This window comes from Haliotis asinina, chromosome 5, assembly GCF_037392515.1.
Source record: "Haliotis asinina isolate JCU_RB_2024 chromosome 5, JCU_Hal_asi_v2, whole genome shotgun sequence".
Lineage (NCBI taxonomy): Eukaryota > Metazoa > Mollusca > Gastropoda > Lepetellida > Haliotidae > Haliotis > Haliotis asinina.
This window is the reverse complement of record NC_090284.1, coordinates 42,779,613-42,837,091: the sequence shown is the minus strand read 5'-3', so window position 1 is coordinate 42,837,091 and position 57,479 is coordinate 42,779,613. Positions and strand designations below refer to the sequence as shown.

The 57,479-nt window shown below is 38.5% G+C and overlaps 3 protein-coding genes across 3 annotated transcripts; 2 read left to right on the top strand and 1 right to left on the bottom strand.

Annotated features, from left to right (window-relative positions):
- The first annotated feature begins 542 nt into the window (after positions 1–542).
- LOC137284515 (ATPase family AAA domain-containing protein 5-like) lies at positions 543–28,688 on the top strand. Its single transcript, XM_067816344.1, has 19 exons — positions 543–636; positions 4,819–4,895; positions 5,887–7,640; positions 8,162–8,222; positions 9,355–9,787; positions 10,247–10,468; positions 10,907–11,043; positions 11,237–11,396; positions 11,819–11,968; positions 12,633–12,809; positions 14,115–14,287; positions 17,258–17,408; positions 19,388–19,561; positions 20,262–20,383; positions 21,545–21,703; positions 23,189–23,701; positions 24,239–24,873; positions 25,790–25,948; positions 26,211–28,688. Exons 2-19 carry the CDS (start codon positions 4,875–4,877, stop codon positions 26,287–26,289), a joined length of 5,280 nt encoding a protein of 1,759 aa, XP_067672445.1. The 5' UTR covers positions 543–636; positions 4,819–4,874; the 3' UTR covers positions 26,290–28,688.
- Positions 28,689–29,272: 584 nt separating this feature from the next.
- Positions 29,273–47,349, bottom strand: LOC137284519 (protein transport protein Sec24C-like). The gene is made up of 23 exons (XM_067816353.1): positions 47,205–47,349; positions 44,767–44,970; positions 43,153–43,306; positions 42,591–42,888; positions 41,325–41,981; positions 40,976–41,084; positions 40,353–40,480; positions 39,339–39,477; positions 38,727–38,842; positions 37,635–37,762; positions 37,138–37,216; positions 36,813–36,925; positions 36,093–36,303; positions 35,385–35,555; positions 34,979–35,075; positions 34,558–34,703; positions 33,691–33,829; positions 33,089–33,283; positions 32,586–32,689; positions 32,337–32,424; positions 31,501–31,604; positions 30,918–31,007; positions 29,273–30,668 (listed from the first exon to the last, which is right to left on the bottom strand). The coding sequence occupies exons 2-23, from the start codon at positions 44,921–44,923 to the stop codon at positions 30,528–30,530; spliced, it is 3,564 nt and encodes a 1,187-aa protein (XP_067672454.1). The 5' UTR covers positions 44,924–44,970; positions 47,205–47,349; the 3' UTR covers positions 29,273–30,527.
- Positions 47,350–49,114: 1,765 nt separating this feature from the next.
- LOC137283546 (alpha-(1,3)-fucosyltransferase 11-like) lies at positions 49,115–53,262 on the top strand. The gene is made up of 2 exons (XM_067815104.1): positions 49,115–50,643; positions 51,721–53,262. The coding sequence occupies exons 1-2, from the start codon at positions 49,343–49,345 to the stop codon at positions 51,860–51,862; spliced, it is 1,443 nt and encodes a 480-aa protein (XP_067671205.1). The 5' UTR covers positions 49,115–49,342; the 3' UTR covers positions 51,863–53,262.
- Positions 53,263–57,479: the final 4,217 nt, after the last annotated feature.

Here is a 57,479-nt window from a genome sequence, read left to right as displayed (position 1 = left end):
GTGTTGGTGGGTTGTTGCATTTGCACCTAAGGTAAACGTTATTGATGTTGGCTTTACTTCTTTAGCTCCGATGGGACCTTTACATCACTATCTCCACTGTTTTTTTCTAAATGTTTATATCCAGATATTTCCGTTAGCGTTTGTAGAGACATCACACAAACCAAAGAAGCAAATTTAATTTTGTATACTGCAGTTCCTTTCACTCAGAAAATCTGCAGATAAAATCATTCGCTATCTATCATTTGACAGCAATAGATAGATTCACTTGGCAGTATAAAATGCAAACATAACTTTTTGTAATCAAAATGAGTTTGTCGGCGAGGCATCATCTGTATTGCGCGCACCTGTTTGAAGGTAAGGTCAGGACGAGTTATCTCCCTTATTACTCAATGCGAAACTATACGTTTCATTGTACCGACCTTGTGGTTCCTGTACTTATCGAACATATATCTATATGTGATAAAGAAATTGTTACTATACAATATGTTAATTGATTTATGGTTACGTCTGAATTAATTTAACTGTGCAAAATATACGAAAACAAAGTGGGTCAAAGGTCATCCATGAATGGAGGATATTGGCGCCAATGCTATGAACAACAAACTTTGTAAACCATCAGTCCATCGAAACATAATGGTAAGTCCTTTATTGACGAAAGGATATCGACTATGATAATGTGACATTTTTATTGGGCAGTTCCCATATGACAAAAGTTGATATGTTATCCGAATCAACTGCTGAACGACAGTCAGCGGTGTTTGGAACAAGTCAAGATGTGAAGAGGGCTTCCTATTTCTCAACTCTGTGCACGTTTATGTTTATAAAATAAATGTGTGTGTAATTTGTGAAGCCACTAATCGAAGCTTAAAATGCTTAAAATGTTATCCGCAAAATCCAGTGTAGACAACAGACTGGGAAACTGACCTGGTGTTTGAAACAAGCAGGCGACAGTAGCCTGAGTAGGTCAAGTGAAGCAGACTCTTCGTAAATGAAGGAATTGTAGAATTATTATTTTCATTGTAGTCATATATTTCCAAACACGTCCAGTGTTGTGGCCAGTAAACTGTGTTCTTTTGGGCCACCAGAACAAAACAATTGAGCCCAAAGAATTCTGTATATCTTGTGTATTTACTGACAATGACTGGCATATTTACAAAGCTCTGATGTCCTCAAATGATGATTTCTACCATGTTTGCACAAAAGAACATGACTGGTGTACGTGTGGTAGTTTGCCAGTATGGTCCATGTGTATTTCAAAATAGGTAAGTACAAAGGACGACTGTTGAACTGAACATGGGGAAGGAAATGAGACGGATGTTTTTGTAATATTGCATACTTTAGGTTGATGAATAAGTGAACATGATAAAAAGAGGGTCCACCCTGTGTAGATTTTTAGATATTGAAACTATCGTTTTACATGTTGTGCAAATGTGCATCTGGTGTGCACAAACATAAAGAATGTACTGAAACATATTCACTGCATTCTAAGGGGCACAGTATTGTTCACCATACCCGCTACACAGCAGTGACATTTCTAAGTGTTTTGTTGTAGTTACATGCATCATTTCACCCTCATTTCATATGATCAGTTGCAGTCTGCAGTCTGTATTGAAGTCATCAAAACAAACAATACCTCACAGGACCCTCGTAATGCCTGCAGTGACCCTTTATGCTAATAATTAAGGATCTCAGGGCCTCTTATGTTTGTGATTCATGGTAACACCATGCGAAGACATACGGTAGTGAACAGTGATTCAATAGTTGTTAGTTGAGATTAACGCTGTTATGATACACTTGCATATTGGGTGAATCAAAATGTATCCCTTCATGAATTCAATTCGTTTTTTGTGGTCACCAGAACCGAATATGAAAAAATATTTGTAATTTTTACATTGAAGATGTTTTACTTCAGCCCTTATGAAGTGAGATATGCATGACTGGAATATGTACCAGCCTTGCAGTAGTGCATGTCATGATAGTTTGCAAAGGCTGCATATGGTACTGAGGACTATAACTATTATCCTGTTACATACCAAATTTGAGTGTCATGTCAGATCACTAGTTATTACTACGACAAATATAACAGTCAACATGGGGGTTCCATTTTGTGCATCAATCAGTTAACTACAATATAGTATTTGTGAATGATTATTCGTATCTGTTACCCAATATTCCTGATACTTATCATAATCGTAACATAGTGTTACACTGTATTCATTCAGCCCTAGTTGAGATTACTGACAGGCTACTGCACAAGGTATAAACCAACCAAGCAACAATGCTCCACTGCTCTTGGTAGCTTTGAAGCTGTTCTCAAGTGTTAGTGGTGATTTTGTCCACACAGCATGCATAACTTAAGATAAGATTTATTGATATCCCCAAGGTAAACCTTGAAACCTTGCACTGGTGCAACCCGAAGCTTCAAAATGCAGCCTCCTATTTCTGCCAACTTCCACCTAGTGCATGTTATTATTTGCAATTCATAGACATCAACTATGAAACTGAAAGATGAGGGACTGATTATGACCAAGGTAGAGCAGTCTCTAATGAGTACACAAGCAGTGATTTAATGACGTACCATTAATATCATGGAATTTTAGGAATGTGAGAAAAAATTATCAGAATTAGGATAATTTTATGATGATGATTCCAGATTATCAATCCCCAAACTCGAGCAATAAATGTTATTTTGGAGCAGCCGATATCATCCGTTGTCTGTTTTCCAACAAAGTTGTTACCAAATAAGTAATGTAGAGTAAAACAGAATAGATTGCCACCATATAGGTGGACTATTGCTGAATGTAATGTTAAACAGCAATCAAAGAACAGGATATATTGGTAACATTACCATGATTACTAACAAATGAATTAATTAAAAGACAAGTCGTCATGATAAACCTATTGGGCCAGTATGTAAATAATGATAAAACACAAGCTTATGAAGCAATCTACCAAATGTCTTTAATTGCACAAAAAAATTGTTTATCATTGTCTATTAGTTCTGAACTATTTTTCTTTCACTTAGGATATTCAGATATGACTCATTTGTATGATTCGCAGTTATAACATATGTTAAATATTTCTTAATTGAATTAGTTTGACATGTTTGTTAAGCATGTGTTTAATAAAAATGAGGCATAAAGTTTTTTCATGTTTTTCACCTGAAAAATAATTTTCATTCTTGTGGATGTATTAAGCTGGAATGCATCTTATCATGCTGATGTGTGCCAAACATAATTGTTTTGGTTAAAAGTGTAGTGTTTCCTTATGCATTTATTTGATTATGTGTTTAAACATTCAATGCTTTAATGTAAATAAATTCCTGTGCATCATTATTGTTCCTAATTTCTGTTATCAGTCACCTCTGTGTGAAAAAACAAAACCCATAATATTATCATTATGAATTTGGAAAATTTAACATGGGGTCAATAATCATCCTGTGAGCAGCTCTAGACAAGTCACTGATCAGTCCATGACATAACATGTACACGAGATGGTGTACATGTTTGACCACTCTATCGATCTTTTGTCAGACAAAAAATTCAAAAATTATTCTATGATGATGTATACTGGGACTCTCTATTTTTGAGGAAATACATGTACATGAGGAAAACATCGGGAAAGCAGAAACACACCAATGTAATATTGCTAGACATGTGACATCATAATGGTTACAGTTATGATGTCACAATGCTAATTAATGCCTCTGTTGCAATGGTGTTAGACCTTGCTTGACTCGCAGCAAATTGATATGAGAGTCATCACACACATCAGTTTCTATCAGTTTGTTTCCAATGCAATAGACAGAATACTTAATTCCCTTCCATGAAATACAATTTCTATTGAACTCGTGAAAGATTAGGTATCAACCTTACTTTTTTTTTGTTTGATACCAAATCATGAACTTGTTAAAAAAATTGATATTACACGGAAGGTCGTTTAGTGTTAACTAGATATCCACATTACTTATAGATAGATCTATGCAATCATTCACTATCAGCAAACAGATGACCCAGGGTGTGGTAATATTCAGGGCTTCAGATAACTTTTGTGGGGTGTGGGTCTACTTACACCTAATATTGCAAGTGGAGGTTTACTGAGAATTTTGAAGTACTGACATATTTTTGTGTCAGCAAGTCAGTGAAGTGGTTTGTTATTTATGATACTAAACAGCTTTTCAGCTATTAAACTTTATGTTAGATATACAAAGGTATTTATGTGCGTACATGATACGCTTGAAATCTTATATTATGTCGTATGTCATTGAATTTTAGGCGTACATTACCCATGTATGCCCCTTATCTGTAGCCATGAATCAGAGATGCCAACCTCAGCGATTTTATCGTAGTCGCTACGGATTTTAACTTCAAACTACGCCAATACAATTCCACTAGAAATCCTACAAAATTTGAATAAAATGCATTAAAATTCTGATATACACGTATAGACAAAAACACATATTTTCAATAATGAAATACATTTTAGGACTTCACATAGCTTCCATTCATCATATTTATAACATATTTGAACTGGAATGATTGCAAGTAACAAATGCAATTTAGCAAAGCTGATTTGAATACCTTTGCGATCTGACACATTTAGCTCTGGCGGAAGTAATTTAACCACGTGACTGTAATGTCATTCTTTTCTTTTTCTCAAAATCCATCGTGATTTTGTTTATTTAGTTAACTACTAATTTTATGGTCAAACTACTAATTTTGAACACTTTGGGGTTGGCATCTCTACATGAATATTGCCGTAAAAGTATTGCACTGTAGTATCTTCCATGGGCGAGTAATGTGTTTCTTTATGTTACAGATGATGAGGACTCTACCTCTGCTGTGATATGCCGAATTTGTACACTGGACACAAAAATGTTGGAAGACAAGATTGAGGTGGGTGTCACTGCTATTTGGTATGCTAAGTTAATGAGTGAATGAGTGAGCTTAGGTTTATGAAGCTTTTAGCAATATACCGGCATTATTATATCTTCACACACTGTCCCCTTGTGGGGAATCAAACCAGGGTTTTTGGCATGATGACCAAACACTTCAACCAGTGGGCTGTCCACACCCCATTGTCCCTCACTGGCTACATACGCTGTGATAATTGATGCATAGATCCATGAATATGGTTATGTTTCAGTGTATCAGCATGGCAAAGGAGCTAATGGTCCATGGTAATTTGTGCTTATGGTCTAGTGGAAAATTTTGAAAGATTTCTTTCCATGGTGCTTGTGAGCCGAGGCATCTAACTGATAGTTCTGTTTGTATGTTTATTATGATCCTTGTGTACACCAGTTGAATGATACCTAATATCATTGTTTCAGGGAAGGTAATTTCTGTGGATCCGCAGATTTCAAACTGATCAGTTGTATCATGTGTATAAATTGTCCAAACCCGCATTAGATGACACAATGTTAAGTTTTCAGCTGAAAACCAATACTCCTGTTGCCATCACTGTTGTTTGAAAGTGTGCATCAAGGGGGAGTATGTAATTACTTATTTTATTTTTTATTACATAATTCTTCACACTCTTTTCCTTTCTTATCTCCCCACTGTCACCTTTTTTTATAGAATATATTTTGAGCCTTAATATAAAGCATGTAATAAGTAAGAAGGACTGCATTACCCCGGGAATAGCAAAATTGCTAAAAATCAGCTGATTTGGCTGGTCCAGACTTGATTTTTTTAAGTCTACATTATTTGTCTAGAATTTTGGCATATTTGAGGGAATCAGTGTGAACTAATTTTGAAGTTGGTATAAATTGTTAAAATGTAAGTGTGCATTATTAAGCTTCAAAGAGATCAATGATTGTTGCATTTTGACAGATTATGTTCTCTGCTGTTGACTGTTGAAGTAATTCCAGATACTTTTTGTTTTCAGTGTGACAAAGCCAACAAGGCAGGGATTGGCTCTCCACAGAGCTCAATACTTGATTTTTTCGTTTCTCCAAACAATAGTACTGCTAGCAAAAAGCAGAAGGAAAAATGTCAGCCCACAAATTTACAAGAGTCTTCTGAGAAAGTTGAGGCTGTGGAGAAGCAGGAAAATGCTGTTAAAGGTCAAGGTCATGACAGCAATGATAATTTGACTGCTGTGTCAAATGAAAGTTGTGAGAGTGTTATTTTGCTGAGTGACGAATCAAACTCTCAATGCAATGGCCATACCACACAGGCTGATTTGTTGAATCTGTCAGGTGTTTCAAACAGAAAGAGAAGTAAAAGGGATGGAAAGAGTGGGAAGAAAAGTAAAACCATGGCTTCAGACTGTGCAGAAGGTGAAAATGGAGAGAAAGACAACAAAAAGAAATCTAGCAAGAAGTTGACATTACAGAAACAGAAGTCTGTAGAAACAAAACCTGAGGATGTGACTTCCCAGGTACCTGTGGTTAATGAGACAGAAAACAAAATTTACAATTCAGTGTCGAAAATTAAAGATGAAGGACAGACGTCTAAGAAGAGGAAACGTAATGACATTGATGAAACTGAAAGGAAGCGAAACAGGACTAGTGAATCAACAGATGCGCCTGCTGATCAGTGTCCAGCGATGGAGATGTCTTATGAGGCCTTCATCCAATCGCTGACCCCTAGAGGATGTGCAGACAAGACAGCACCGAAGAAGGAGGATGTATCAAGCAGGGATGAGAAGGAAGATTTATCAAAAATGGTCAAGGAGGGAGATGCACTACAAGAGGAAGGTGTTCAGATCCTCACTGCCAAGCAGGAAGATCCTCCCAAGGAAGTTGTAAATTCTAACAAATTGAAAGATTCAAAGAAGAAAAAGTCTGCCAAAGCTTCATTATTCAAAGAAGGTTCTGAGACAGATATTCCACCTGTGAAAGATGACTCAAGTGGGGATGATGGAGAGAAGAAGACTCCATCCATACTTAATTTCTTTGCCAAAGTAAATACAGATAAGAACTCTGAGCATCAAATTGTGACAGTAATGGCTGATGTGCACCATGAACCGACAAAGGAGAAAAGTACCTCAAAGAAATCTCATGAGAACCAGTCTGTTGCTTCACCAATAGTGTTATCCCCTAAATCTCCTGGTGTTGTCAAGCTGGATGAAGATATTGAGATGCTGAGTTCAGAAACTGTGGTGGAGGTAATGACCTCTAGAAACAAGAAGGATAAATCCTCTGTGAAAGCGAAATCAGGTGATAAAACTGTTTTAAGAATAGATGAGAAGGTGGAAGAATTGAAGGAAGAAGTTACTATTGAAAAAGTGGAGGCTGCTCCAAGAAGTGCAGAAGTTGATGCTTTCCTGAAGAGTTCTGACACTCCTACTGTGCATGCTAAGTCAGCCCAGGCAACGCTCAGCTTCACAAAGACTGGTCTCAAGGCAACAAGTGCAGCTATCCCTTCTAGTAAGACCAGGGTAAGGACTCAGTCAGAGAGTAGATCAGCCAAGATTGGCTCTGAGGACAGTGACAAGAGTGAAGTTAAAAAAGTGAAAAAGAGACGTGGAAAGAAAAAAAAGGATGATGGAAAAGAAAAAAGTAAGTTGGATGATTCAGTGCTCAGCAGTGATGGCCCTGAGAGTCCAAAAGAAGTGAGGGCTCGTCGAATGAAGTACCAAGTCAGCAGTCTTCAGTTCGATGACTCCAGACGGACACTTATCAAGATGAAAATAAGGTATTACAATGTCTGTGAATACACATGTGATAGCGACATGAGGGAAAAATAATAGATGTATATGCCACAACAAATCTATCTGATGAAGGAAAAAGAACTAGAAAGACTAGGGGTTTATAAAATCTTGAAATTTTAAGGAAACCACTGTTTCAACATAAGCGTTTATTGGTAAGATACGACCCATGATGTTTACCCCAGTGCTAATAGTGCCGTGTTTTGTAGGACATTCCTGCATATAGCATAGACTGGCAAATTTCACTGCAATGTCAGTTGGGACAAAGATATCCCACAGATATTGGCAATTAGGTTCCTCACTCTGAGAGTTACGGTTTGAATCTCAGGAGGGACTCAACCCAGCAAAAGTGCTAGAATCTGTACATCACTGTGGAAGTGTAATCCCAAATATAACCATAATAACACATTACATTTTATGCAGCAGTGTGTATTCATAAATTCATATGACTAAATATATAGGTTTGAAATGAAAATACCTGGACAGATTGTGACTTTTTTGTTTTCAGACTTAAAAAGACTACCAGCAGTGGTGAAGAAACTGAATTTACTCCTCGTTCGTCCAAAACTGTGAGTAAGCTAGGCAGATTATCAAATGGTTTTACCCAAAATAAGAAGAATGGCTCAAATAATGAACCTGTTGGATCAAAAGAAACTGGCTGTTAGAATCTTTAACATTGTCCGTAGTTTAAAAACTGAGTGTCCTATATGGTTAAAAATCCAAACTTAAAAGGAATTTTGATGTATGCTAGCATGTTGTTTTATGCAGTAATATGAAGCGAAAGATAAATGATTTTTCCTCTCATTTTATTCTTTTCTCTGTAATCATGTCAGATATATGCTGCTCGCAGGAAATTTATACTTTAAAATTAAAAAATTTTGGTGTCGTTTGCTGCAGTCTCAATTGTCCCAATATCAGCCTCTGAGCTTGTGTAATATAGGTTATCACGCTAGTGTGTTTTGGGATGGTTGATGTCCTGCATTGGGAATAAACAGTGTATTTAGCGAGTCTTGGTGAGCTAATACATAGTGTTTATTCCTAATGCAGAATATTAACCGTCCCAAAACACAAGAGTGTGATAACCTATTTATCATACAATGTCCTGCTTACTTTTAAATTTTAAAAAAGAGCTTATTCTTGTCAGCAAATATTAACTTAGTTTGCAAAATGACAAAAAGCACATGTGGAATTTGAGAAAATTTCAGTTAAACTTTTGAACAACAAATAAAATGTTCACATGGCATTTTGCTAGCACTCTTGTCAACTGACAAAGTGTCAAACAGTTCATTTGAGATTTTGCTCGCTTGCAGTCAGTTGGAAAACTGGAGTTGGTATCTTCCGGACCCAATGCCATTTTGACTTAGCTTCGTAATCAGTCCCATCTATATTTACAAGATAACAATTTTCTCTCATCAAGGCAATCACTGTACTGTAACCACAGCAGTCGATCTGGACATGATCGCTGATAGATGGGCATGACCCCATGTTTGTTTACAGTGTGAAAGTAGTCCCTAAAATTTGCATATGACCTCTCTAATTTGCATCAGTATCCGTATATGACCCCCCCAGGATTTCGAAAATATCCGTTGGTTTTATCCTGCCAAGAACACCACCCATTGTATGATAAAATAAGTTACTTAATGTTGAAGCTTTTTAGCAACAATATTCAGCACATATTCATGTATTCATGTTGTAATTCAGAAAGGACAAAAGCAAGCGAAGGCTCAACAGCTTTTGGAGAAAGCCAAGAAAGTTAAGAAGACAAAAAAATCAAAAGTAAAACACAAGGCCACCCGTAAACGAGAATCTGTGACAAGTGGAAACGAGAGCTTTGTTGACTTGGACAGTAGCACAGATGGAGGTGGTCGACGTCGCAGTGCACGTTTAGCTGTGCACGTCATACCGGAACCAATTACTGTGGAGGACGAGGATGATGAGTCTGAAGACAAACCTGTAAAAGTGAAGAAATCCACTAAGACACCACTGAAGTCAAAACCTCAAGATGTTTCCAAAACACTGAAAGCTAAGGACAGTCCTCGGAAACTGAAGGCGAAAGAAACACCCCAGAAACTGAAGGTTAAGGACAGCCCCCGGAAACTGGCAAAGGATAGTCCAAGTAAACCAAAATCAAAAGGTATGTTCTTCAAGCACTCCTAGGACTATGTTTACTTGAATGCATCGCTAAGGTTTAATGGTAAATGGAGGAAAAAATCCTGAATTCAGCAGAAACATGATTCCTCCAGTTGTTTCCCTGAATAAATCCTTGGTTCAGTATGAAGTCAGAAGTTCATTACTAGCATATGCTAATTCAAATTGTATGGTGTTGGACAGTCTAACAGTTTAGATGATGTTTGATGTTTTGGTACATGGTTTATGAATCGCTTATTGTTAAAATAAGGAGTTTAATTTTAGTTTGTATTTTTTTTCACTGTCAGAGGATTTGAATCTAATCATGGTATGATATTATCAATATATCTATCATACTGTGACCTCTTGCCATTAACCAACTTTTTAAATTAGTTCTCAGATCCCTATTAACATGAACCATGAACAAAATATGTAATAGTTTTTCTGACTGTTTTCCTGTTGTCAGGCAAACTGGCTTCTATCTTCATGGGTAAGTTGAAGCCGGAGGTGAAGTTGAAAGAACCAGAAGACCCGGAGAAGGTGCGACTCCGTCAGGCGTTCCTCATGAGCGATGTCCCGGATGCACTGAAGAGACAGGTGGTTGCTGTTGCTGCAGTCCAGAGCAGCATGGAGACCACAGGGCTCCCCACCATCAGTCACGTGCAGCAAATACCTGAGTCACGGGAAGGTACGTGTATTGAATTGAAAGAGTGCTCCCAAGGCTGATAGAATACTGATGTGAATGGCAAGCAAATGATTTACATTCATACTTAGACATCAAATCCTAGTTTACGTAGCATTAATGTTAATTAAACATAGTTTAAACGGATATGATGTTGGAATGTTTTTTATTTATGAATTTATGAAATATTCAGGATTCAAATAATTTTTCCTCATCCATGATATTTGCTTCTTTCTCTCTTGCAGTGGAAACTTTCTGTATTATGTTCCTTAAGCAATGTGAAAACATCTCATCCGAACACACCCAACATGTGCACATGTGTTTGAAGCAACTTTGGGTACAATTTGCATACACTTTCTAGAAAGTGTATTGTTTAGAGTAGGTTACTTGGTTAATGGGACGTTTTTAAACATTGATGTGACACTGAAGTATGTTTTTCCTCAGAAAACAGTGTGTGGAACTTGGCACCGGTTAAACTACCACTTAGGGTGTTGGAGCCATTTCATCAGGGCTTGCTCATCAACTGGGCTGACCTTGGAAGCCACAAAGTAGTCTCCCCTGCCAAGTCTGAGCTGTTCAAGGTAGGCAGGTTCATTCCAAATGTCATTGAGATTGGAGTCTCACTGATAGGGTTAGATTTTGTGGCAGGCATGTAGCATACTGTACAACTTTCATCCCACATGAAGTGGACACAGCATTATGGAACTTGCATTCTGTTGAAAAGTGTGGTTAGCCTGTCAATCACATTGTATCATTTCTTTGTAATGTGATCAGGATTTCCGATTCCACTTGGAGCTAGCTGAAGGGGTGGTGGATGAACTTCTAGCAGAGGTGGAGGTTGGCGTAAGGGGCCTTCCGGTGCGACAGATCTATGCTGACATGAAACGCAAGTTGGAGGAGGATCTTCGCTCTCAGGAGCCCAGCATAGATGCAGGTAATGATGCATTCACTGTTTAAGACCTGTGGAGACGAGGTTAGATTTTGCCTCCAGCAGCCCATGCTTATGGAAAGAGTCGAATACTAGGATAGGGTGCCCGTCATCAGGTTTGCTGTCTTGGTTGATGCATTTCATTGTATACCAAATATGTGTACATGCTGACAGTCTGTATATAATTGAGCCTGAAGCAGACAGCCAAGTGATCAACAGCATGAGCATTGAACATTATCTTGGGAAATGATGACATATGTATTCCAAACTGGTTATTTTTCACCTACTCCAAGGAATGTAACTCATGCTTTTAGCCATAAGTTAACCTAGCCTAGACTTGAACATTTACCTGTTACTGTGATACTGCAGGAACAGAGAGCATTGTTTTGTCAAAGAAACATTTACTTGCTACTGGTTATGTTTCTCAGCAAAGGTGTCACAACCTTCCACAGAGTCTACTAAGCAAGAGGCAGTAGAGAAGAAGAAGAAAGGAAGGGGCCGTACAAAGGGAGCCAAGCTTAGTCTATCCAAGGAAGCAGCAGAGAGTGTTCCAACTCCTGAGGTCATCAGGGTTGGAGGTGTGCATCTTTTTATCAGATGTGAAACTAAGATGTTTTTGTAGTGATAGAGTTCTTGAATATCTTTTGAACTGAGTTGTCAGTACATGCTGTTGTGGCATGCAGATGCCTCCATTCTGAAAATGATTTCTTTAGCATAGTCAGATTTCATGTAGTGTAATTGTCATAATGGGTGATAGATATCAACAGCCAAGATCCCTTCCATAGTTCTTGTACTGTTGGTGGCCTGAGTAAAAGTATTGATGATAGTCATTGCACAATTAAACCCTATGAAGAACTTTGGTCCTTGTCACCATTCCACAATGCAATCTTAATGCTTAAGTGATCTTAATTCCCACAATATAAAAGTGCATTACAATCTCCAAACTTGATATTAATGCAGAAATACATTTTTGCAAAATTTGACGAATCATGGAAATGTGAAAGTTTCATTTCTATCTGTCATGATCACTGAGAGTATGGTATGTCAGTGTCTGGTCAGTAAAATGTTTATTTTTTAAGGGGTGTGGGATAGAGTCATCGCATCACGCCAATGACCCAGGTTTAATTCCCCACTTGAGTACAATATGTGAAGCCCATATCTGGTGTCCCCTGTCATGATATTGCTGAATTATTGCTTAGTGGTCTAAAACTTAACTCACTCCCTCTGTACATTGTACAACAGAGATGATGTGGACGGAGCGCTACCAGCCCACCCACTCAATGGAAGTCCTGGGCCACACAGCTCACCTCCAGAAACTGAAGAGCTGGCTGCTGGAGTGGAAGCATCGCACTCACAAGGAGGCTCGCAAGATGAGGCTGCAGATGCTGAAACAGGCGCAGCCAAAGGCTGTGGTCAAAGGTAACCTTGACCTTTACTGGGGATAGTCTTTCAGCTGAATGAAGGGCAGTGGGGTAGCGTAGTGGTTAAAGCCTCTCGCTCATCATGCCGTAGACCCTGGTTTGATTCTTCACATGAGTGCAATGTCTGAAGCCCATTTCTGGTGTCCCTCACCATGATATTGCTGAAATAATGCTAAACACAGCATAAGCCCATACTCTCTCACTTCCAGCTGAAGCGTGTCACAAAGAAGTAGCATGCATTTCGCTACAGTTTTCATAGTTAAAGGAGGTCCTTCATTTTTATCCACCAGCTTGCAATGCCTCTTCCATCCGTCTGTAATCATTTTGTGTCCGGAGCAGAACTCAAAAACCGTTCAATATTTTTGTGCAAAACTTAAACCTGAAGTGGTGCCTTTTGCTATGTACAGGTTTTAGTGATTTATTATTCTCTTGGTTTCCAAAAACATTTTAATATCTGTCATCAAAATTGGTAGATATGTGTGGCAGACCCCAAAATGGTGCCTTTTGCTATTTACAGGTTTTTGTGATTTATCATTTTCTCGGTTCCCATGGATACAATTCGGACTTAGTCTCAAACTGGAGGGCTTCGTTTCCAGAGCATAACTCAAAAACTGTTCAATATCTTTCAACAGATCTTGGCAGATATATGAGACAGATCTTGGCAGATATATGAGACAGATCTTGAAGTCTTGCCTGTTGCTGTTAACATATATATGGCATTTATATTTTTGATGATTTCCATGGAAATGATTCAAAATAATCTAAAAAAAACATCAAGTAACTGTCAGATGATTTGTCCTCTCAAATATGTGTGGGCCAGGGGGATATGTCATCTTCTGATGACTCATATCTTTGGATATCTGAATCTTAATGATCATCTCAGTATGGCATTCAGCTTAGCTTAATGATCTTCACATTCATCTTAGCTTTATAGTCATCTGCAAGTTGCATTCAACCTGGCATAATGATCTTCACAATAATGCATTCAAGAAAGCTTATGGTTCTGTGGATTGTTGCGTTCAGCCTAGCTTACTGATTTTCACGATGTTGCATTCAGTGGAACTTAATGATCATCTCAATGATGCATTCAACCTGGCTTAATGATCTTCGCAATGTTGCATTCAACATAGCTTACTGATCTTCACAATGTTGCTTTCCATGTAGCATGATCATCCCAATGTTGCATTCAGTCCAGCTTAATGATCTTCTCTTTATCAGCCAAGGTTAATGATCTTTCCAGTGTTGTATTTTTCTTCAACTTCCTGCACAGCAGATGTCAGTGCTGTTCGCATGTCTGTTTCAGCTGCTGAGGAAGACAATGCATGGTGGGGAGAGGAAGACAGTGACTTTGACATGGACACCGACGACAGTGATGATGAAGATGACAGGCTGTGTAACACCATGGTCATCACAGGGCCCCACGGCATTGGCAAGACTGCTTCAGTATACGCTCTGGCTCAGGAACTTGGATACAAGGTGATTGTGTAGTCTGCAAGTGTTAATATGCAATTTTTCAAAAAAGATAAAGTATGTGGACTTACTGAATGGTAACTACGTATGTGACCCATGAAAATCCAGTTTACAATTGATCTTCAACAATCCATGTTTCAGCAAAGAGACCATTTGCATAATTCGATAGCCTGACTTGCTTACTTGTTTGACACCTGTCATCACATCCTAGTTGAGGACATTGATGCTGGTCCAGGCTTGATAATTTTCTCTCATAACTTAGCTGGAATATAGCTGAGTGTTGTGTAAACAACGAACGGGAATCTTGCTAACTGAGGATTCTCAAATCTCCAGGGAAATTTAGAGTTATGGTTAGGAAAAAATTAAAGAACGAATAAACACATGTTTTGTACTCTTTTAACCATTACCATGATTACATATGAAAGACTTATGGTTAGTCATAAGCAGAACACAAAATTCATTCTTTAAAAATATGTGGTTAATTAATACCGAACGATTAAAAGTTGTCAAAAAAGTCGTCTACTCCACTCTCGCCGGCCAGTGAAACCACAGACATGTTACGTAACCGTGCCACCAGAGCCCTGCAGTGATGTCATGTGAGGAATGATTTTCAGTTAGTTGTATATAAAATGTGTAACTAGCTCATCAATTTACTGATTTCCTGATGTCAACAGAGACATGCCGAATCGTTCGTGCTAAATATGTTGTTTGAGAAAAGTGTGCAAGGTTTTTGAAGCTTGAATGCATTAAGTTGTCCGGTTCCAAGATAGAAGATGCTATTTATATTTTGTTTTCATTGAGTTTGAAAAAAAGTTAAAACCACTTACTAGTTGAAGTAAATGATTGATGACCAAAAGGATTTTGCATGACACAGCTTGTAACGATTTCTTCCACGGAAGTGAGGTTGTGGTTGAAGTGCCAATAACATTGACGCCTACCTCACTCACTTCCAAGAGTGAAATTGTTATGTTATGAGCAGTGTCATGCAAAATCCTATTGTCCATCAATAAAATACATATTTTACTACCAGTACTGAGTAGTTTAGATTTTGTAACTCCGTGAAAACGATTCTGAATAGCATTTATACTCAGACTGGCAGATGTTCGCGATTTTTTTAAATCGTGGTCCTGGTCTAAAGTCAGTTTGAGAATCTATTAGATTATGGCTTGTTCTCATCAAGTTAAAAGATCAAAACTACTTCCTTCTCATAGTAAAGCATGTTTTTGAATCATGACCAAAAAGATTTTGCATGACACCATTTGTAACAGATCTGCAAGAACAATTTATAAGCATTATGACAAGCGATTTTGACAGAATTGTCTATGAAAACAAGTTGTATCTTGGGGGGAAAAAAGCAAAGCAGATGACAAGGTCAAATGGCAGTAGATTGTGAAAACACAGAGCTTTCATTTTTAAAAACAATTGTCGCGTTGGCAGTTGTAGACAAACCTATAAACAAGACAATCTAACCTCGGAAGTGTAGAGGAATACTACAGCATGCCCACATAGATATGCCTCATATTACATCACGTAGGTGCGTCGCTCTGATTGTTTGAAATTTCGTTAGAGGGAGAGAATAGTGCACTATTGTCAAGAAGATTGATTTAAGGTAATTAAAAGCTGAAATGAGTAGTTTTGATGACAGAGTTTCATTATAATGAAGTCAATAAATGATTTATGGATTTGTACCCCCACTTGCGTATATGTGATTTTCAAGACTTGTATGTTGCTGTTCAGATATGGTAGTATGATGGCTGTGGTAGTTTTCTGGCAAATCCTGAATGCCCATTTTGGTCAAGCGTACCCATATAAGCTTCGTTGAAAGTGCAGTGTTGGTGTATATAATATGATCTGTGTTCAGACCTTAGCTGTTCTTTTAAATGTTTAAAAGAAATCTCATGTTTCAAAAAGTCTCAAGACAAGACAGCTAAAAGGGATTTGCACCTCTTGCTGCCAGATCAACAACTGAGCTTACTTTTTCTCCCTCTTACGATTGTCTGTAATGGTGGGGAAATATCAGCCAAATAGCATCTCATTTATCTTTAAAAGCAATAATTCCTATTTGTAATCTTTTCAGTAAAAAATACCAAGTTTCTTTAAAATCAGTATGAACTTTTTGTTATTATAAAATTCTTCTAGTTTTGCTATATTGTGCTAAAATATTACCTTTCAATTGAATATATTCATGGATTTTTAAAACTGTTTTTTGAAGCAACATATGTCATATTTGGGATTTCACTTTCTTAGTAAAGTACAAATTCTAGTACTTTTTTGGTTGAGTCCCATCCGGGATTCGAACCCGCACCCTCAGAGTCAGGCTCCTAATCGCCAGCGCACAAGGTCAGCCGCCTAGCCCGCTCAGCCACTGCGACTTCCACAAAAAATGAAAGTCGGACAACTGGTAGTCTAGACTGCGTACTTTGTGTACCCCTCTGATACTGCGTACTTTGTGTACCCCTCTGATGAGTGTAAATTGTCACGGCTCCCACGGACGAAAGCTATGATTACATGACTCAACCAAAAAAGTACTAGAATTTGTACTTTACTAAGAAAGTGAAATCCCAAATATGACATATGTTGGATTTGACCACTTTCTAAATGGCATCGTGTAATCATTGTTTTTTGAAGGTTGAGAAATTAGTATCTAAATAAGCTATTTTTGGAATAGTTTGGCAGTGTAATATGTTTACCACTACACAGTTGTGTGTTGTTCAGTATTGCATTAAGTCAAACAGAATGAGAAATTATCGTTTTTCTTACCAGTGTTATAGAATGTTAAAAGTAATGGATCAAAATGGAAAACATAGGTGGGTGTCTGATTCAATAATGCCACTATTTACTAGTACATGTAATGGAGGCCAGTTTTTGCTCTTAAATGGGCAGGGGAAAATCTATATTTATCAAGGAAATGTCACGGAACTTTGTTTGCCATGCCTGTGTGAACAAAAATGTATTGTAAACATGATGGTTGACTAGGTGATTGAGGTGAATGCAGCATCGTCTCGCAATGGGAAGAAGATCCTGTCCAAGCTACAGGAGGCAACACAATCTCACCAGGTCGCCACCAGTAAAGATGGCGGCTCAAACAGCATGATGGCCGCCTTGTCAGGCAGTACGTCGTCTTCAGGTAAAATAACATAAGGAAATGTATGAGATTTATCCAGGGTTCTATACTAAGAGCCCTATGCAGGCAAAACGTGAAAAATTGTTGCTTTGTTTAGAATTGGCATTAACTTCTACTTTTTTAATGCAGATGTATTTCAATATTCTGAAATATTCTCTACTTTTTAAATGTACAGTATACCCTTATTCATAAGTAGATTATTTGCTCAAGTGAATTTGGAGGTTTATAATTCTATTTCTAATCCTGCTAGCCGAATATCAGCTTCTAGCCAAGTTAGCAGTTCTAGTCACTGTATATCCCAGCAGGGTGCAAGTGTTGACATGATTCAGTATACCAGCTGACATTGATCCTGTCCCACCTTGTTGTCAGGAAGGTAGCAGCTGATAATGGTTGATCATTGATTAGTTTAAATGAACCAATTACAACCATTGGTCGATGAAAAATCCCATTGATTACCTACACTGACTAAATCATTCCAACCCTATTAGAAATATCAACCAAATGGCTTAATCAATATGACTGCTGTGATAAAATTACCTGCCAACATCTGTTAGTTGTCTATGTCATGTTTACAGTCTTGATGCAGGTGATCAATGTGTCTCCGTGTGTCAGCTGTGTAGAGAGTCATGAATCTGACAGTTGACAGTTTTTCTTGAATTTACCTGTAGTAACTCACAAAAATGGGTTATCTTGACAGATTAAGATTTGATTAAACCCAGTCTACTATATTATTTTCTGTCCCTTATGCAACATGTGGTTTAGCGGTTTGAAATAGCTGGAAATCTGTGTGGCATTTAACAAAAGCAAACAGGGTATGTTTTGGCAGTCTCTCTTGGTTGAAGGAGAGTTGATTGCGCATCACAGTACCTTAGTATCATAGATTGAAGCTCATGATATCAATCTTGGGTCTCAGTGACTGTCATAGGTTGAATATTGTTGAGTATTCCTCGTCCGTGGAAGGTATTACAGTGTAGTATATATGGCAGTATTACACTGCTAGACATAATGTCATAATGGTTACAGTTATGCTAATGCCCCTGTCACAATGATATTAGACCTTTCTTGACTCATGAAAAATTGACATGAGAGTCATCATACTGTAGGCAGTTTCTATCAGTTTCTGTTTCTAGAGTAATGAACAGAATGCTAAACTCACTTCCATGAAATATTTGCTTTCACTAGTTTGATAACAATTCATTAACTCATTCGGTAAAATCTTCTGTGTAGTAAACAACAAACAAAATCTGAAAACCAGACCCATAATTGAAAGATTTACTGAGGTGGTGGACATGAAGGACGTGTGTCATTTTGTGAGTCTGAGGGAAGATTTTTCTACAGCCCACACTCGTCATAAATGACAACTCACAGGATTGGATGGCCAGGTTCCCTGGTTGATGTATAACTTCTTTGAGTAGCATTTTTGAAGTACAGTATAGACAAACTTCATGGATAACAACTTCTATATTTCTTGAGCGTGATGTTTCGATACAGATTCTTGTACTGTTGCCAAGCAGGAATGAAGTTGTCCATAAAGTTAGTGTATATTCTTGATTCATGTCATTGTATCCCATTTGAATAGATCGATGCTCATGCTATTGATCACTTGAATGTATGGTCCAAACTCGATTATTTACACAAGTCTTAAAAATTGGGACCCGTGAATGTCCCGGGGTAGAATAGGCCTTCAGCAACCCACGCTTGCCATAAAGGGCGACTCAGCTTGTTGTAAGAGGCAACTAACGGGATCGGGTGGTCAGGCTGACTTGGTTGACACATGTCATCGGTTCCCCATTGCGCAGATCGATGCTCATGTTGTTGATCACTGGATTGTCTTGTCCAGACTCTATTATTTACAGACCGCCGCCATATAGCTGTAATATTGCTGAGTGCGGCGTAAAACTATACTCACTCACTCACTCACTTAAAAATTGGCAAGTAACGAACAGACTTAAGACTCATTTACTAATGATTTCATCATTCAGCTGCCAAGCCAGCCAAGAAAGAGGCCAAACTGCCCACAGCCTTTACCAACCTGTTCCGTAAAGCTGGCAGCAAGTCAGATCCAGTGGAGGTCGTTGACCTTGAAGCTGATACAGCAGAGAAGTCAAAGAAGGAACCAAAACAGAAGAGGAAGCGAGAGAAGGATGTTGATAAAGGTTTAATGCATGTTTGTAATGTTCATAACTCCATAACCAGGGCTATGGCTACCATTATGAAAAATGGCCAGGCTTTCTCGTCATTGTCGCTAAGAAGATTGGGCAACTCCTCAATACTATCTAAATAAAGACATTTGCAACGTTTCATGCTTGCACGAAAAACATTGGCTTTCTACTTGCATGATAACCTCAAAAACATTTCATATAAATAAGTGTGCTGGCAACAAACACTTCACAGCTGGTTCATTTAATCCTAAACCCACATTGTAGCTGAGACAACAGAGATAAATTAGTTACTTTGTTGTCAACACAAGCCCTGCCTGTTCTGTTATCTCCCTGTCGTGATGCCAACTCCACACAAGGTGTGATCTACCTTCAGTTGTTAGCAATCTATAGGCCATTTGTATATTGTATTGTCCTCTATAGATAAACTGTTTTAGGTATAGTTACTAGTTTTACATTCTTTTCTGTGATATTTTAGTTGATTTACTGTCCTTTGTCGACAGGTTTTCATAATACACATATACTCCATTTCAGTGTTATGTTCCTGTCAAGATATGGCTGAAATATTGCCAATATTGTTAAATATTAACTCACTCACTCCATTCAAGGTGTGGCTAACAAATATCATGGAATCACTTGCAGTTATTTTTATGAATATTTTGAGACTGAACATGGAATATTAAAATATTTATTGCAGTTGAGAAAAGCCCCAAGAAAGCCAGGAAGGAGCTGAAAGCCAAACCAAACCCTGTGAGAGATGAGGGTAGTCAGTCTGGAGGACTTGAACTATCCACCACCACACTCATTCTGTTTGATGAAGTATGTATGTCACAAACAGTTACATGGATAACTTTGGAAGTGTTACAGTTGTGTGTTAATTGGGATGGATACACTGGATTTTTTTTCTTTCTTTCTTTTTTTTTTTTTCTCTTTCTCGGTTTAATGCTGCATTCAGCTGTTTTCCAGCTATTTGGCAGTGGTCTGTAAAAACAAGTGATAGTAGGCATGAGCATCAGTATTCAAGTGGGATATATCTACCAAGTCAGAGAGCCTGACCTACCAATCCTGTCAGTTGCCTCTCCGACAAACATGGATTACTGACGACCAATTCTAACCCAGACCTTCAGAAATTGGGATACATGGGTCAGTGTTAGTGCTGAAAGTATTGTGCCGTATGGCTCTGACACACATGAAAACCTTAAGGGAGTGAGTGATTTGGGTTTTACGGCACGCTTAGCAATATTCCTGCTATATGGCAGTGATCTGTAAATAACTGAGTCTGGACCAGACAATCAAGTGATCAATAGCATAAGTATCGTTTTGGGAGCGGATGACATTTGTCAACCAAGTCAGTCCTGACCACTTGATCCTGTTAGTCACCTCTTACAACAAAGATAGTCGCGTTTTGTTTCAAGTATGGATTGTTGAAGCCCAATTCTACTCTTCATGGGTTTGAAAACCATAAGGGTGAATCAGACCTGTGGCTGGTCTCATTTGGTGTTGTTAATTGGTTGAAATGTCACAGTTGACCATGGTTCATTACCAACAATCAATCATCACAAAAAATTTATTAGCAACATTGTTTGGATTTTCCTTTTGAAGTTGATATTGCAGATAAGTATAACATGATACAGTTTGCTACTTTTAAGTGACTAATATATCATGAACATATCCACCTTGGAGTCTTTTAGAGATACTCAGTCATGACTTTTCAGCAAGTGAAGTGAGTTTTCTAAAAATTAAACATGTTTACAGGCCCTGACAACTTTTAAGATACATTCCATTATTAAATGTGTGAAAACATTACTTTCAAAAGTCATTTGTGTTCGATTAGAGTAAAATGTGATCAATTGCTTGGTCATTTGGTCATTTGGTCATTGCGAGCAGTCTTCAATTATTTCAAGTAAATGTTACACCACTGGTCTTCTTGCACAAACCCAAGGTTATGTCATCTGAGAAAACTGCTCTCATGTGCTTCAGGCTGAGATCAGCTTTGAAGATGACAAGGGCTACCTGCCAGCTATACAACACTTCATGATGAGGACCAAGATTCCCATCATCCTTACCACGACAGACTCTAGCTTCAGTAGCCAACTTCAGGCGCGGTACGAGAGCCTCACCTTCAAACAGCCATCTCAGGTGAGTTGCGGAACTCAACGTACATTTTACAGAAAAAAAAATAGTTAACAGAAATGACTGAAGTAATCGCATCGGATACGCACATCCTACACCAAAAATTGCTGGGCTTGTCATACATAAATGCAGTAAGTATGTGCAGATGGTAATTGTCCCCTGCCTCAACATGGAGCAGGGGACCGTATTGAACATTTCAATTCTTGTTAACGTGATAGCTCATAAACTATTGTACCCAATATCTTCAAAATTGGTGGCCTACATTTGGGGCATTCACAGACATCAGTCTGTTTTGGTGACCTTGAGCTCATTTTAAAGGTCACCACAACACTTCGGCCACTTTTCAGATTCTTGTTAACGCGGTATCTCATGAACTATTGTACCCAACATCTTCAAAATTGGTAGCCTTCATTGGGTGGATTACGTAGACACCAGTCAGTTTTGGTGACCTTGACCTTATGTTCAAGGTCACTATGACACTTTGAACACTCTTTAACATATCCCATGAACTCTTATTTGATGTCTTCAAATTTGGTGAGTCCACATAGGGGATTCTGCAAACAAAGTATGACCACAACACTTTGTCCACTTTTCGAACTTATGTTAACACAGTATTCCATACATCATTGTACTTATTTATTTTGTTTTTGTTGACAGCCTACATTGGGCAATTATCCTGACACCAGTCATTTCATGCATCTTGTGTGCGAGCAAAAAGTAAAGAGTAATAAATACTTCATTCTTGTTAAGCGCTGGGGGACATTGCCACTAGCGTGGCAAACACTTTTTGTATATCATACTATGGATGTGTTGAAATTGTGTCATTTGAAAGCGGCAAGCTATACCTTGTGAGTGTGTCTCTGTGTGAGGATTGCATCCACTTCGTGTTGGCATGACTTCCCTTTGCTTTGAGAAACACCACATAGGAACATGGCTGCCACTTTTGAGAAAAGGCCTTAGTCATTTCTTTTACTTTGCATAATGCAAATATCAATGGAATGGGGTACCATTGAGTAACTGCAAAGTGTGTAAATCGGTCAGCCCTTCTGATGTGACACTTCTGTGGAATATATTTTGAGTTGACAGAAGTACAATGGTAACCAGTGGAGGGAAACATATTTTCTGTTGTCCATTGCTGTGAACTATCACTTACTCAGTCAGTGTATTAGCATGGTGGTAATGTGTGAAGTACATTTCTGATGTCCCCCAGCATGATATTGCTAAAGTACAGTGGAAAACACTCTGTCTCTCTCTCTCTCTGACTCAGGGAACATTCTGTCTCTCTCTGTCTCTCTCTCTCTCTGACTCAGGGAACATTCTCTCTCTCTCTCTCTGACTCAGGGAATATTCTGTCTCTCTCTGTCTCTCTCTGTCTGTCTCTCTCACACACACACACACATACACACTCACTCAGGGAATATTCTGCAAATTTTCAGATTTTTTTCGGCCCTAGTGACGATATTTTCATGAATGTGCTTCCTTTATCTTCAGCTGACAATAGCAGGACACCTACAGACAATCTGCCTCGTGGAACAGGTAAGAACCAGTTTGGATGACATGCTGACGCTGGTCCGGCTACATGGAGGTGACATCAGGAAGTGCCTGCTGTGGCTCCAGTACTGGCTCAGCTCAGGGGGCGGGGCCAGCAAGATCCACCAACCTGTCAATACAACACCACGCACCGTCCAACTTAGTGTCGATGACAACATATGTTCACAAGACTCCGATTCTCAAGGAGCTAGTGTTGGCACTTCAGCAGCTCCCGAAAATGATGATTATGATGACTTTGTGGTGTCAAAGCCGTCCCTTGGGAGGAAGAAGAGGGTTTTGGATGATGATGACTCCTCAGGTAGTAATGTGTTCCCATCACAGTTATCCACCCAGCCAGATTCAGGCTCTTCAAGCAACTTCCCACAAGTGCATTGTTTGAGACTGGAAAATCTAGCTGGAATAAGTCAACCTTTACCAGATGTTATTGAAAAAGTGCTACAGTCATATCTCCAGGTATGTTGCATCTGATATCAAAGAATGAATATCATAGGTGAAACACAAATAACAATTTCTCATAATACTACTGGATTATTGCTGAAAGCTGTGTAAAATCATACTCAGTGTTGAGGTATCACATAAATCATTGTAAATGTTATAATTCAGCAATTCATGCTATAGAGTAATAATCATGTTGTATTTTTTATGTACATAGACCACAAGGCATAGTTTTAGCATTAGTCCAAGGTTCCTTTGAAATTGTCTTGCAGAGTTGTGTCCCTTGGGTGTGACAGTATTTGATGATCATGAGCTTGTCACTCCCTTGTCACCTTGGGTCACCAAGATGATTAATGTCTTTTAATTTGAATCACCAGACTTTTTCTTTTTGACACATCGTGATATAGTTCAAATGCTTTTGAAGTGGCGTAAAACCTAAATGCTCAAACGTCTTTGAACTTTCCCCATCTTAATCCTCATTTTAATGGGTCAGGCGGACTACAAATTAATGTAATACTGTACTATTCAAGTTAACATTTCAATCTATGTTCATAGGGCAGGTGTGATGATCAACAGATGAGGAAACTGCAAGAGATGTGTGAGAACCTCAACAGTATCGGGATGTCTTCTCTGTCTGGGAACCTCTTTCATCTCTTACCTTTGCCTAAAGTATGGCCACAGGCCTCAAGCCTCCTACTCGGCAGTACCAAGACAGTGTCGAACAAAAACAAACTGTCACGTATACGCACAGATGTGTTCGATGATGAGGCTTCAAGCGATGCCCACGAAGAGGAGAAAGAGACAGAAAAATTGGTGACTGATAAAAATAGTGAGACCAAAGAGCAAAAGGTTCTGAACTCCAAATGTTTAAATGCTTTTTCTCAGTATTATGACTCAATGTGTGATTTGGATATTATGGGAACATGCACTGAGATCATGACAAGGCAGCAGTGCTATGCAGAGTCTTGGAGTGATTCGCGAACAATGTCAGACTGTCCTACCATGGCCTTGTTGACACACGAACACAACACTGAAATGGATCTGAGAAGTGCTAGGCATCTTTATGGGAACATAATGACAGCTGTGGACAGTTATAGGGAGTGTCAGGCAGGTGATAAACTACCGGAGGAAGTATACCTTCCTGTACCAGGTGGACAGACTGCATTCAGCTTGCTCGCATCAGAGCCAAGGTAAGGCAATATGTGCTTGGTCTACAAACTTGTTTTGAGTTATTTTTATTTTTTTATATGGCCGGAAAACTGCCAATGTGACCAGAAATCTCAACTCACTTTTCTATTTTTTCTCCTCCAATTTTTGTTATTGTTTTTGACAAAGAGTTAGATAGGAATTCTGGTAATTTATTCATGGCTTACGGTTTGGTTTAAAGATTTGCATTGGGAAAAGAAAAAAGGGAGGGAAAGGATTGCATGTATTGAGACCATGTCGTATCTGTACATTTTGTGCTTGTCTATATGTTTGCTACTTGCACTTTATTCTCTCTCTCTCTCCCTCTCTCTCTCTCTCTCTCACACACACGGGGGGGGGGGGATTTAAATCCCTTGAAATGTTGATGAGTGGTGTTCCTGGGCATCATGACATTGTTAACATTAAAGTGTTATGTGTGAAGATCTGCCACAGTCTACCAACAGCAACCTGACCCTGTGTTTGATCACATAGGCCTGCCCCATTTCAGCAAGTGTCAAAAAAAATCTCATTTTAAGCTGCGATTTCAAACAGGTACCTGAACAGAGAAGCACAGTGAGAAAGCGTCAATGCATGTATATTGTCCTCCACTTTCCATGAATAGAGTGACCTGCATGTGAAAATCATTGCAAAATGTGGCAGGTGGAATTCCATATCAGCATTTTGAATAGAGTGCCATTTGTAACAATGTTTCAGATGTTAAAGAACATAATAATGACATTTCAACGACTTAGTGTGTTTTCCCTAGTGTTAACAATTAGGAAAACATTCAGTTAAACAAAACCAAAGAACGTTTAAGAAATAGTGTTACCAATAGCTCGGCCCTTAATTACACCGAGTATATGTAGGGATGCAAAAAATTAATCTGTGGGGTGAATGTCAACTGATGATTTCTTGTTTCAGGTTGTCCGGGTCTGTTAGAAGAACTCACGAGAACATATCCGACTGTCTTCCAATGAACATCCACTGCAGTCACTGCTCAGTTCACATGGATTATCTCCCCTCCCTCAGGGCCATCAGCCGGGCAGAGCAGCATCGGCAAATTGCCAAAACAAAAAGAAGGTATGACGAATCAGTCTTGTTACATAAAATCATTCTTATTTTATGTTTGTTTGAACCTAAATTCAGCTTTGCTGATGTTTATATGATAATCGCAGTGTTGTACGATATTTTGTACGAGTCTTTCATCTATCCCAGTATGACTTATCTTAGAAAATTGGCATCAAAATATGATAAATAATCCTCCCAAATTTTTACCTATTCCAGGTGTTTATTAGAATTTATTTTGCTGTTGTACATTTTCATGATTTTTATGATATTTTAGGTTCCACCACTACTTCGACAACATCGGCATGTCAGTGAAAGAAACAAGCCTGAATGTCCTTTGTCAAACCTTCTCATGAGTTACAGTGGACAGCTTACAGGGAACTGGAGTTTTGGACAGTGCTGAAAAAAATATACGTTTGGAATGCTCAAATGGGATGTTTTTTATCCTTAATTTATAACACAGGCCACTTGTTCTTTTCAACTTCATGGACTGTCTATATTCATACCAAACAAATCAATTCAAGGTTTTGGTAAGGGTTGTTTTACTAACTTCACAGTTAGTCCATGCCATATGAAGGCCTAACATCCTTACATTCTAATCTTACACACAAGACAACAGAATTGTATTGGAGCTATCAGTAAAAACAAAACATGACCTCTCATTAGTATTGGATCTGCTAGTGTGAAGAACTTGCCTACAATTTGTTCATTTGTCATACATATGGGGCCATTCTTTTTTTAATTAGTTGGTTTACGGATCTGCCAAACATATTTTTTGGCAGTGGGAAATAAAAATAAAATTCCAGTGAGAAGTGTTTTTTTTTTTTTTTATTACCACCGATTTCTGGGTTTTGATACCTTCATTAGAAAAAAAAGATCAACTGATATTCCCGATATGAAAATTAATTGTCTGTCTGCACTGGTTCTGCACACTTAAGAAAATGGATACTTTCAGTTTTTATTTTCATTTTGACCACTGACCCTAGGTTTGTTGGAAGAAAATCCGTAAACCAGTTAATTTAAAAAAATATGATTTGGGACATGACCCAAACATTGACAGATTCTGTGTGAGCGAATTCAGTATTACGCTGCTTTTAGCAGTATTTCAGCAACATCATGGCAGGGCAGATTCTAAAGAGGTCCTGAAACAACCTTAGATAATCAACTGGGAATAATTTTGTCATTTCCTGAAAAATATTCTATTGTCATTTTTATAAGTTTATTAAAAGCTACTTTTCTAAACCCAGACTTTGCTGAGCTTAGTACAGACTTTCTGATTCAGGAACTGGCACCGTTTTATTTTCTGCCTTGATTTTAGTCTGGGCTGTGATGTAAATATGTAAAAGTCCTGGTTGTCCATATTTATTATCAAATTTTCTGTTAAAGTATGTTGTATGTAGTTTTAATATTGACTGTGAGCATGATAGTTTTAAACTCGTTATTGTACATTCATGTATTTCATGCTGCAAATATTACTGTGAAAGTGGCATTAGAAATTTTTAATATATTTTTATATGAAATATTGTGCTATAGTTATGAAAGGATGTTATTGTATGTTGAGGCAGTTTGCATTCATTTCTAATTGCACCATATTGTGAAGTAGCTGTAAAATTAGTAGGGATACTATTACAGCTTTGTACACATTACATGGGACTATGATTTGTCATGTAGTTCAGGGAAGTGAGTCATTTCTATGACGTTTTTCTCTCAGGATCCAATATCAATCTACTGCTGGTCATAACAGCTGAAATGTCGGAACGTGTTTTGTATCACAAGCTGAGGCTTGATTGACACTAACTGAATCCGCATTAACCCAATTTAAAACCCAATTCTGCTGTTCAAAAAAGTGACTTATGACTACACAGACAGTGATTTAATAATTGAGTATGGTTTTTATGTCGCTTTTAGCAATATTCCAGCAATGTCAAGGCAAGGGGACACCTGAAATGAGTTTCACACACTGTACCCAATGTGAGGTCTTTGGCATAACAAGCCAACCCTTAACCACTGGGCTACCATTGAAATTTATGTAGTAAGATGTAACGATATTATCAGAGCAATAATCTTGATTAAAATCACTACCCAAACTAACCTAAGATTGCATTAGGTGCAAGAAGGTGCTGCTTTTGGAATTTTCCCTGCCCAACTTGACATCTAAATTTCATCTGCTCACATCGCAACATGAAAGTAATTCAAGAAGAATTTTGTTAGAACAGTCTAATTTTGGTGTTGAAGAGAGTATGGGTTCCGAATGTGAATGTGTGCAGAGCTGTAGTGCAGTGGGATTGGTTGTTCTTCTTAAGATCATGACTGAGTTATGCACTGTACAAAGTTAGCGATGAAAGATCTGGTTATTTACAACATAATGGAGTAAATAACAAGCATGTCTGCGGTTTCAGTGTTGTAATAAGTCCTCACCTGTATGTTAATGACATCAGATTTGTGTCAGCATTATAAGTTATTTATTTATGCATTTTGTCTTATAATATGTAACTATTTGTTCAGCTTCATTTTCAAAGTGACATAAATATAAAGTACTTATGTTCCACCTCTACAAGAAATGAGTAATTGTTTTGAAAACTGGGCTTTTCTCCACACATAAGCAAATTCTTGAACTTCACAAAATAATGGCCTTGTGCAAAAAACTATATATATATATATATAGACACACACACACTACTGTCACCATTTTGAGTGATAACTGTGCATAGATGGATGGATACTTGCCATAAATAAAGTCAACACATATAAAATATTGATGTTCTTGGTTACTGAAATCTCGAGGGTATCATCACGTAAGTAAAACTGAAATTATGTATTTATCACATGTACTCATGTTGATAATACCACCTTCAACAGGGATTGGGATAGAGAACTTGGGCAATGGGCCATTTTCTGAATAATTCAGAATAGGCCACTGCCCTTGTATTAATGGTCAACTTCAATGGGCCATTTTTATTCTAATGTGCAAATTGACCCATGGCCCCTGCTTTTCCCAATCCCTGCTTCAACTATTTTTTAGTTGTACTGCACGGAGAAAAAATTGATCACTGAAACCTTTGACCAGACAACCAGTGTGAAAAATGAAACTTCAGTTTTAGGCTGCTTTTAGCAATATCACCAGAGATGAACACCAGAAGTGGGCTTCACACATTGTCCACGTGTGGCAACTTGAACTCGGGTCTTTGATGAACAAAAGCTTTAACCACAAGGCTACCCAGTCGCTCCTCAGTGAACAGTGATCACAGAAATGTAGTGCCATGGAAAACATACAACATTTAAACATTAGTATACCACAAGTTAATCATTCATATTTCTCATAACAACAGAACATGGACCGACAAAATATTGGTTTATTTATCCACTGTATAATACAGGCTTGATCAGTGGACTGCAGCATGCATATCGACTGTACAGCAGAGATGTAACTACATTAGCATTTGGTGATGATCAGGGGGATTCTCGTTACCATGGTTACGTCAGCAACAGACTGAGCTCCCTATCTGTAAGCGTATTATGATTTGATATCTAGATAAACTGTTCTGAGTGTATCTGATGTTAAGTAGTCAATTCATAAGATGCATCAACAAAATCAGAACCACTCCGACAATTACCTGTTTTGTGTATTGGACCTAATTTGATTAGCTCATGGCACAAACTCCTACATAAGCTGATCATCAGCTACTCTGTATATTCTACAGCCCTGACTGAAGATATGAAATTTATGACCATGTCACCGTGTTGCACATGACCAGTTAAAGCGATGCAGTCACGATCTTGTGATGTACACACAATAAATATGCATTAAAGACTGATTGTGTAGAATTTACAGTGTCAACTGAACCTATGTACAAAGCAGCATTTTATGTACAGTGGTTAAAATAAGGTAACAAAGTAACAGTCAAACATGCTTCCATTCACAGACAAATCTTCCTAAAACAAAATGAGAGATAAAATAAATCACATACTGAACAAAAAAAGTTACGGATCATATTTTGGGGTACCTTTCATAGTCAAGACTGCACATTTTCATACGTAATATACCCCCAAAATATTCAACATCCCTAACCTTCTTCTGCTTCCAACAACTTCAAATATTGATTGCACCAACTGTTGATCACAACAAACATGGTGATTCATACTACAATACTGCAATACAGTACTACCTCAAATGCTGTACCGCTATATTATCACCCTGTCCCAACCACATTGGTACTTTTCATGACGGCACAATATAATGTTTGATTTGTCCTAAGCTATTAACAGATCAGTTTGCACAATCCACATGCTTCAGCTGATGATATATCTTTGAAATAATTCATACATACATACATTACAAAAGATTGTAAAACATACAAGTAAATCCTTTGAATTAAGAACTGTCTTATTCCACTCTCATCATAATGTTATCTCTGTGCGAGACCGCATTTGTCTTGAAACAAAACAGTTTCCCAGGATCGCACTTTGGTTTGCGAACATTGTCTTGCATTTTGTTCCTATCCAAGACAATAATGTCCAGTATCACTAGTCTTCTGGCACTCTGGACTTCAGATGAAAGATTGGGTGTGTCATCCATAGACTTTGTGGGTAGCTACTAACTGAGAATATTGCGAATCTCTTTGTGTATATGACATAGGAAATCCACGTATGAGGCACTTCCATTCAGTCCCTTGTCTTCCACCAAGAAATGATTGAACCACGGTTCTAGTTTGTCACGCTGGCGAATAATTGTCAGCTGAAAACAAGGAATGTATTTGTAATATATATATCTTAAGATCTTTAAATTCCATGCATGACAAGAAAAAACAACTGCCACAGATAAGACCTTAAGAACTTTAAGACAAGCAGACAAAGTTTAATCCTCAAAATAATGTGTATCTGTTCTAATCATGTGAATACAGACTGAAATTATGGGTTTTCTTTCATAATAGGAAACAATGTTTGTACATATCAGAAAGACGTCATGTGGTGTAGAAATCCATACCTTCAGGAAGCGATTCCTCTTTCCTCTTGCTCTTGAAATAGTTTCACAGACTCGCCGTGAGATTGGGTTGTCCAGGGGCAACAGTTGGCACTAAAAACACCCATAGAAGACAGTTAATAACAGCCTAATAATACAACAAAAGACATCGCTTCACATTGGATTGATAGATTTCAAAGACGTGCTCAACAGACTTTCAGAAAGTAGTCACACTTCTAAGACAACCATACAACCCAACTTGTTGGCAAACTCAACCAGTTAATGGTAATTCCGTATCTGGTATAATGTAAAAGTCTCAATCATGTGAACTTGTCCAACATTAATCAAACACATGAGAACTGAGCTTCACAGACATGGAACCGATCTGGGAATCTTTAGCATGATGAGCGAATACTTTAACTACTTGCTAGCCCACTAACAGTAGTAGTTGTATGCCATAGTAACAAATGTAGGCATCAGCATTTTCTGTACCTGACTATATGAATAGGAGGCAATGCTTCTAAAATACAACTGTAAATTTCTTTTGTGAACTTCTACCAAATACACAGCAAGTGTCTTCAGTGTTCAATGTAATGAATGTACTCACTTTATCTATATCAATTTGAGCTGCACTTTGAACTCCAAAGATCTTCTGTATCCAGTCTGGATCAGCATTGTGACCAATCCACAAAAACATTGAAAGTCCATTTTCTAGAAAAAAATAAGAAATTTGAGGTAATAACATGACATCACATGAACACAATAGTGTTTGCATGTATAAATCTTAACAAAACCTAACTGTGGGAGCTAGTGACAATGTTTACATTTGCTTGTATATTATGTATTAACACAGCATTCAGTAACATTCCAGCTGTATTGTTAATTAATCAATGCCTTATAAATGACCGACATCATGAGTATCAACCCACACAACAAGGATAAGACTAAGGCAAGAGAACAAGATTCTATCAGTTGGTTGTTAAAAATAACAGGTTGCAGTGGACATTTCTGACATGTAGCTGAGTCAGTCTATTGCCTAACTTGGAGCAGTGAGTGACTTTAGTTTTACGCCACACTAAGCAATATTCCAGGTATATGGTCTGTAAAGTCTGTAAATAATCGAGTCTCGACCAGACACTCCGGTAATTAACAAGATGAGCATCAATCTGCACAATTGGGAACTGATGACATGTGTCAACTAAGTCAGCGAGCCTGACCATCCAATCCAGTTGGTCACCTCTTACGACAAGCATAGTCGCCTTTCATGCCAAACATGGGTTGCTGAAGACCTTTTCTACCCTGGATCTCACAGGGTCTTGGGAGATAAGAGACACTTACCCCTTCACAGACCAAAGATAACAGCAAAGCCTGGGACACAAAGGGTCACAACTCTATCAAGTCACTGCTTGGAGAAATATGACCTGAGCAATCTGACAAACATACCTAAGAGGTAAATGCCGGAATCCTGCAAACGTTCATGGGAACAGCGGATAGCTGCTGGGTCATCATTTCCATCCAAGTCTATTTCGTGCTGCAAGTCAGGAAGGTATCAAATTAATTCAAAACCTCACAATTTTTGGACTAAATATTGACATGTCTTATGGACCAAACATGAAAATGTTCATGAGTGATTTCATGGGTTGCGCAGTTATAAAATAGACAAACTTCTTCAGTAGGGATAAGAGCACTTACCAATGGCATGAGACGAGGATAGAAGAAGACATTGGATGATTCAACATTCATTGAGTTGATAAGGTGGATCAGATAGCTGCGGTCATCTGTTGATATCTCTGAACCTTGAATGGAGGAAAAACATCAAATATTTACACAAAGAAACGTTCATCAAATTTACTTCACCGATTAAAAGTTTTGTTATTTAAAAGAAAAGAAAATGTGGTTAATGTTCTGATTTTGCTTCACTTGCTGCTTCTCTTTCTTTTAATGATGGTTCCAGTACATTAGAATATTTCCAGTCTCTTGAAGTGTTACAACTGAGTAAGTTAGTGCTGAGTGTTTAATGTGCAAGTGTTGTATTGAGTCTGTCATCACAGTGTTGACAATCTAGATCACATGTAATCTGTTCCAACCTTCACACTCACTGTGACAACACAAATCACACCACAGAAAGCTAAGGACAGAGGAGAGTTTCAATTTAAGACCCAAACCTGACAAGGGCAAAGAATGTGCTGACTTACCTCCTTGCACACCATCACTCTTAAGGACACAGTTAGCGTAGAGGGGAAGGAGCTTCATACACTCAGGGAGGATGAGTTGCCCAGCTGACGAGGGACTTGCACAGTTCTTCCTGTAGCAAGCCAGGATCTGTGCTACTTCGTTCATCACATACTCACGCACCTGTCTGGGGTTCGAATTGAGCGTGCTCCTGATGGCTGAAAAAAAATTGCTGGCATGTAAGAGAATTGTAGACATATAAACCTGAATTACGATTAGCATTAACAGTTCCACTGTACAAATCAAATTATTTTACAGTTTGGTGAAAACAAAAATACCGAGAGGGTGTGTTTAAAAACACATTTTTTAAGCAACAACAAATGACTCAATATATTTTACTGAAACGGGAAAGTGAAGAGTGAGTGAGTATGGTTTTACGCCGTTTTAAGCAGTATTTCATCCATATCATACAAGGGGATACCAGAGCTTCACACACTGTACCCATGAAGGGAATCAAATTTATGTGGAACAGTGAAACGAAGAGGGATTACCACCATTACGCAGTGTTTGTTGCTTAATGCCACACTCAACAATGTCACAGTTGTATCACAGAAGAATTACATACTGTATTTTGATAGGTAGTTGACCAGAACATCCAGCTCACAGCTGCGGAAAAGGTCTGCCATCTGCGTGCAGCAGTTGAAGGCAAGGTTGTGAACTCGTAACCGCCTTTGTCCACCCACTGTTGTGTATAACACTGCAACCTGGAATGGCAACATTCAATGAGAACACATTTCTTTGCTGCTTGACACTACCTTAGGAAATAATCTACCGTAATTTCTGCAGTCAACAAATGAGAATTTACAATCATAGTCTAGACAATCCAGTTAACAAACGGTCATGCACTATCATATGTGGACAATCCAGTCAACAAACAGCCATGCACTACCGTGTGTAGACAATCCAGTCAACAAACTGCCATGCACTGTCGTGTGTAGACAATCCAAACAACGGACAGCTATACACTATCATGTGAAGATATTTCAGCCAACAATACTGTGAACAAATTATGGGATTTTTCTACTGGCCTCTGCATCAAAACATCATGGAACACACTACACTGATACACAAAAAAACTTGCCAAACAATGCAGGTTTTGTATGGCATGAAAAAATTTCTAACACTGCTTATGATGAATAGTGGATGAAAGACAAGGATAACTGATTATCATTTTGCATGTATGATATTTAATGGTGCACTCAGCAATGGTCTAGCTTACAATGAAGGCCTGGAATTAAATATGTCTGGACCAGAAAATCCAGTGACTGATACTATTAGAAACAATCCAAGCAATCTGTTTCAAACATGGCACTTATATTACAAAAAAAAGTATACTTGATTAGCATGATTTTTTTGCTAGTATTTTAAACGTCATGAGTTTCTGGTAATATTTCAAACCTGTTAACATGGAATTTCAGCACGCTAGTATTACCTGTACATAAGCACCCTCTGCCTCGTTCAACTTGTCATCATGCTTAATATCAACATTGATGGATTGGTCACAATCAATGGCAGCCATTTCTACGTCCGTTGTGTTTGACATGAAGAAGTTGCCAAAGAAATCTACAGGGCGTATGCCTGAAAAGTGATAAACATCATATTCAAATATTGTATATTATTCATATATGACTTATAAATAGTTTAATCTGGGCCAGGGCTGTGCGATCAATATGGCGAGCAATGATCCACACGATCTAGGTATCATGATACAAAATCAACTTCATCACCTGTCCTGACCTCTCATTACCATCAAGTCCCATTTAACATCAGGAATAAATAGCAAGACATCTGGTGTATTGATGCTGACATTAGGAAAAGGTGCTGAAATACAACACAGGGTCCTATACACTCACCCTGACTAGTTCGGACTCTTAGAATGCCATCAAATGCAATTGGCCGCATCACATTTCGCTTCAGATCCTCAATGAAACGCTCTCCATCTATATCAGCCTGTGCAACAATCATTTTCATCCAATATCAATGTAATTCATCAATACAAATCATAAACGTTAAGGGCAAATCCAAAGGTACAGAGAAATATATCACCCTGAAAATAAGAATGTATGGTTTTAGCACCTTTAGCAATATTGCAATCATATCACAGCAAACAGGATTTACACATTGTACCCCTGTGGGGATTTGATGCTGTGTCTCTGACATTAGAAGTGAAAAGCCTTAACTACTAGGCTATCATACCAAGCCTTTGGATAATCATAACGAATTTAAGGATATACAAAGAGACTCATCATCAGGACATACCTGGAAGTAGCTGTACTTGTACATGTTGCCTGAAGTGAGTCGACAGACCTCCCCCATGGAGGCAATATCTGTGTAGGCGTTGGGGAAGAGAAACAGATCCACGCTGCAGCCTGCAGTCACACACTCCTGCCCCAGCTTGGTGTAGAAGTTGCTAGAGGGAGTCAGGATTGTCTGAAACAAATACTCACACATCAGGAACTGTTGGTTGGTTAACACTAAATACATCATTCTTCTAGTTTTCTACTGCAGTTTGTAAATAATAACACCAACTGAACCAGAAAATCCTGTGACAGCATCAATCTACATTTTAGGACAACATGACTTGTCTCAACCAAATTAGCAAGCTTTACCATCCAATCCCTTGGTAACAACTTAAAATAAGTGAGTTTAGTTTTACGCCACACTTAGCAATATTCCAGCAATATGGTGTCAGTCTGTAAATAATCGAGTCTGAACCAGACAATCCAGTGACCAACAACATGAGCATCAGTTGCATGCGCACTTGGGAAGCGATGACATGTGTCAACCAAGTCAGCGAGCCAGACCACCCGATCCCATTAGTCGCCTCTTACGACAAGCAGTGTCGCCTTTTATGGCAAGCATGGGTTGCTGAAGGCCTATTCAACCCAAGGACCTTCACGGGACAGAACTTAAAATGAGGCTGGGTTGGGTGACCACTTCTAACCTCCATCTGCAAGTCAGACTCACCTTCTCCTTCTCTGTGCCCAGTAGTTTTCTGTCATCCCTGTTTTTGAGTTTGCCAGGGGCATCGGCTATGGGCAGCGTTGTGTGGAAGATATACAGTTTGCCTGTCCTGTCCGCAGACTTCAGGGCATCCAGTCCAGCCTGGACAACTGGCGCAAACACTGTCTCCGTCTCCTTAGACTCTGCAAACATCACTGGAATCTGGGCAAGGAGGCTGTAAAGAAAATGCAACAATGGAATTCAAATACTAATGATCACTGTAACACAAGACTTATCCTCATGACGACTACAGGAGAGACGAAAGAGGATTCCTCTTTGTGATTCATCATTTTATGTGTCTCCTACATATGAATGGCAGATATGAAATTTGGGACTGCCAACTCATCACATTGGTTATACCTCATATATCAGTATTTTCTACTGTAGCACAATGGGCAAGGAACTTGAGGATAAATTGATATTTCCAAACTGAGAGTCAAACTCACTGTTAAACAGAGGCAAATTGGCATGGCTCCCATGGCTGAAAGCTATGAATACACAATGCCTTTCAGGAAAATTGGTCCTGCTACGTTTGAAAGAAATTTCAGTTTAATAAACATTTAACACTGGTTGTCACTGGTGCAACCAGCTAATGCACTGACACAGGTTGCAAGTTGGGGTAAACAAATCAGTCCCTGGCCAGGTGTAGAAAACATCCATGGCACTGCATCTGGTGACGCTCACCTGTCAATAACTGCTTCAGACTCAGACAATTTGACTAGAAATCCATCCAACAATGGGACAAACATGTCATCCACATCAGACACAACCAGCATCTGAGGCTGGGCAAGAGAACTCTGAAACATACAGTAGAATGTGCTAATACTTGTGAACAGTCTTTCTCTAGTTATAGTTGGATTGACTCTTTTTACTTAACTCAGTCGATACCACAAAAATCTAAAGAAAACAGAGAGAATAGACAGTTCTGAACTAGATATTTAGGTTATCGACTAAGTGACAATTAGTCTCCAGATGAAGAACTGATCAAACACAGTGGGTTACCACTCACCTTAACATTGTAGAAGTGCAACTCCTTGTGGTAAGTCACAAATCCAACCCTGATCTCCGATTCCTCCATACCAGTCTCTCTGAAAGACAAGGATTTACTACTAAGTTATCTAATGAGCTATTAACTCCCAATGGCCCTGTTAATCCAGACTCCCAACACAAAGGGATCTATTAATACATTATGATTTGTTATTTGACAAATTTGTTAATCCAGATGAAAAGGAGTATGTTTTTAACGCTGTGTTTAGTAATATTCCAGCTATGTCACAGCAGGGGACACCAGAAATGGGCTTAACATATTGTACCTATGTGGGGCAGATGACTTGGAATCGAATGGCATTCAAAATACCTTGGTCACACCTGTTTAGGTTTGCAATACTTTTCATTTAAATATAGAAGTTAAACTCACTATATGCCTGATATACACAAGATATTTTTAGATAAAATGTTCCTTATGGTCATAATATGGTGCTAGGCATGGTGCTAGGCACTACTTACTTGGGCAAGTTGACGAGGACTTCTTCTTTGAGGTTGTCACAGATAAGCTGGACTAACCCACTCTTCACACTGTTGTAGGAGACATCGATCATGAAGATGAAAGCTGGCTCTTTTGGTAGGACACTGTTCTGTAACCCAACAACTGTGATCAGCATCAACAGCAACATCATACAGGCACTTACCTTGAGTCCTGTATTTGAGGGTCCCTGGGCCTCATGCTTATAATTTTCATTGGGCCCTGGACTACACACTTAGGGCCCCAGACACTTGAATATTATCATTAATGCTGTTATTGTAGTGTGTATCATGATGAACACATTACTTGTTACAGCAAAGAAATATCATATGATACCATCAGTAGCAAACACTGAGATAACTTATTGCTACTTGACTGGACTTTTTATAGAAGTATTCGGACCTTTTCTGCGTCCATGTGGATACGCTCATAAATTTTGTTGCGTCCACTGTCACTTTTCATGCATATAGGACACAGGAATACATGTCCTGTAAATCTCTGATCATACATCACATCAACACTACAAACAATATCCACACAGAACACTATGCCTACCTAATACAAGGAGAGAAAGAGTGAGCGAGTTTAGATATCAGCTCTTAGCATTCAAGCAATATCACGGGAGACACCAGAAACAGACTTCACAAATTGTACCCATGTGGGGAATCTGACCAATGTCTTAAGACATGCCAACAGAACACCGTAACTACTAAACTACCCCATCGTCTCTTTCAAGAAGAAACATCTGACATGAATGCTGAATACCGGCATCTAATCAAGCAAGACAGTGCCCTGTGGACTGGAAGAACAAGGTAGACTGCTGCTATTAAAAATGTTCCAAGGGTGAAAATAGACATGGCTCCATATATTGTTCCATTGTGAGCAATCTACTCAGTTCCTCAGTGTCATAAGTAAATTTTTGCATATCGCAACACTGGATATCAGAAACCTGCTTCACATGCTGTTCCCATGTGAGGGATTGAATGCAGCTCTTCAGCAATGCAAGTAAATCTTTACCCACAAGACTAGCTTACTCTTAAATAGTCTCCACCTGGTTCAGAACCACAGTAACTTACCTTACAATAGTCTTTGGTGGCCATGAACTCGTATGTTCCTAAACACAACTCAGCCCTGTTGTAGCAATCCACCCGCCGCCCAGTGTGATCGAGATGTGCGAAGTACTCCGCTGGAACTGCAATGTTTAAAAATGTCTCTTATTCTGGTTCTTAAGTCAACATTCTCATATGACCCACAAATGACCGAAAAACTGCTAAATATATAAAAGAGGTTCTTGAGAATGCCTGCTGTCTATACATGGTAAACCTACGATTGAAACAACCTGAAAGCATGCACACACAAATTTTCTACTTGTCTATAGACAAGAGTCCTTGCAAACAGCCAATCAGTTAAAGCAGGGATTGGGAAAGGCAGCGGCCATGGGCCATGGGCCATTTTGCACATTAGAATGAAAAATGGCCCATTAAAATTTTGAAGTTTACATTTGATACAAGGGCAGTGTCCCATTCTAAATTCAGAAAATGGCTAATAATCCTGAAAATGGCCCAATGTCCAAGTTCTTTTTCCCATCCCTTTTAAAGTATCATGTTTGCCATTAATAAGGGTGTCACTACATTGTATCATTAAAATGACTGAAAATTTAGTCAACTGAAAATCACCCAGTGCCCTACCTTCTGTAGCAGCTCCACAGAAAACACATTGGAATCTCCTCCCACCATCGATAAATTGCATAAAGGGATTCATGTACGCTTTACATCGCTTGCAGCGCACTGGCCCAAGTTCACCCAAGTCTACCAGAGGGGGCACTTGCTGGTTAACAAATTAAAATAGAACAGTAAAGTGAAGCCTTACTACTGTGTTTATCATCACAAATTAAACACTAAAAAAATCATTTCAGTAAAAATAACATCAACAGTACAACTCAGAACAAACAAGAGTCATCAGAAGATGGCAAATCCCTTGGCACTGAAAATGTTGAAAGAACCAATGATCTAACAGTTACTTAAAGTCTGACATAACATTTTCAGAATTACAAATCATGAAAAAATCTACAAACAGCAAAAAAGCATCACTTCAAGATCTGTTTCACATATCTGCCAAGTCTTATAGAAAGATATTGAACTGTTTTCGAGCTCTGGAAATGAAGCCCACCCCTTCAAATCATTTCCATGAAAACCAAAATACACAAAATTGACCCTAATCTGCAAAAGGCAAAAGACACCATCTTGAGATCTGCCTTATATACACAAAGTTGTGTATATTGATAGATATTGAGCCATTATTGTCCAAATTACCACAATCACTGGTAATGTTATTCTCAAACAAAATGAAAATATACAAAAATCACATTTATTCTGCCTTTAGTAAAACTCTGGTAGAACCACAGAAGAAACTCCATAAGAGGTCATCAGACATTTTACAACCCGGACCTTGGAGTGAGCAAGTTTAGTTTTGTGCTGCTTTTAGGAATATTCCAGCAATACCACTGAAGGGGGACACCAGAAGTGTGCTTCACACCCAGATCATAGATGCTGGGAGCAAACATTTCAACCACACTCAAAAACCAGTGAATGCATTTGGACAAACAGATCCAGAGTTAGACAATTAGTTCTTTGTTTCTGACAAATGTTCCACACAGTTATCATCCAGAAGAATAACAGATCATTTTTTAAGTATATATTTACCTCTGTTTCAGGCAGTTTGGCAAATGGAGTGATGGAGAGAGCAAAGGGGATATGACTTGATTTAATCATGTCGGATGTGCAAGGCACATTATACATTGTTGAGCGGATGAAACGAGGATTACTCATTCCTGAAAATTAAATAGAAGAAATGTTATTTCACAGAAAATAGGCTATTAAACAAAAAAAAAGAGTGAGTGAGTGAGTGAGTTTAGTTTTACGCCGCACTCAGCAATATTACAGCTATATGGCGGCGGTCTGTAAAATGGAGAAGCAATGGGAGTTGTTTGGAACTCTAGATTTAAATTCCTTTGTAGCAAATCTGAAGGAACTGAGACAACCTCAATTTCAAGATGGATATGATGCAGGTTCTATGTAGACATCTCCTTCAAACAGTGTAGAAAGGAAAACAGTCATTGTATATTCCCTTTATTGCAGAGGATCAGGCATGGAAATAACACATACCATCTTTTAACTTTGGTAGGACAGCTGTGGATCCAACCACCACACTTCCTCTTTCTCAGCAGACACTATGGTCACAAGACCACAGAGAAAATCACTGTGAAACATATCACAAAAGGTATGTAATAAATGATTAGGTTACCTGTAACTATTAACAAACTCACCTTGGTCTTGAACATTAAATTCTGTGGTAACCAAGGGTGGAACTGTTCCTTTTGCATTTGTCTGGAATAATCCACTCCGATTCTTTCTATCATCTTCAATCACTTGAATCTGTTAAGGGACCAAAATCTCTGAATCACTCATTTTTATGAGACATTCTATTCAATTTCATACTGAAATCAGTTTTATTTTTTCTTAGGAAACTGACAATTTTCTGTGAAAGAAAACTTTTGAAAGCCTTCAGCTACCAAACTATAACATATTTAAAATATGGAGAATGATGTCACTGCAAAGATTTGACTTTGCTTTTGGGTGAGTGATCAACCCACTAGTGTGAGATACTGAACTTACTGGGCTTGGCATCTGGTCAGGATCCAACCTCCGCGGTTGCTGTGGTTGTGCCTGTGGTCTCTGTCCTGCACCATACTGATATTGCTGTTGACTGAATCCCTGGGGTCCTGCTGGAGGACCACCACCCCCTTGAAACTGACTCCCGGGCTGCCCACCTGGCTGAGGTGGCACCCCTTGTCCCATCTGCGGACCTACGTAACCCCCACCAAACTGACTAGTAGGTGGACCGGGTTGACCAGAGGGAGGGAATCCACCCGGACCTGGTGGTTGGGAGAATCCAGGTTGAGCTCCCGGCCCTGGGGGCATCCCACCCCCCATGCTCACAGGAGACTGTCCAAAACTGGTGGGTGGTGCACTTGTAGGAGGAAACCCTTGTCCCCCCATTGGGGGCATCCCTGGTTGGGGTGGTGCCCCCATAGAAGTTGGAGAGCCCACGCTTGGTGGTGCTCCAAAGTTTGTTTGTGGGGGACCCATACTATTTGGTGGGGCACCAAAACTTGTCTGTGGAGGTGCCATATTTGGTCCTCCAAAATTAGTTTGTTGTGAACCCATGGTGGGTGGTTGATGTGAGGACATTGGTGGTCCCATGTTCTGTTGAGGGGGCGGGCCTCTTATTCCTCCTTGGGGAGGAAAACCACCAGGGCCCATATTTCCACCCTGAAATATAAGTATACTACTTTTTTATTTAAACAATGATGTTTTCACAAATTGGCACAAATTATGCACAAAAAGCATGTAATGTTGTCTTAATCTTAACAGGTCAAAAACCAAAATACATTCTGTAATGAGGATACAGTGCAGCTGTAATTATAGCACCTTTACATTGAACGTAATACACTGTGGGGGGTCCAAAATCAACCAATTGTAATCAACCTTGTTTTGTTTTCATGCAACATCATAAAATGTACAAATTGGTACAAGCACAAAATGATTCAATAAATAGTTTGAACTTTGATTCAAACCTAATAACACGACAAACACCAAACCAAATTAACAGGAGTGACACTTATTGAAACCATACACACTAGCTTTAATCTCTTTTCCAAGATTGAGAGACAGTGAATGAACTTAATTAAGGAATTAAAATGTAATAAAAACTTAATTAAGACATTACTAAAACTAAAATTGTTTGACAATGCTACAAAACACCAACTAATTTTAACACTGATACATTAACCAGGTTTCTAGAATCTCTGTGAACAAATATCAGTCATATCCTTTGTAACAATATAATGATAAAATAATGAGCAGTAACATTAAACATACCATTGGTGGAGCAGGTGCTCTCTGATCAGCAATCTTCATACTGTTGAATTGACTTGTTGGAGGTCCTTGACCCATTGGAGGACCACCCATGCTATGCGGAGGCTGTACCCCTCCCATACTGCTGGGCGGTGGTGGCCCTGCCATACTGTTTGGTGGTCCAATGCCCATACTGTTGGGCGGGCCGCCTCCCATACTGTTGGGTGGTGGAGGCCCTCTCATGGGTGCTTGGTTTGGGGGAAAGGTGCCTCCCATCATGGGCCCTGGGGCTCCTGGTCTGGGGGGACCTGGTACTGGACCCCTGAAATAGCACACATATTGTCTGAATAGCAGACATGCAAGTCCAAAAATGGTCAAAGGTTTTAAAGTCAATTGTCAAAGCAACGAAACTTTTCAGCTGAATTTTTCAAACTAATAATATTCAGTCAACTGGTACTTAGAACAGGAACTCGTTTTTGGTCTGAGAATTGAACATCACCATGCTTCTCACTGACCCATTTAAAATCTATCAATGCTGTCAATTATTCATGTAGTACAATCAACATGTCATTTAATCCAGACTTACCGTGGTCCTCCAAATCGGTTATCCCCCTGTGGGCCTGGTGGTGGACCATTTTGAGAAGCAGGCCCATTTTGGGTTGGACCGGGGCCCATCTGAGGTGGCCCTGGCTTCATCACCTGTGGCTGTGGGGGATGGGCACCTCCAAATTGTCCTGGACCTAAAATGAAATCATTTGAAGTGAAATCAACAATTAACTCAAAAATATAAAAATATCATTTTTATGGTATCTTATCATAGATAAACAACAACTATGTCACAATCAAAACACCACACACATAACATACAACTGGAAAAATAGGCATAATATGTGCTAACAAACCAGTGGTAATTGTGGCCATATACAGCAGGGATAGGAACCAGAGTAAACATTCAGATATAAAAAAAAGGTTTTTACAGATCATAGCTAGTTATATAGGCCAAATTATCACCACCTTCACGTCTGTGGGAATATATACTGAAAACGAATGAAAATTCCATATCATTTACAGGCACTTCCCTTGGCTCCACATGGGAGCTATCTTGACTCTTGTCAGTCTTCAAGTACTTCAAGTATTGTCAGTATTTCAAGTTATTTTCAAATCCCATGGACTGTGAAGCCTCAATAAACCAGTCCCTTATCATTTTTACCAGTCCACTTCTTTTCAGTGTTAAGGGAGGTAAAAACATGACTATGCATGTGTTTATTTCTTTCTTGAGAAGAATAAATTGATACAACTTTTTGTAAAGCCAATTAATTTAGATGCATCCTCACAAAATCGACAAAACATAATACCCACCTCTGATAGTTTATGAACGCTATACCACAACCATGGAAAATCCTATTTCCCCTCATTGTTGAATTTTACAGATTTTTCATATTTTCTTTCACAGACTATTTACAGTGTTTTGCTGGAATTTCAAGTTGATTCTTTTTTGATAACATGTAATTTTCGTTTAGAACTTAAAAAAACAGACAGTGGGGTCTGCTTTGAAGATGCCATTTTCCACCTGTAAACTTAATTATCAATTTCCCTACCCTCAAGTATTTTACTAGTGGCCTTGTTACTATATAAAGCATCACAATAGGACACACTACTGCTTAACGCCAAACTGCCTCTCATACAATAAACATCTGGGTTAAGGCATCTAGCCAATCAAAATTATCTGGGGTTGTTGCTAAAATTGCACAGGGAATTCCATGCACATATTTCTTATGGTGAAAAGCAATAAAATTTACTACGAAGTTGAATCTTAACATTTGCTTGTAATTTTCAATGCCTATTTGGTGGAAATAACTTAAACAGGTAAACTTATTGTCAGCCCCCAGGACTTGTTTGCCATAAATAAACTGGTACTTTGACTTTTTGAACGGTAAAATACAAGCATTTGCTGATAAAAGTAATTATATTTCACCAATTAAGAAACATTTCAGAAACAATTATACCTGAGTCAGTATGTGATATTACATAATGTATATTTAAGATTACGTTGTACAGTTGTTTCACCTGCCCTTATGTCAAAATGACCCAACAGCAAAATTTTCTATTTCTAGAGTATTTTCATTATGGATTTACACCAAATATGCAACTTGCAAGAATTCTGTGCCAGGACTATCCCTGCACTAACTGCATAACATACCTGGGGGTCCTGGCTGCATTGGTGGGGCAGGGCCGTTGTGGTTGTACATGTTGCCACCAGGGGGGCCTGGACGTGGTGGCATCCCACCCATCGGACCAGGAGGAGGTGGGGCTCCACCTGGGTTGTATCCATAGTTACTGGGGAACTGTGCACTCATATCCTATACCAGGCACTTGCAATCCTCATCTAAACACTTGACTGCATCTGTGCAACAGAATAAAATTCACTGAAAAAAATGGTAACGATCCAATAGCTTAAAGTATTGCAGAACTTTGTTAAGTTTTGTTGAGGAACATCTGGCAAATAATACTGATTTCAATAATTTCCTATACACTAGATAAACATAGGTCAGAGACCAAGATAAGCTGTGAATTCAGGTAAAATATAATAATATAATATAGAAAATTTCCAATTATGCATTGAAAAATAACTGTTAGGTACCAATTACCAAGTAAAATGTTAGATATGCAGGGACTGGGAAGAACTTTGAAAAGGGACCATTTTCAGGATTAGTAGCAATTTTTCTAATTTAGAATGGACCAAAGCCCTTCTATCAGTAGTAAACTTCAAAATTTTTATGGTCCATTCTTTATTTTAACGTGCGAAATGGCCCATGGCCCCTGCCTTTCCCAATCCCTGGAAATGCAAACAGTTTATAAAACATATTAGTACAGGATTAGTGTTGTACTATCAGTATAGTATGAGTGAAAATTTATGAAATCATTTCCATCATATTTAAGGTAGTTTTGATTAGGTATGCAACAAAATAGATAAGCACTTCCACAAGGATTGATGATCTGCATATGGTGAGCAATAACAGTTGACATACACTACCATTTAGTTACCAAATAAATTCAAAGCATTTTTGACCCCATAATGCAATTAACAAGAATTTGGTACCATGAATATTACTGTGTGCCCATCAGGACTCTAGATGCTATCAGCTTGCTTAAGTGTCTACTCAACTGCCGTTATTAACTGTAACTCATACACATCCAACTCACTTTGGTAAAAACAGATTGGAAAACAAACTACAGTGCTCTACAAATAAGCTGGCTAATGAGACAAATGTACATGAAATGATACCCTGACTGCCATCTGAAATGTTTAATTCAAATTTGAGAACATATACTGACATTAGTTGTAGACAGATGAATATCTGCCTGGCCTTTTCCATAATCACACCTAACAAAAAATACAACATTGCCATTCTCAGAGTCATGTCTGCTTGCTACATTTCAATCAAGTTTTATACCTGTGTGAGCAAAGTATGAAGTTACGCTTTGCAGATAGGTAAGCTATTAGGCATTTTCAAAATTGGAAAACCTGATGCTTATCATTATCTTTCTTCCAACATATGCTCACAATTAGTAAAAGCTATGCATTTAAACTATGACAATAACCTTTAATCTTGTAATATTTCCCCTTATTGAAGCAAAATGTACAGACTCACAGTTAAAAGAATGAGTTCTTTGTTAAGTGTATCACTGTGTATGCAAAGTACTGGCTAGAAAAAACACAGGATGACAAACATCAAGTCACTTCACTAAAGTTATTTAAGTAGAAGTAGAAGTCAATCAAATGTGTATGAAAACAATCCCTCAGTTTTACATGTCACATTAATAACAGTAATTAGACCTAGATAAAAGATAAGCTCCAGACCATGCTGAATGGTCCCAATTTAAATGTCAAGAGTGGTGGATGCATGTTTGCATTGTTTGGGTTTTTACCGTTGCTCAATATCTTTTACATATTACACTGATAGGGGACCATCACAACAACTTGATGTTTCATACAACATTTTTAAAACTAACACATAGTTGTTTAGGCCATACACAACGTATAGATATCTCATCACGAAAGATGATAATCCATCATGTTTACTAGAAACTGATGAACATGATTCTAAAGCTTTATGAATTCCTTTGCTTCCTTGACACAACAGGTTGCAAGGATTGGAATGGACACCACTGATGATCACATTGCATTGTCTTATCTAACCCCTGTGCTTCACAAGCAGCCACTATCTACAAGTTTATGAAAAAATACGTTCAGAATAAAGTCAAAATCAATTTTGAAATGTATCTTTTCCATAAATGCATCTTTTCTACATTTGCTCATATGTGCATCAGTTTGACCAGACGTGTGGAGAGATTCAACATGTCTTATCAGCGAGTGAATGTGTTTGAAACACAGTTATCATAGACATAAAAAATACAGCTAACATATCTGTCGTCGTTCTTAATACTATAATTAAGGTATTAATGGAACAAGCGAACGTAACCAAATCTGGTCTGGAAATATATTATGGTCAAGTTGGGACCAGTCATCCACAGCTGTCAAGCCCGGAAACACCGGCCAGTGCAGATAAGTACTTAGCTATCAGAGAACTTTAGAAGAAATCAAAACTTCTATATAACAGGTGAATATATACCTACCAAATTCTGTTATCTCGAATGACCACTAAACCCTCTGAATCGTTATAAATGCCCAGAAAATACACACAACTTCTGCCACGTACGGAAAGCCGACATGGACTTCCTGACATGCGTAGCACGTGCCACGTAAGCAGGAAGTGGACACAACGTGAATCATGGGAAGAAAAACAAAAATAAAATAATATCTTCTTCTCTACATATCATTCGTGTAAATCTTTGTAGGAATCTCTGGTATAACATGTAAACGGGGCGCGCTTCCAAGTGACTGATTTATCAAACCGATTATTTAATCAACGCGAAAAGGCAGCTCTGACTGAAACATATTTTTTGTGAATCTCATTGTTATCAAAAACGTGTACTTTTCCTAATTTACCACACACTGGATTATCTGCTCAAGACTCGATTATCATTACCTGGACGTAGCTGGAATTTCGACGACTAAACAGTATTAAACACAACGAAGGCACTTTTACACAATACTGACACCATCTTACTGAATACACAGCACGATGGGCTAGGCCGACAAATCATTGGAAAATTCACTTGCACGGAAAATACATATAACTGTACAGGGGCGCTAGGCAATGGTGACTTACAAGAAACGCCGGAATACGCTTTTGAAAACAGGGATCATTGAAACCTCACAACGTCAACAAACGGGGGATACTGTTGAAAACAACAGACTTAATACAATCAGAGAAACAAATAACAAGTTAAACAGAGCTTAACACAGAAGCCTCCTCAACACAATCCGAAATTAGAATTATAAACTGATCATGAAGAACCATGTTCATAAGAGGCGACCAACGGGTACGGGTTGTCATGCTCTTGACTTGGTTGAAACATGTCATACTGTCCCCACTGGGTAGACCGACGCTCCTGATGTCAGTCCAAGGATTGTCTGTGAGTGAGTGAGTTTCGTTTTACGCCGTTTGTCAGCAATATTCCAGCAATATCACGGCGGGGGACACCAGAAAATGGGCTTCACACATTGTACCCATAGTGGGAATCGAACCGGGTTTTCGGCGTGACGAGCGAACGCTTTAACCACTAGGCTACCCCATCACCCCCGTCTGCTCAAGACTCCATAATTAACAAACCGGTGTAATAGCTGCAAAACTGCCGAGTGTAACAAACCTGCAACAAGAATAATTTTACTCTTTATCGACGGGATGGTTTCGAGCACATAGAGTGGGAGTTTAAAAAAACATGTTTTCAGTTGTTCGACACAATGGTGTGCTCAGATAATAAATTGTAACAAACAGCACAGGTTACAGCGATGGCATCTGATGTCCTGGTTAGAAAAACGAAAGTATACATGGTCGCTTTTCGCAATATCTGTGCGATAATATTTAATCAGGACGTACGATTCCTGCTCGCGCTGAATATTGGAAATTTGAATAATAAGGCAAGGATTAACCACTTAACCCTTACCCTCTTCCCCTGTTATCTGGAATTTGTGTTTGTTTTGTTTTTTCTTCTTTCATTGTTGTTGTTTGTTAGATTGTTTGTGGTTTCTTTATTTATCTGTTTTTTTGGGGGGATGGTTTTGTTTTGTTTTCGTTTTTTAAAGTTGTTGTTTGGGGGTATTTTAAATTCTTTTATGATTTGGTTTTTTTGTTTTGTTTTTTTTTTGTAAGTGTGTTTCACCGGATCTATAACGGGCATCTCCAGCCCAGTCTACTCCCAGGTTTTAAAACATCATGATGGAACTCCGGCGGAATTTCACGATTATAACCTTACACTTCCCACAAACTAAACTGTTGAATAAGAAATATCGGCAAAAAATACTACATGTACAGGGAGCAGACACGCGAGCCCGACAGTGTCTGTACTGAATGAATGCGTTTCCATTTAAGGGTCGACCAAGGGAGAATGAGGCAAAGAATCATAAGTTGTTACACAAGTAGTATTCCCATTTTGAATAACTCGTGTAGCAGACGCCGTCACACGTACAACGCGTACCGTGTGAGGCGGCTATCAACGTGTTGTCAGTTGTCAACGTTTGTGCCTATATTTATTACTTCATCAATGGTACACCTGTCACACGTCAACTTTGTTGAATGGTATCTGTTGTTACACGATAAATCTGTCCAAGCCTGTGTTTGATGTCCGTTGACTGTCTGTATCCTTGAAATATGAAAGTTAACATTTGGTTTGTGTTTATGTTGGGGTGTGTTGTGCCGAAAATTAACATTGCAGTCAAAGACGGATACAGCAGCAGTGACGGTAAGGAATACGAACCACGTTCCCCATTTAACGACATGTACGGGAGTCACACAAATCAGGGATATGGAGTCTACAATGAACCTGGTACGACTCACGATCTCCCAATCATTTTGTGGTGGACGGATACGATCTTTCCACACTTTGGAGGAAAGTCCGACAAATATGTTATTCAGTGTGGAGATGTTTCATGTTATACTACAAAGTACAAGAAGTACGCCAAGTCGAAACGGACAAGAGTGTTTATGTTTTATGGCACCGACATTCAACCCGAGGAGTTACCACTGCCAAGACGTCCGTATCATGAATGGGCTTTATTTCACGAAGAGTCACCCCTGAATAACTACATTTTGTCTCACACGCCATTCATTGAGCTGTTTAACCACACTGCAACGTTTAGATCGGAGTCAGATTATCCTCTGACGAGTCAGAACATATACTACGTAAACTATCTAACGGAAAGGAAACCAGTCGATCTTGTTAAGAAAAACGACGCTAAGAAAAGTATGAAGTTGGCATCGGTTTTGTACGTCCAATCTCACTGTGATGTTCCTTCTGACCGTGATCGTTACGTGAAAGAACTGATGAAATACATTGATGTCGACTCGTATGGGGAGTGTCTACATAATAAGGATTTGCCAGAACACCTCAGAGACCCAGCAGAAAATTATGAAAAGGATGAATTCCTGAATTTTATATCTCAGTATAAATTCCATCTCTCGTTTGAAAATGCCATTTGTAAAGACTACATGACCGAGAAACTTATGCGACCGTTGTATGTTGGGTCTGTTCCCATTTACAAAGGGTCGTCATCAGCAAAAGAGTGGATGCCAAACAATCATAGTGTGATCATGGTTGACGATTTTTCATCGCCCGAGGAACTGGCTGCATTCATTAAGGCTGTTGATGCTGACGATACGGAATATGAAAAATATCTATCGTTTAAAAAAACAGGGATTACAAACCAGTTCCTTTTGAAACACATGAAGGAGAGGCAATGGCATGTTAACGAAAACGGAGGTTTTGACTATTTCCGAGGATTTGAATGCCTGGTCTGCAAGAGGATCCATGAGCGTTTAAATTTCGAGAAAGATCAAGAAGACGAGCCGGACATTCCGTTACCATCTCCAAGAATTGCAAAATATTCCCATTTAGGCTGTCCGCAGCCTTATCCTTCCATCGGACACCCTGGTGACATTCCTAAAAATGACATGTAAGGCGTTTTTTTAAAGTTCGCTTAGGAAAAGATGTCCATGCTGACTGGACAATTTTGCAAGTGAAGTGACAGAAGCTTTTACCGCCACGTATGCAAGACCATAAAGATTACTTTCATACCGGGCACAAATATTGACAAAGTATTATTTCATTTAGGATTATTCCTTCTTACTCCCCGAGTTTGCACAAGGGATTTGTATCTTACAGGAAAAGACCTTAGGCCTTGTCAAAGTTATCCGTACAACACATGTATTGTTTTAATCTTTTATAACTTTCTAAAGTTGTTGATGGGTTTTTGGCATACATTCCTTTAAAACGAGTAGGGGCAACCAGAGACCATCTATTATATGGTCTCTGGGGTAACATTGATACTCGATGCGATCATATCGTAATTGCCACAGTTAAGATCATGAATGCCATAAGAACGGATCATTGCGATAGACAACCGTTATCTACAGTCAGGGATTCGTCATTCACAATGTGGCAGAGATGTGTCTACATTGAAAACAGATTTATCCGCAAATTTTCACTTAAAATAAAATTAAGAGGATGTGCAATTCATGTAAAAGCTCTGCTGACGACCCATTTAGGCTCATTATTACGCATGCTGATAAGGTCGGACAAGAAATTGAGAGGGGAAGTGCCAACGAATATTGAGTGGCTTTCATGATCCCATTTAAAGAATTCTTAGAAAGCAGTGGGTAATATGATTAATGCATACATACCACGTTTTTATTCTATATACGAGATATATAGTAAATGGGTGAACACGAATGCATGACGCGTTTTCATGGATAACACATCTATTTTAGTCTTTATACGTTTCTTGAAACAACGGATAATGAACACAAACGTTATCCATTAAAACGTATCATGTAACTGGGTCGGTTTGTATTCCCGATTAAACTCCCGGGGATAAAAAAAACCCCTGATTATGCAGTGTATGATATCACAGTAATATTTGACGTGGAAATAAGATGCAGTGGGTAATAAGGATGGACTGATGGGTATAACAATTACACAGCTGTGTCTCTATGGTATCAGGTATTTACTGCAATATTATTTTCCATTTCAGATGGCATAAGTCAGACTGGATCAGCCAATACTGGGGCGACTACGACAGAGCACGCGCTGCCCGAAACATGGTTTTAGCTAAAGAGAAAGACTCTAAGAAATTTTTCGATTATTACGAAAAGGTTATGCAAAAGAAGGTGTAAACATTAAAACTCGATACAGTATTTCACAAGTGGAATATTGCATAATGTGGGGTTAAATTGCAAACCATGGTTAATAAACTCATCTATGATATTTATGTAATTAAAACATTGCAGTCAAGAGAACGTAGAATCATTTGTTTTTAAATGATTCCATTTTATAATTTTCTAATCCATGTTTAAGGTTATATGTACTTTCCATCGTTGTACGTTTATAATTTTCTAATCCATATTTAAGGTTATATGTACTTTCCATCGTTGTACGTTTATAATTTTCTATTCCATATTTAAGGTTATATGTACTTTCCATCGTTGTACATTAATAATAGTACTGACACCAAAGTTAACTTGTGCATATGCACTGTAGCCCAACCTTGTACAGATCCACGTGGTTGATGTAACCTGGTATTCTCCCATTAACTATTAACGATAATGATTTAGAAACAGCTGTTTCTGTGATACACTTGTCACTGTATCGGGTTTCCAGCATGGTGCATGTGTTAGCATCCATACTGTGAAACAGTACCGAAGTGAAGAGAAATCCGCCCACTTACTCTTTTGAAATGAGCAAGGATATACAAACTTTATTACCATTTTCGTAGTTTTGTGTTTTGCTGCCATTTGCACCTTTACTCGGCTCATTATGAGACATTACTCAAACAACTATTTTTACTGTTAATTTTGGCCTGATTCAGAAGCCTGCATTCCGTGTTACTGCAGCAAGTGCGGAGGTCACAGTGTTGTGTGCAGACGTTTTTCCAAGCATATCACCTCGTATGAAGAGACCCAAGAATTATAGTGATGTCCAGGGCTCACTTGCACAAAATGATCTTAGCGCTACGACTATCGTAAACCTATGTTGGAGAATGGGAGTTACAATCACTGTAGCGCTAAGATCGCTTTGTGCAAGTGAGCCCTGAACCCTTCCACAAACCGTGGCCGTCCTAAAGTACTTAAATGTTGTGGAACCTTTATTTGTGGTGGAGGATATTTTATAAACTATTCGGATAATTCCATTTATTGTTGGCTTCCATTTTTATGTCCCTGTTATTCAAATCCAACCAGTTACGTTTGAGAGTCAACAGTCACTATGAACAAAATAGATGACCGGTAAACCGAACTCATTGTCTTCCGCAATCAAATCTTCCATCTCCAACCTCAAGTTTTCAGCTTCTTGGTGTCGTTGGTTTTAATATCTCAGTTTTAGCAGTTGATACCTCATTAAAACAAGCTAACCAGAACTAAGGTCTGTTTTTAACGAAGTTGCATATTATATCATTGAGAACACATATAAACAGATACATTTGCCCAAAATGTAACCGTCTGTAACTGAAATCAAAACATTTTGATTTTATGTCATTATATGAATACACCCTTAACCAGAATAAAAGGGAAGTTATATAGTGGTTTTTTTTGTGTTGTTCTTTCTGTTTTTGTGTTTGTTTGTTGTTTTTTCATTCAGTTTGCCAGTAATTGATATATTAGATATCAAGACGCCGGTGCCAATTGCAAGATCATGCATCCAATTAAACATGTAATGGTGTAAGATATTCATACATGGGTAAACTGTTCACGCTCATAAATTGCATCGGCGATTTCTTTACCCAAGTGTTTAAGGTTGTGCTGAATTGTTATTGAGTATATGTAAAGTATATAAATGCTAGCACCAGCCTTGAAATACTGACATATATACGTTTAGCTCCCTCAAAGTTTGACTTTTTTCTTGAAGCCCGTAGGAGTTACCTATCGAAAGACTGGCTACAGTGTATTGTGTTCCGTTCTAGTCAGCAATATTCGATCATTGTGACGGATTAATCAATCGATCCTTGCTTCAGAGACCGATGACACGCTACCAACTGTGTCGCTGATCCGGACCCGCCGATCTAATAGTCAAGTTAACTTGTTCCAGATCTAGGGTTGTTCCCCAGGGTGCTATAGACATTATCGAAGATGAACACAGCCGTCATGTCAGCATTTGTGTTCCGTCTGCGATAGAAACTAATCTTCCCGTTGTGAATGCGACTCGAAATAATGCACAACGTCACGTTCAGGATTATTCACTTTTATGCATAGCTATTACATGTTCCTATACGTGGCTGATTGTACGAGACCGGACTCCTTGCTCCTGTTCCCACTTCAGTGAATCCGCTTCCATTAAGAAAGTAGCCACCTTTCACTTTCATATTAGACGTCTACGATACAAACTACGTCGAATGTCTAATCAAAATTCTGAAAACGATATATACAATATCATGTATTGTGTTAAACTGGAACACACCTTGATAATTGTTTAAGCACAAATCATTTGAAATTAGAAATTTTTCATTCTTCTTTTAGAAAGGGAAGATGTGTCATTGAACATTTCATAAAATATGTATTTTGAGGCGTTCCTGCCACAGAACAGTACTTACAGTGGGATCAACAGGAACATTTACTTAAAACTACACTAGATTATGCGCCGTAATTGCCGTTCGACTTGACCATTTTAGAGAAGATTTTGCTCTGCGTATAAGAGCCTGGTCTCATGTAAAGATATATGTAAAACGAAGTAAAACCAGTTTCTTTTTGTATGGAGGTTATCCCCAAGGTGTGGAACAATTGTTCTGCCTTCAGTGAAAATAAAGTTTAGTGAATACATTTGGATGCTGCCAGAATTATTTATCCTGGCTTGACCCAATTTGCATCAACAAAATGTTTATATTTCCAAACGGAGTGGCTACCACTAAAGAGGACGAGTGAGTGAGTGAGTGAGTTAGTTAAGCGTTTTAGTCACTTGGGCAGTACTTCATCCATATCGTGACTAAAACAAGTTCTACATTCATGACACATAAAAATATATGAAATAACATATAGAGGAACTACATCAGAATTACCAGAATATCATAGATACACACGTAAAAGCAACCAATACATCTAAAACTAAAGACAATACAATATGTAGCAGGCTACAGATCGCCAACAAACGAAAGAAGATCACCATCCTAAGGACCAGGAGGATTTTCGGTACATTTGCTTCCTACAAGGAGCTAGATTTACACCATCATTTCAGCCACTGGCGGTTGTGTTATTTATCTATTTACAAAACATACCTATCAAAACATATCAAACAATTCAATTTCATTTAAAAACCTAATAACTCAATAACAACTAACGTGAGAAATAGGTACTTGACTGACGAAAACAATACCGAAAAGAACTAAAGACAGACACAAGATAATAGGTAATGAATGGCGATCATACCTAGATAATTTACTAACCTACAAACGATCAACTGCTTCAGTGACCTCCGCAACACATTTAGCATTACCGTTCCTTTTGCCAGAAGTACGTCTGTAAGTCTGATATTATAGATTTATTAAAGTTATGGAATTCACAGAAATGCAATGTTAACTGAATCTAAAACAAGAATCTGTCCAAATGGTATTCGATGGCCAAATTATTTCATAATTAGACTTTTACCCTTTCATTTTAATTTGTGGATATCATGTCTGAAATTGCTACTAGTTGAAGAAATGATGTAAATCCAGTTGGGGCCCATGCTTAGAATAATAGAGGGTGCGAGTGACGTCAATAAACGCACAGTGGTATCATTTTCTGTCTTCTTACTGCATTCACTAATGGTATATAAAACTGATGTTTTCAATTGTATCTGCTCTCAGTCACCTGTTTTCACTATTTTTTCATGGGACTAGAAATGTCTAAAGGAACCTTTCAAACGCGATTTTGACTGGTTGCAAGTACTGAATGCAATCCGTTAGATTCTTCTAGTTTATGTGGCACAATGTTAAACAGGGTGGGAAAATTGGTATCTGCCTTTACTTTCGTTAGACTGTTTAATTTTAGTGTCTCTGTAGAACGGAATACAGTTTCCTTGAAAGTGTCCATTACAGGACAATAACCACACCTTACAGTATATTCCACGATACCTGATGTGAAACCAATAACAATTGCTCTTTTGAAATCCAATTAATCAACAATTTTAATACTTTTATACAGATATCATATCATCAATGTCACTATTACTGCAAGTGTCTTCAAATCACGATCACTGCTGTGTACTGATCACGATCACCTCGGAGTATCTACAGTTTGATTTATTTACAATACCTTTTCACAGAATGAGTGAAACACTGAAGTTTAGTCAACGTATTTTGTGATGCCTGATATTCGACATTCTGTAATGATTTGGTCAATTTGGTTCCCGGTATTTACATAATTTGTCAAATAAGATGTTACCAGTGAAACCAGTAAACCACATGACTACAAACAAATTCCTCAGCAATATGTTTAAGTAATGACAGATAATTATCAAAGGACCAAGTATTCAGCTTCATAGCAGTCCTAAACAATAAGTCTGTACGACCCATATGTTACTTCCGAACATCAATTATTACACATTTGCCGTAACTATTCTCGAAAATGCGATCACTGTGACTGATGTGCTCGCTGTACAGAATCACTATCACTTGATGCCTGCAGCAGAGAGTTCCAGGGGGTGATACAGGGAGACTATGCTGGTCATAAGAGGCCACTAACGGAATCGGATGGTTAGGCTCGCAGGCTTGGTTGACACATGTCATGTGTTCCCACTTGCGAAAATCGATGCTGATGCTGTTGATCACTGGATTGTCTAGTCCAGACTCGATTATTTGCAGACCGCTGCCATATAGCTAGAATATTGCTGAGTGAGGTGTAAAACTAAACCCACTCACTCACTCTTTTGGCAACAGGCGGTGTTGGGTGTGTGAGTTTAGTTTTCCGACGCTTTTTGAAATATTCCGTCAGTATCACGACGGGGGACAAAAGAAATTGACCTCACACATTTTATCCACGTGGGGATCGAACCTTCCGCACTCCTAGAAATCGCGCTTTCTACTCGTCGATGGAAGTTATTTTCTGTGAGGAAATATTTGAAAGCTGTAAAGAAATTTCATATCTCAAAAGAAATGTCTTTCACTGCTTGGAATCTGTACTTGATAATTCAAGGTACTGACTATCCATTCGGGTAGAGTCGATGCCCTGTATCGTTTCATTATGATTCACGTTCATTTTGTGTTTTGAGCTGTGCAACAATGTCTCCCCTAGTACACAGACCTGTATAGTCAAGCTGTACAGGCAACGAATGCATTCTTGTAATTAAATTCCTGGGTATTGCATACTGCTGTTAACACCCCAAATGTCCTCTTTAACTTCAAAATGTATCGAACACTCAAATACATATCACAATTTCTTGATGCCAACCTCTGTCATCTTAGGCAAAATAAAAGTACTGAAAACGACTGTTCAAGAAAACTGAGACATTTCCTGGGTTTTAACTTCATGACAACATTTCGGGCAACACTTCGCAGTGTCTATTTTCAAACCGCCAACGTGTTTGCTCTTGAATTTATACCATCAGATTGGAAATTAAATATTCCACATTTCAGTGTAATTCTATAGCCCACGAGAGCGTAACGTTCACTTCTGACCTTAAACAAAAACAATGTCGGCATCCAGCATGAAGCTTGACACAGAAATAGTCATACTGTCGAGATGACCCTTGTGTATAGCTTATATCCGTAACTATGGAAACAATAACAACACGTGACTGTTGCTATGGTCGACTCATTTTCGTCTTTGG

Bases quoted from the DNA above. Each gene is read 5' to 3' on its own strand.
- LOC137284515 (XM_067816344.1), top strand. From the start codon at position 4,875: ATGTTGGAAGACAAGATTGAG. The intron at 11,969-12,632 runs GTGTGCATCTTT...ATTGTACAACAG, and splicing joins TGAGGTCATCAGGGTTGGAG to AGATGATGTGGACGGAGCGC. The intron at 21,704-23,188 runs GTGAGTTGCGGA...CTTTATCTTCAG, and splicing joins CCTTCAAACAGCCATCTCAG to CTGACAATAGCAGGACACCT.
- LOC137284519 (XM_067816353.1), bottom strand. From the start codon at position 44,923: ATGAGTGCACAGTTCCCCAGTAACTATGGATACAACCCAGGTGGAGCC. The intron at 35,076-35,384 runs GTATGTCCTGAT...ATTGTTGCACAG, and splicing joins ACAAGTACAGCTACTTCCAG to GCTGATATAGATGGAGAGCG. The intron at 30,669-30,917 runs GTATGGATTTCT...CCTTGTTTTCAG, and splicing joins AGAGGAATCGCTTCCTGAAG to CTGACAATTATTCGCCAGCG.
- LOC137283546 (XM_067815104.1), top strand. From the start codon at position 49,343: ATGAAAGTTAACATTTGGTTTGTGTTTATGTTGGGGTGTGTTGTGCCG. The intron at 50,644-51,720 runs GTAAGGCGTTTT...TTTCCATTTCAG, and splicing joins GACATTCCTAAAAATGACAT to ATGGCATAAGTCAGACTGGA.